The 72,089-nt window shown below is 45.2% G+C and overlaps 1 protein-coding gene across 1 annotated transcript; it reads right to left on the bottom strand.

Annotated features, from left to right (window-relative positions):
• Positions 1-49,768: 49,768 nt before the first annotated feature.
• Positions 49,769-58,389, bottom strand: LOC123443027 (ankyrin-1-like). The gene is made up of 12 exons (XM_045119247.1): positions 58,130-58,389; positions 57,967-58,020; positions 56,972-57,151; positions 56,740-56,871; positions 56,467-56,606; positions 55,971-56,057; positions 55,699-55,827; positions 53,957-54,109; positions 51,285-51,386; positions 50,484-50,651; positions 50,307-50,386; positions 49,769-50,025 (listed from the first exon to the last, which is right to left on the bottom strand). Exons 1-12 carry the CDS (start codon positions 58,179-58,181, stop codon positions 49,977-49,979), a joined length of 1,326 nt encoding a protein of 441 aa, XP_044975182.1. The 5' UTR covers positions 58,182-58,389; the 3' UTR covers positions 49,769-49,976.
• Positions 58,390-72,089: the final 13,700 nt, after the last annotated feature.

Raw genomic sequence — 72,089 nt, 5'->3', positions numbered from 1 at the left:
CGGTTGGATGTCGTCCTTCTGCATCCATGTCCACGGACTGGTCCTTCTTGTCCGCGGACGGATGCGGGAGCTTAGGGGTTACCGTTGAAAATGCCCTTAGATGGCCCGCCACCACATTGTTGTAAGTGCGAGGAGCATGGCCATGTGGTAGGTGTTGGAAATATGCCCTAGAGGCAATAATAAAATAGTTATTATTATATTTCCTGTTACATGATAATCATTTATTATCCATGCTATAATTGTATTGAATGGAAACATAAATACATGTGTGGATGTATAGACAAAACAATGTCCCTAGTGAGCCTCTAGTTGACTAGCTCGTTGATCTAGGATGGCTAAGGTTTCCTAGACATGGACAAGTGTTGTCACTTGATAATGGGATCACATCATTAGGAGAATGATGTGACGGACTAGACCCAAACTATAAACGTAGCATGTGATCGTGTCATTTTGTTGCTATTGTTTTCTGCATGTCAAGTATATATTCCTATGACCATGAGATCATGTAACTCACCGACACCGGAGGAATGCCTTGTGTGTATCAAACGTCCCAACGTTACTCGGCGACTATAAAGGTGCTCTACAGGTATCTCCGAAGGTGTCCGTTGAGTTAGCATGGATAAAGACTGAGATTTGTCACTCCATATGAGAGAGAGGTATCTTGGGGCCCACTCGGTAATACAACATCACAAACAAGCCTTGCAAGCAATGTGACTAAAGAGTTAGCCACGTGATCTTGTATTACGAAACGAGTAAAGAGACTTGCCGGTAACGAGATTGAAATAGGTATTGGATACCGACGGTCGAATCTCGGGTAAGTAACATACCGAAGGACAAAGGGATGGTATACGGGATTATATGAATCATTGACATAGGGGTTCAACCGATAAGATTATCATAGAATATGTAGGATCCAATATGGGCATCCAGGTCCCGCTATTGGATATTGACCAGGGAGTCTCTCACGTCATGTCTACATAGTTCTCGAACCCGCATGGTCTGCACACTTAAGGTTCAGTGACGTTTCGGTATAGTTGAGTTATAGGTGCTGGTGACCGAAGTTTTGTTCGGAGTCCCGGATGAGATCCCGGACATCACGAGGAGTTTTGTAATGGTGCGGAGACTAAGATTGATATATAGGAAGTTGGTGTTTGGATTCCGGAAGATTTTTGGACATTGCCGGCAGTGTACCGGGAGTGACGAATGGGTTTCGGGGGCCCACCTAGTGGGTCCACCACTCTCCAAGGGGGGCACGTGGACTTGATGGTGGCGCAACAGCCCTTAATGGGCTAACTAGTCAACCAAAAAAATCACATGAGGTAAAAGGTGGAAAAAACAAAAGAGATGGACAACTTGGGGAGGAGTCCTAATCCTAGTAGGATTGGAGGAGGACTCCTCCTCTCCTAGTTCGGCCGAGCCCAAGGGAGGCTCCCTTGGTGCGCAAGCCTAGCCCCTCCTTCCTCCTATATATACTAGAGGTTTGAGGGTCTTTGGGACACAATATTTTCAGCCACATGCTACCTCAACTCTAGATCACAGTTTCTCCTCTAGATCGGTTTTCTGCGGTGCTTAGGTGAACCCGTGCAGAAACAGATTCACCACCATCACCAGCGCGCCTTCACGCTGACGGAGAACTAATCTGCTTCCCCGTCTCTCTTGCTGGATCAAGAAGGCGGAGATCGTCATCGAGCTGTACGTGTGCTGAACATGGAGGTGTCGTCTGTTCGGTACTTGATCGGGGCGGATCGTGGGACGGCGATTTGTATCACGAAGACGTACCACTACACCAACCGCGTTTATTAATGCTTCCCGCTTAGCGATCTACAAGGGTATGTGGATCCGATCTCCCTCTCGTAGATGATCATCACCATGATAGGTCTTCGTGTGCGTAGATTTTTTTTGTTTTCCATGCAACGTTCCCCAACAGTAGGGACATAAGCAACATCGTGCATAAGACGAGCACATTTCACCTGGACTTCAATAAGTCCCAACGTTCAGATTTTAGTATTTCATATCGAATATTTTTTGATGATAACTTTAGTTGATGCGAGGTGATAATTTTAGTTGTTAAGACATGTTAATTTTGTCCTAGTTCAAAAAACTATCAAGTTACCAACTGAACTTGTCATCTTCTGTCAACAAAAAATGCCACCTCGTGTCTCGGCATTGAACGATATAAGAAAATAGTTCTTTTTTGTTGTGTCCTTTTTGTTTTGGATTCGACGTATACGTCCATAAGCCAAAAGGTCGGTCATTCATACTCAGCTTACGGCTAAACACAAGGCAACACGTGCTTTTTTTTTCCTTTAGAACATCTCTAACAGATGCTCTATTTTAATCTTCGTTCCCAAAAAACCGTTTTTAAGGCATTGATAGACAAAAACACAGGTCCAACAGGTGCCCTAAGCGGTGCGTTAAAATGGGGCAGCCCTAATTTTTGCCCCTTCGTGCCCTTTATTTGGGGCAGAGAGGACCGCGCCGGAGACGTGCCCGATCTTTCCATTTCCGCGCGCGTCCAACCGCTCTTCCTTCTCCCACTCTTCACCTACCGCCATCGCCCCGACCGGCCAAATCCACCGCCGCCGCTCACATCCGGCCATCCTTCGACGTGTCGCCGCCCCCAATCGCGTCCCCGTCGCCGCCCGCACCTGCTGTCGCGCCAAATCGCATCCGGCGCCGCCCGCAAACCCTAGCCGCCACCCTCAAATCACGTCCGCCGCCACCGCTACTCCCGAGCTCCCCTGCTCCCAAATCGGGTCCGTCGCCGCCGCTCTCGTGCTCCCTAGCCTGCTCCCGTGCTCCGCCCCCAACCGCCGCCACTCCCTACCCCCGCAGGAAAACGCTAGCCGTCGCCTCTGCCATGGCGCCACCGAAGAAGACGAAGGCGAGCTCCGGCTACAAGGGCGTGCGGGTGAGGCCGTTGGGCTAGTGGAGCATAGAGCTACAGCACGAGAGCGTGCGCTACTACATCGACACCTTCGACACCGCCGATTTGGCCGCTCGGGCGTACAACGTCATCGGGTGGCTGCTCGGCATTCCCCGGGAGGAGCTCAACTTCCCGGATATCACCTCCCTGCAGGACGCCATCTTCGTCGGGCCCCCGATGAAGAACCGGGTCAAGACCCGGTTGGTGAAGAAGAAGGAGGAGCCGACGAGCGTGATTAAGACCGACGACCAGGCAATGGCTCGATTTTCTCGGGAGCATCCTGAGTATGTGCAGTACAAGCGCGAGTTCTTCTGGAAGCGCGAGATGGATAAGAAGAAGAAGCTCAACGAGGCTGGACCATCAACGATGAAGATGGTGATCAAGTTGAGCTCCTCCTCCTTCGAGTGGACATCACATGGATCATCCGATTCGTCGGATGAGTTTGATTGGCGTACGTTGTGAACTCGAGTTTAATTCGAGTTTAGGTTATGTAGAATCGAGTTTAGGTTTATGAAATCGAGTTTAGGGTATGAAATCAAGTTCGAATGATGGTTTGTAGTTCGTAAGTTTAAAATCGAGTTTGAAAAAATGTTTGAATGTTGATCGAATGTGTCTAAAATAGGGCATCTGTTGGAGAATGTGTGCCCTAAAATAGGGCATCTAGAAAAGCGAAAAAAATTGATACCCTAAAATGCTAAAACAGATGCCCTATAACACCAAAAACTGAATATAGGATAGGGCATCTGTTAGATATAATCTTAGAGCATCTCCAACAGCCGCGCTGAAAAAGTAGTCATATTAGCGCGCGCTACCGTTCCGGGCGCTCCAGCGGACGCGCAAAAACGGAGTGCGCGGCATATGTAATTCAGCGCGCGAGAGGAAACACCATCGCGCGCCGCTTATTTGATGCGTGCGCTCCCGCGCGCTGAACTCTCGAGCGCTTGCGAAACTCCACCTACCCATCCATCCGCGCCGCCATCGCCGTCCTCGCCACCCTGTTTTTTCGGCGACCATTCCGGCGCTTCCCCGGTCTCTCCCCGCACGGCCGCGGCTTCCTCCCTCTCTCTCTCGTTACCGCTGCCCGTCGCGCACGACAGTCCTCTGTCGAGCAGCGCCCGGCCGCCCACTGCCTCTTGGCGCCCGGAAGGTATTCGACAAAAGGCCCGCAAGGTATGTATTGCTTCCAACTTCACATTTTTACATGAATTTTGGTGCATGTTTTTTATAACCTAGTTTTGAACATTTTAGATGAGTTTGGCATATGATTCTTCCGAAGAAGAATTTGATATGGAAGAGGGGGAGGATCTTGCAATGATCCTAGCTATGCACATCAATAAAAAACCAAAGCACGGTGGTTCGGTTATGGGTCGACAGAAAATTTGGAGGGATAGGATTGATGCCCACAACAGATTGATGAGGCACTATTTTGTGGAGAATCTCACATACCCCGAGTCGTACTTTCGTCGCCGGTTTAGGATGAGCACCGAGTTGTTCAGGCACATTGCAGAGAAACTAGCGAGCCATGACCTGTTTTTTTAGCAGAGGGGGAATGTTGCCGGAGAGCTCGGGCATAGCACCTTTCAGAAGGTGACAGCCGCTTTGCGTATGTTGGCATACGGTATTCCCGCTGATCTAGTTGATGATCACTTGGCCATGGGTGAGAGCCAAGCCATCATGTGTGTCAAGTGCTTCGCAGTCGGAGTTGTGCAAGTGTTTGGACCGGACTACCTGAGATCTCCCAATGCTGAAGACGCCGCAAGGCTATTGGAGATGAACAAAGCTCGCGGGAGTACCTGAGATCTCCCAAGTATGCTTGACTCAATAGATTGCATGCATTGGAGTTGGAAGAATTGCCCAAAGGCATGACATGGCCAATTCCACGGACAAAAAAGGGTTGCATATAATCCTTGAAGCGGTGGCCGATCAAGAGACTTGGATTTGGCATGCTTTGTTTGGAATGCGTGGATCTTTGAATGACATCAACGTTGTCAACCGGTCACCACTGATGAATAAGATTGCAAATGATGAACTGCCACCGGTGCAGTTTGTAGCTAATGGCCGTACATACAACTATGGCTACTATCTTGCGGATGACATCTACCCAAAGTGGCAAACATTTGTGAAGCCGTTGAAAAAACCAGAAGGTAAGAAAAATCTTGATTTCCACAATGCTCAGGTGGCGGCTAGAAAAGATATGGAGAGAGCTTTTGGGATTTTGCAAGCCCAATTTGCTATTGTGAGAGGACCGACTAGATTTTGGTATCAAAAAATGCTTTGGTACATTATGCACGCTTGTGTGATCATGCACAACATGATCATCGAGAATGAGCGTGGTCAAGATGTAGACTACTCTAACTATGAGCTCTTGGGACATCCCGTGCGAGTGCGGCGGAGGGCTGAAAGGGTGGCCCGTTTTGTTGCCTCTTATCATGCCATTCGACGTCCAGCAACGCATAATGAACTCAGGAATGAACTCATTAAGGAGTGGTGGGCTTGGAATGACCGCCAAAGAGCATCATGATTTGTACGTTATACTCTTTTTGTTGAACTATTTGTTGTATTGTTGTATTATTGTATTGTTGAATTATTTGTTCAATTTCAAGACAGGGCTAGTGTGGTGCGTCTGTCGGAACGTGTAGTACTTCAGACTGGGTGCACATGGTTTTCTACTGCGTATTTGAACTTGTGGGCATGAACTTTTGGGCACAAACTTGGTTGAATGATGTTTGTGATTCAAATTATATGGCATGTGTTTTGTGTTGAATGAAATGGGTGAAATGTGTGTCCAAAATGAAGAAATGTGAGGAGTCGGCTGCGCACGCGCTGCATTTTAGCGCACTGCATTTCAGCGTGGCTGCTGGAGCCAGTGTGCGCGCCGCGCTAAACCTGACGATGGGCGCGCCATAGATCAGTGTTTTGGACGCCGGGCGAAGTGCGCTTGTTGAAGATGCTCTTAATGCATGATAGGACTTAAAAAGAATTAAAAAGAAGTTTGAATTAGGACACACCAAGAACTTCAATTGTTTTGGAAGCAGAGTGATACAGGCCCAAACGGTCCTATATTAATTACTACTCCATTTGTTTTAAAATAAATGTCTTAAGCTTAATACAATTTTATATTAAAGCTAGTATAAATTGAGATAATTATTTTAGGACGGAGGGAGTATTACTTTCAGTTTGCGGGTCGGACGCTAGTATTCGCTCCTCCGTCATTGTGAGGTACAACCAGATGTGGAAAGTTCAGCTTCAAGTCTTCTGTATCCTCCCAGGTTGACAGCGAGGGAAACACGGTCCAACGAACCTTGGCTTGAGCGACCACCGTATCACCTCGTTTGATGAGGCGCTGATCCATGATTTCTCGTGGCTGTATCAGCAACGGAGAGTCGGCGGTTATATCATAGTACAGAAGATAACAATAAGGAACTAGATATATAGCAACAAGGAATCCTAAAGAAGAGAAATACTACTACAGTTACATGCACACACACACAAAAGAAAACTTATTTAGTTTGGCACTTTTACAGGAACTTAAAGTTGCGGTACAAGCAAAGGAGGCAAAGGGGAGTCAGTTACCTTGAGGGTGGTGAGCTTGACGGGGCCGTGGATGACGCTCCCGCCTAAACCTGACGCCGCAGCCAACTGCAACATAAACAAGAAGATGCAACGGAACAAGGTCAGAATATATCTAACCTAGAAGAGGCTTCTTTCTGGAAGAAGCGACGGGGAGGCTTACGAAATTGAGGCTGCTGAACATGGAGCACATTGCTGTTGCTGCCGTGTAGGGAGGATCCGCAAGGTTCTAGGGCGTGGACGACGCACACGCTCAAGAACTCCTTGGCCAAAGGCTTCCTGGCTTCTCTTTGCTATTTCTCTCGCGATCGCAACTCACGGACACGGTACATCTAAACACAGCAACACCGTTTCTTTGGTTACATATATACCCGCATGACCACGTGCACCCTCTCCTAGTCCGACACTCATTTGAAACAGACCTGGACACGTTCAACAGAATCTAACCGGAATCAAACAGGATTCCGGTCGATCTAGCGGATGCAAATAAAACGTGTCGTGTTCGTGTACGACACTCGCGGCGACTCGCGGGAGACGCCACGGTTCGTCCCCGGTCTCTGGGCGGCCAGCCTGCTGGTGTACCGGCCCGGCGTCCTTCTTGGGAAAGGCGACACGGAGGCTGGTCTTGCTGACTGACGAAGGGGGCATGGTTGACGCTCGCGCATCTCTCTCTCTCTCTTTGGGAAGGGGGATTTCCAATCTATTCATTCTTAATCATGGTAATACAAATACCATAAATAATAAAAATTACATCTAAATCCGTAGATCACCTAACGACGACTACAAGCACTCAGGCGATCCAAAGGGCGCGCCGCCGTCATCGCAGCGGAGTCGGGAATAACTTGTTGTAGTAGACAGTCGGAAAGTCGTCGTGCTAAGGCTCCGTAGGACCCGCGCATGAGAACAGCAAACGCCGCGGATGAAAATAACATAGATCAGAAGGATCCAACCCGAAGACACACGAACATAGACGAACAACGACGACATCCGAGCAAATCCACCAAAGATAGATCCGCCAGAGACACACCTCCACACGTCCGCCAACGCACCGTCGGAACGGGGGCTAGGCGGGGAGACCTTTATTCCATCTTTAGGGAGGCGCCACCGTCTCGTCTTCCTGAACGGGACATAAACCCTAACAAAACTAAAAGTAACGACTAAAAACGGAGCCCTCCCGTTAGCCCTTGCCGAGATCCACCATGCCCTCATGGCCCTAGGGCCACTGGAGTGGAGGTGGACCTGCGGCAGGAGGCAGAAACCCTAGCTTTTTTAGTGAAGGACGAGGAGGCGGCTGAAGGAGGAGCACTTGGCCTCCTGTCGCGCACCTCTGGACAGTTGTGCATCTCGTGCAGATGAAACTTTTATGCCGGGTGACATGGTTCGCTTTCCTTGTCATCTGGGCCGAGTCGACGTCTTGGATGCTAAGCACACCTTTGTTCGTTTTCTTTGTCATCTGGGCCGAGTCGATGTCTTGGATGCTACGCACGCCTTTTTCTGACACAGGACAAACACAAACGTTCATATACACGTGCATACACTCATATCTATGAATGCACATCTTATGAGCACCATCGAGAGACCGAACCGATATATCATGTTGAGATTACAAAGTCATCGTAGGCGCCTCATCGTCGACGAAAACGTCTCCTCCTATAGGCGTATCACTGGAAATCATGAAATAAATTCAGGAATAACGCAAGCATCGGGAATTGAACCCTGATGGGCTGAAGATACCAATGTCCCTCTAACCATCCAACCACAGGTTGATTTGCATGCGACGCATGTCTTGATGTACGAGAATGGTGGTGGACAGAGTTGGATGGCAAGCTGACATTCATCCCCCTTCAAGTATCACTCCCATTTCGTGTTCATGGCCCCCAATCCTCGCAGGTTGATTGTAATGGGAGTATCATAAGAACAAATACTTGACACGCAGAAAACAATAGCAATAAAACGACACGATCAATATGCTACGTTCATAGTTTGGGTCTAGTCCATCACATGATTCTCCTAATGATGTGATCGAGTTATCAAGTGAAAACACTTGCATATAGTCAGAAAACCTTGACTATCATTGATCAACTGGCTAGCCAACTAGAGGCTTGCTAGGGACATTGTTTTTTCTATGTATCCACACATGTATCTATGTTTTCATTCAATACAATTATAGCATGAATAATAAATGATTATCTTTAAATAGGAAATATAATAATAACTATCTATCATTGCCTCGGGCATATTTCAATAGTCTCCCACTTGCACTAGAGTCAATAATCTAGTCCTCACATCACCATGCGATTTACATTGTAATAAATCTAACACCCATACAGTTCTGGTGTTGATCATATTTTGCCCGTGGAAGAGGTTTAGTCAGCGGGTCTGCTACATTCATATCCGTGTGCACTTTGCAAATATTCACGTCCTCTCCTTCGATGTAGTCACGGATGAGATTGAAGCGTCGTTTGATGTGTCTAGTCTTCTTGTGAAACCTTGGTTCCTTTGCTAGAGCAATGGCACCGGTGTTGTCACAGAATAGAGTTATTGGATTTAGTGCACTCAGCACAATTCCATGATCCGTTATGAACTGCTTCATCCAGACACTCTCCTTTGCTGCATCCGAGGCAGCCATGTACTCCGCTTCACATGTAGAATCTACTACGACGCTTTGCTTGGAATTGCACCAGCTTACCGCACACCCATTATGAATAAATACGCATCCGGTTTGCGACTTAGAGTGATCCGTATCTGTGTCAAAGCTTGCGTCGACGTAACCTTTTACGACGAGCTCTTCGTCACCTCCATAAACGAGAAACATTTCTTTAGTCCTTTTCAGGTACTTCAGAATATTCTTGACCGCCGTCCAGTGATCCACTCCTGGATTACTCTGAAACCTTCCTGCCATATTATGGCCAAGCTGACATCTGGTCTAGTGCACATCATTGCATACATGATAGAACCTACGGCTGAAGCATAGGGGACGGAACTCATTTGTTCTCTATCTTCCGCAGTTGCTGGGCACTGAGTCTTACTCAATTTTATACCTTGTCACACTGGCAAGAACCCTTTCTTGGACTGATCCATTTTGAACTTCTTCAAAACTTTATTAAGGTATGTGCTTTGTGAAAGTCCTATCAGGCGTCTCAATCTATCCCTATAGATCTTAATGCCTAGAATGTAAGCAGCTTCTCCTAGGCCCTTCATAGAGAAACTTTTATTCAAGTAATCCTTTACGCTCTCCAAAAACTCCACCTTGTTTCCAATCAGCAATATGTCATCCACATATAATATTAGAAATGCCACAGAGCTCCCACTCACTTTCTTGTAAATACAAGATTCTCCAACCACTTGTATAAACCCAAATGCTTTGATCACCTCATCAAAGCATTTATTCCAACTCCAAGATGTTTGCACCAGTCCATAAATGGATCGCTGGAGCTTGCACACTTTGTTAGCATTCTCTGGACCGACAAAACCTTTGGGTTGCATCATACACAACTCTTCCTTAAGAAAATCGTTAAGGAACGTCGTTTTGACATCCATCTACCAGATTTCATAACCGAAAAATGCAGCTATTGCTAACATGATTCGGACGGACTTAAGCATCGCTACCGGTGAGAACGTATCATCGTAGTCAACTCCTTGAACTTGTGAAAAACCCTTTGCCACAAGTCGAGATTTATAAACGGTCACATTACCGTGTATGTCCGTCTTCTTCTTAAAGATCCATTTGTTCTGAATAGCCTTGCGGCCTTCAGGTAGTACTTCCAAAGTCCACACTTTGTTCTCATACATGGATCATATCTCGGACTTCATGGCCTCCAAACATTTGTTGGAATCCAGGCCCACCATTGCTTCTTCATAATTCGCAGGTTCATTGTTCTCTAACAACATAATTGATAAGACAGGATTACCGTACCACTCAGGAGCAGTACGTGATCTTGTCGACCTGCGAGGTCCGATAGGAACTTGATCCGAAGTTTCATGATCATCATCATTAACTTCCTCCTCAACCAGCATTGCAACGATAGGGGTTTCCGCTTTCCCTGCGCCACCATCTAAAGGGATTAGAGGTTCGACAACCTCATCAAGTTCTATCTTCCTCCCACTCAATTCTTTCGAGAGAAACTCCTTCTCAAGAAAAGCACCATTTTTAGCAACAAACACTTTCCCCTCAGATTTGAGATAGAAGGTGTACCCAACTGTCTCCTTTGGGTAACCTATGAAGATGCACTTTTCCGCTTTGGGTTCCAGCTTTTCAGGCTGAAGCTTTTTGACATAACCATCACATCCCCAAACTTTAAGAAACAACAACTTTGGTCTTTGCCATACCACAGTTATTATGGTGTCGTCTCAACGGATTTTGATGGTGCCCTATTTAAAGTGAATGCAGTTGTGTGTAATGCATAACCCCAAAACGATAACGACAAATCGGTAAGAGACATCAACGATAATGCTTGGACTATTCCCGAACCACCTCCTAAGCCAACTCCTAAGAGAAGAGGTATTCTATTCCTCAATCCCGAAGATATGCAAGAAGCCAAGAAATCTATTCAAGAGAAAGGCATTAGATCCGAAGATGTCAAAAATCTACCACCTACCGAAGAGATCCATCGTCTCGATAACCCGATACAGGTAGTAGAAGTGAATTCTCTGCGTAGGTTTGATGAGAGTGATATTCCTTTTGACAAACCTGCTAGCCTATGCTTTGATGAATTTGACAACTTTGTTGCCAAACAACAGAGTTTCAATGATTATGTTAGCAGACATTTGGAACAAAGTACTCTTATGCTTAGCCATATAAATGCTTGTGTAGACAGAAATGTCAATGATGTGAAGCTTCTGAGTAAACATGCCTCTATGATTACTACTCAGGTAGAACAAGTACTTAAAGCTTAGAATGACCTGCTCAATGAATTAAATGACAACTCTGTCAGAGTCATTACTAGAGGAGGCAAAATGACTCAGGAACCTTTGTATCCTGAAGGCCATCCTAATAGAATTGATCAAGATTCTCAAGGAATCAATGCTGATACACCCAGTCATCCTATGGAGAAGAAGAAGGATGATAGAAACCTACATGCGAGTTCACCAAATACTATCACACCTGAAGAACCTAATGATATTTCCGCGTCTGATGCAGAAACACAATCTGGTGATGAACATGAACCTGGTGACAATATGGACAGTGATGTTCATAATAATGCTCAACCTAGCAATGATGAGGATGTGGAGATTGAACCTACGGTTAATCCTGATAATCCACAACCTAAGAAATACGATAAGAATGACTTCACTGCTAGGAAGCATGGTAGAGAAAGGGAGCCATGGGTTCAGAGATCTATGCCCTTTCCTCCTAAGCCATCCAAGAAAAAGGATGATGAGGATTTTGAGCGCTTCGTTGAGATGATAAGACCCATCTTTCTGCAGATGCGGTTAACTAATATGCTCAAGATGTCTCCGTATGCCAAGTACATGAAAGATATCTTGACCAATAAACGGAAGATACCACATCTTGAGATCTCCACCATGCTTGCCAATTACATTTTCAAAGGTGGAACTCCTAAGAAACTTAGTGACCCCGGAGTGCCCACTATACCTTGCTCCATTAAAGGAAACTACGTAAGAACTGCCTTATGTGACCGTGGAGCCGGTGTTAGTGTTATGCCGCTCTCTCTTTATCCTAGACTTGAGTTGGATAAGTTGACACCTACTGAAATTTCTCTGCAAATGGCCGACAAATCAATTGCTTTCCCTATCGGCATTTGTGAGGATGTGCCTGTTGTGGTTGCTAACACCACTATCTTAACAGACTTTGTTATCTTGGATATTCCCGAGGACGATGCCATGGCTGTCATCCTCGGAAGACCCTTTTTAAACACGGCAGGGGCTGTTATAGATTGCAACAAAGGCAATGTCACTTTCCATGTCAACGGTAATGAGCACACATTGCACTTTCCGAAGAAACGATAAAGTACATTGTGTCAATGTTTTCAAAAAGACTTCATCGATTCTTATTGGGAGCTTTGAATGCCCTATTCCTCGTCTCAAGATGAAGTATGATTTGCTTGTTGGGGAGATACATATCCCCATTGAGGTGACTTAGTGGCTATTTGAAAATTCTATGTTCTCTCTTGCGATTCGAGAAGGTTTTGTCATGAGGACTTGATCAACCCCATTGACGGATTTCTTTCGATGACCATGAAATGGATGAATCAAAGAGTCACATACCTCTGTTTTGAGATTTCATTTTCAGTTGCTTAGAAGAAAAATGATAGATTTAGTTTAGCTGTTCCTGTTGAAAGGACGTGGATGTCGCCTAGAGGGGGGGGTGAATAGGCGCTTTAAAATAATTAAGGTTTAAGCTTGAACAAATGCGGAATAAAACTAACATTTAATATGTCAAGCACAAAACCTACAAACAACTAGGCTCACCTATGTGCACCAACAACTTATGCTAAGCAAGATAAACAACTAAGTGATAGCAAGATATATTACAATAAACAATATGTCTATCACAAAGTAAAGTGCATAAGTAAAGGGTTCGGGTAAGAGATAACCGAGGCACGGGGAGACGATGATGTATTCCGAAGTTCACACCCTTGCGGATGCTAATCTCTGTTAGAGCGGTGTGGAGGCACAATGCTCCCCAAGATGCCACTAAGGCCACCGTAATCTCCTCACACCCTCGCACAATGCAAGATGCCGTGATTCCACTAAGGGACCCTTGAGGGTGGTCACCGAACCCGTACAAATGGCAAACCTTGGGGGCGGTCACCGAACCCGTACACGTGGCAACCCTTGGGGGCGGTTACCGGTACCCGTACAAATTGCTCGGGGCTATCTCCACAACCTAATTGGAGGCCCCGACGCTTGCCCGGAGCTTCACACCACAATGATTGAGCTCCGAGACACCACCAAGCTTCTAGGATGCCAAAGCATCCACGAAGAACAATATCTAGGGTACTAAGTACCAAAGGTAGTAAGCTTCTCAACTTCTCACTTCCATGTATCACCGTGGAGAACTCAAACCGATGCAACTAATGCAATGTCAAGAACACACGAAGTGGTCAAGTCCCTCACACTCAAATCCCTCCACAACAACAAAAGCTATGGAGAAATATGAGAGGAAGAACAAGGAGCTCACAAAGAACTCCAAGATCAAGATCCAAGGGGTTCCCCTCACATAGAGGAGAAAGTGATTGGTGGAGATGTGGATCTAGATCTCCTCTCTCTTCCCCCTCAAGAACAAGCAAGAATCATTGGAGGGATTGAGAGTAAGCAAGCTCTAAGAATGTCAACAATGGAGGTAGAACAGGAGCTCAACGGATGGATAAGGCCAAGGGGGAAGAAGACCCCCTTTATATAGTGGGGGAAGGAATCAGACCGTTACCCCCACTCTCTGCCCGAGCTCCAGTGGTACTACCACTGGCTGCAGCGGTACTACCGCCAGCTAGCGGTACTACTGCTGGCACTCCAGCGGTACTACCGCTGGCCCCAGCGGTACTACCGCTGGGCTCCTGGTAGTGCAAAGGCACTACCACAGCCAAGAAAGTCTTCGCAAAAAGGTCCGTCCACGAACATCCGCTAGGCAGGCGGTACTAAGCTCCTGGAGCGGTACTACCGCTGACCAGGGGCGGTACTACCGCCAGCCAGCGGTACTACCGCCAGCCAGCGGTACTACCGCTAGGGCCAGCGGTACTACCGCCAACTCTAGTGGTACTACCGGTAGGTCCAGCGGTACTACCGCTCGCCACTGAAATGTTGGAATTATGCCCTAGAGGCAATAATAAATATAGTTATTATTATAATTCCTGTATCAAGACAATCATTTATTATCCATGCTATAATTGTATTGAATGAAGACTCATTTACATGTGTGGACACATAGACAAAACACTGTCCCTAGCAAGCCTCTAGTTGGCTAGCCAGTTGATCAAAGATAGTCAGTGTCTTCTGATTATGAACAAGGTGTTGTTGCTTGATAACTGGATCACGTCATTAGGAGAATCACGTGATGGACTAGACCCAAACTATATTTGAGATTGATATATAGAATGACCTCATTTGATTACCGGAAGGTTTTCGGAGTTATCGGGAATGTACCGGGAATGACGAATGGGTTCCGGGAGTTCACCGGGGGGGCAACCCACCCCGGGGAAGCCCATAGGCCTTGTGGGTGGCACACCAGCCCTTAGTGGGCTGGTGGGACAGCCCAAGAAGGCCCTATGCGCCATAGGAAGAAAATCAAAGAGAAAAGAAAAAAAAGGAGGAGGTGGGAAAGGAAAGAAGGACTCCACCCACCAAACCAAGTAGGACTCGGTTTGGGGGGGAGACCTTCCCCCCTTTGGCTCGGCCGACCCCCTTGGGGCTCCTTGAGCCCCAAGGCAAGGCCCCCCCTCTCCCACCTATATATACGGAGGTTTTAGGGCTGATTTGAGACGACTTTTCCACGGGAGCCCGACCACATACCTCCACGGTTTTTTTCCTCTAGATCGCGTTTCTGCGGAGCTCGGGCGGAGCCCTGCTGAGACAAGATCATCACCAACCTACGGAGCGCCGTCACACTGCCGGAGAACTCTTCTACCTCTCCATCTCTCTTGCTGGATCAAGAAGGCCGAGATCATCGTCGAGCTGTACGTGTGCTGAACGCGGAGGTGTCGTCCATTCGGCACTAGATCGTGGGACTGATCGCGGGACTGTTCGCGGGGCGGATCGAGGGACGTGAGGACGTTCCACTACATCAACCGCGTTCACTAACGCTTCTGTTGTACGGTCTACAAGGGTACGTAGATCACTCATCCCCTCTCGTAGATGGACATCACCATGATAGGTTTTCGTGCGCGTAGGAAATTTTTTGTTTCCCATGCGACGTTCCCCAACAGTGGCATGATGAGCTAGGTTCATGCGTAGATGTCTTCTCGAGTAGAACACAAAAGTTTTTGTGGGTGGTGATGTGCATTCGGGTAACCTCCCTAGTCTTTTCTTGATTCCACGGTATTGTTGGATTGAAGCGGCTTGGACCGACATTACTCGTACACTTACGAGAGACTGGTTTCATCGCTACGAGTAACCCCGTTGCTCAAAGATGACTGGCAAGTGTCAGTTTCTCCAACTTTAGTTGAATCGGATTTGACCGAGGAGGTCCTTGGATGAGGTTAAATAGCAACACATATATCTCCGTTGTGGTGTTTGCGTAAGTAAGATGCGATCCTACTAGATACCCATGGTCACCATGTAAAACATGCAACAACAAAATTAGAGGACCCCTAACTTGTTTTTGCAGGGTATGCTTGTGATGTGATATGGACAACGATGTGATGTGATATATTGGATGTATGAGATGATCATGTTGTAATAGATAATATCGAATTGCACGTCGATGGTACGGCAACCGGTAGGAGCCATAGGGTTGTCTTTATATTAATGTTTGTGCTTGCAGATGCGTTTACTATTTTTGCTAGGATGTAGCTTTAGTAGTAATAGCATGAGTAGCACGACAACCCCGATGGTGACACGTTGATGGAGATCATGGTGTGGCGCCGGTGACAAGAAGATCATGCCGGTGCTTTGGTGATGGAGATCAAGGAGCACGTGATGATGGCCATATCATGTCACTTATGAATTGCATGTGATGTTAATCCTTTTATGCACCTTATTTTGCTTAGAACGACGGTAGCATTATGAGGTGATCTCTCACTAAAATTTCAAGACAAAATTGTGTTCTCCCCGACTGTGCACCGTTGCTATGTAGTATCCATTTGGGAAACCCTCGTGACGTCCGTGATCTCATCCGGGACTCCGAACAACATTCGGTAACCAACCATATAACTCAAATACGCATAAAACAACGTCGAACCTTAAGTGTGCAGACCCTGCAGGTTCGAGAACTATGTAGACATGACCCAAGTGACTCCTCGGTCAATATCCAATAGCGGGACCTGGATGCCCATATTGGATCCTACATATTCTACGAAGATCTTATCGTTTGAACCTCACTGCCAAGGATTCATATAATCCCGTATGTCATTCCCTTTGTCCTTCGGTATGTTACTTGCCCGAGATTCGATCGTCAGTATCCGCATACCTATTTCAATCTCGTTTACCAGCAAGTCTATTTACTCGTTCCGTAATACAAGATCCCGCAACTTACACTAAGTCACATTGCTTGCAAGGCTTGTGTGTGATGTTGTATTACCGAGTGGGCCCCGAGATACCTCTCCGTCACACGGAGTGACAAATCCCAGTCTTGATCCATACTAACTCAACGAACACCTTCGGAGATACCTGTAGAGCATCTTTATAGTCACCCAGTTACGTTGCCATGTTTGATACACACAAAGCATTCCTTCGGTGTCAGTGAGGTATATGATCTCATGGTCATAGGAATAAATACTTGACACGTAGAAAACAGTAGCAACAAAATGACACGATCAACATGCTACGTCTATTAGTTTGGGTCTAGTCCATCACATGATTCTCCTAATGATGTGATCCCGTTATCAAGTGACAACGCTTGCCTATGGTCAGGAAACCTTGACCATCTTTGATCAACGAGCTAGTCAACTAGAGGCTTACTAGGGACAGTGTTTTGTCTATGTATCCACACATGCACTGTGTTTCCAATCAATACAATTATAGCAAGGATAATAAACGATTATCATGAACAAAGAAATATAATAATAACTAATTATTATTGCCTCTAGGGCATATTTCCAACATGTATCCACACATGTATCTATGTTTTCATTCAATACAATTATAGCATGGATAATAAACGATTATATTTAAACAGTAAATATAATAATAACTATTTATCATTGCCTCTAGGGCATATTTCCAACAAGAAGATCTAAGGAAAGGAGAAAGCCACTATCAATGGTAGGGAAAGAAAATTGATAAAGGCATTGGCACAACCAATCCTAGAGTATAAAGTGGCATGTTTCGATCTAACGGAGTTTGGAATTGATCAAGTAGGTGCCATCATAAACATGTACTTATTGGTAGAGCCAGGCAGAGATGGAAAATAAATTGGTCGGTTAAGCTCGGAGATTTTATCTCTACCAAAAAGAGACGGTGGATTAGATTCATGACATGCATGCTTTTAATAGAGCGATGCTAGCAAATCAGACATGGAGACTATAATGGAAAATATGGGTCCTCTCTGTGCGCAGGTCGTAAGGGTGAAATGTTTCCCAGATGAAAACATTTTCAATGCTAGTGTGAAGTCGGGAATATCCTATACATACAGTAGTGTGCTAAAAGGGGTGACAAATGAGAATGATGGGGGGTGATCTCGAGGGTTGGTAACGGGAAGACAATTAATATGGGAGCACGATTAGAATCCATCAAAACTAATCACACTAGAGGTATTATCCACAGTTTTAATAATGAAAAATGTTTAAAATCAATCGACTGATTACAAAGAGGCTTAAGCCTCCTCGAGGGATCGACACGTGTCCCTATGGCCCTACCACCACCCATCCCCAGTCTTATCCATTTCCTCTAACGAGCCATCTTCTTCCTGTGAATTTGGGGTAAATCTTGCTGCTCCTCTCTCCTCGGTCCTTCTCCAACCTTGTTGTCTTCTCTCCGTAGAGTTCCTCTCTCTCTCTTACTACCTTCTTCCAGCGGAGTGATGCTACAGCTACAAGGGGCACCGTACGCTGCAACTGATTTTTTTATGGCCACGGCGGCGAGGCGGTACTTCAAAGTGGCTCGTGGTGAGGGCGATGACGTTGGGCCACGGGAGTAGCAGCCACCGGAGATGCAACGAAGACGTTGTCGCAAGGAAGCCGCTTGTCGGATATGTTCTGCTACCAATCGCTAGCTGCGGTGAGGAGTTGCGCCAACGACCAACATACTATGAAGTAGTGCGATGCTGTAGGCTCTGAGTCGTGGTTTCGGAGCAGTCGGTGATGCTGCAAACTACCCCGTCAATACTCATCGTTATTGTCAAGTGGGAGGGGGGCGAGTTGCATGCCGCTGTGACGGAGCTTTGCCGGCGTAGTCCACTACTGCAATGAGCTTCACCGGAGGGTCGCCAGTGCTGCGATGGAGCTCCGCCGGGAACGTCCAGCATTGCTGCAATGGAGCTTCGTCGGGGCAGTCCACTGTTGCAAATGAAGCTTCGTCGGAGGGTCGTCGGTGCGGCGATGAGCTCCACCGGGACCATCGAGTTCAATGAAGCTTTGTCGGAGTGTCGTCGGTGCTACGATGTAGCTCCGCCGGGATCGTCCAATGCTGCTACAATGGAGCTTCATCGGAGGGTCGATGGTGCTACAATAAAGCTCCGCGCGACGGTCAAGTGCTGCGATGGACCTTCGTCTGGGTCCGTGAGGCTGCAATGAGCTTTTCAGAGAGTGTCCAATGCAGCGATGAAGCTTTGTGATGAAGCATGGTATAGCCACATCATGCTTTAGCTGTCCACGACCACTTCATGGTTAAATCAAAATCGTACGGTCAGGCTGACTAGATCACACGGTCAATGAGGCGGCTTAAATTTGCCTGGCGTCAGCCGAATGATCCGTAGCAGGCGCCTTCAATAATTTACCCTAGTGGGGATCGTGACACATGTCTAGTCAAATAGTCATCGTTTTGCAGTACTGAAAGTTGCATCCATCGTACTGAAAGTTGCATGGTATTTTGACAAAATAGGTTGGTTTTCGGTAAGGGGAAGAGGTCAAGTGGAGAAATTGGAGTGTCATCAACCTTAGGAGGCAATAAGAACCAACTAAAATGGGAGCTGATTTTGAGAACTCTGGTGTTGGCAAAAGTGCAACACTTTCTTTGGCGTCTAGCTCATCATAGTGTGCCATTTAGACCGGTCGAATCTAGGAAGGAGACACATAGAGCTAAAGTGTCCCGTTTGCATAACACTACCCACAATGGGAGCAACATAGGTAGTAACATAGATGCCACCTAAGCAAGAAATATGATGTGGCAACTAATTAATGACAAGAGAGAGAAATTGAGTAACTTAGCATGTTACTCATAGTAGGAGTAACATAGCGGATACCAAGGCAAGATGAGTCTATATGCTAATAAATGAAAGGCTCAATGTTATTACTCCTATGTTACCATCCACTATGGAGATAGTAACTTAGACTAGTAACATATGTATGTTACTACTCTATGTTACTCCCCATTGTGAGTAGTCTAAGAACGAAAGAAGATGGAGGTCGCTGCTTTTTTAAATGCAAGCCAGTCAAGCACTTGTGGATATTGGTAGAAATGGAGGAAGTCTGACTTGACTTATTGAGTTTGTATAAGTCCCAGCGAAATCATCTTTGTCGTGCTACAAATGGTGGTAGATAAAAAATGCATATGTGTATGTACTGCGGCTATGGTGGCATGAGAGGAATAAAGAAAATGTTGGAGATCAAAGGGGCATACAAGGACTAGCCCAGTCAATAGAAGTGCACAACTTGGGAGTATCAGGAACATCTTAGGACAATGACGGTGCATAGACCAGCTCAGAAAGAACATAAAATGTGGTCTCCTCCTCCACTTTTTCCTAAAGTTAATGTTGAAGGCACTTCTAAGGGAAGCTCGGGGTTTGTGATCGTAAATGAAGATGAAGGTGCATAAGCGGCAGGAGATCAGAATCTTTGTCCAGTCAAGCATGCTCTCCAAGCGGAGGCCAAAGCGTTCATGAAGGCAATTTGCAAGGTGTGGAGCTAGGCTTGTGGCACATCAATGTTGGAAATATGACCTAGAGGCAATAATAAATTAGTTATTATTATAATTCTTTGTTCATGATAATTGTTCATTATCCATGCTAGAATTGTATTGATTGGAAACACAAATACATGTGTGGATACATAGACAAAACACTGTCCCTAGTAAGCCTCTAGTTCAGTAGCTCGTTGATCAAAGATGGTCAAGGTTTCCTAACCATTGACAAGTGTTGTCACTTGATAACGGGATCACATCATTAGAGAATGATCTGATGGACAAGACCCAAACTATGAACTTAGCGTACGATCGTGTCAGTTTATTGCTATTGTTTTCTGCATGTCAATGTATCTGTTCCTACGACCATGAGATCATGCAAACTCCCGGACACCGGAGGAATACCTTGTGGGTTATCAAATATCGCAACGTAACTGGGTGAATATAAAGGTGCTCTACAGGTATCTCCAAAGGTGTCTGTTGGGTTGGCATGGATCAAGACTGGGATTTGTCACTCCGTCTAACGGAGAGGTATCTCGGGGCCCATTCGGTAATACAACATCACAACAAGCCTTGCAAGCAATGTGACTAAGGAGTTAGTTACGGGATCTTGTATTACAGAACGAGTAAAGAGACTTGCTGGTAAAGAGATTGAACTAGGTATGGATATACCGACGATCGAATCTCGGGCCAGTAACATACCGAAGGACAAAGGGAACATCATACGAGATTAACTGAATCCTTGACATAGAGGTTCAACCGATAGATATCTTCGTAGAATATGTGGGAGCCAATATGGACATCCAAGTCCCGCTATTGGTTATTGACGAGAGAGTGTCTCAGGTCATGTCTGCATAGTTCTCGAACCCGCAGGGTCTGCACACTTAAGGTTCGGTGACATTTCGGTATAGTTGAGTTATATGTCTTGGTGACCGAAGTTTTGTTCGGAGTCCCATATGAGATCCCGGACGTCACAAGGAGTTCTGAAATGGTCCGGAAATGAAGATTGATATGTAGGAAGTTGGTATTTGGATTCCGGAAGGTTTTCGGGCATTGTCGGCAGTGTACCGGGAGTGACGAATGGGTTTCGGGGGCCCACTTGGTGGGCCCACCACGCCCCAAGGGGTCCACGTGGGTTTACTGGATGCACAATAAGGCATAATGGGCTGACAAATTCATCCAAGGAAAGTCCGTGAGGAAAAAGTGGAAAATCCAAAAGAGGTGGGAAATTAAGTAAGGAGTCCTAATCGAAGTGGGATTGGAGGAGGACTCCTCCCTCCTCCACTTCGGCCGACCCAAGGCCTGCCCTCTCCCTCCTCCTATATATACTAGAGGTTTAGGAGTGTTTGAGATACAACTTTTCCACGTGGAACCCTAAACCTCTACTTCGTAGTTCTTCCTCTAGATCGGTTTTCTACGGAGCTCGGGCGGAGCCGTGCAGGAATAGATCATCACCATCACCGGCGCGCAGTCACGCTGCCGGGGAACTCATCCAGATCCCCGTCTCTCTTGCTGGATCAAGAAGGCGGAGATCGTCATCGAGCTGTACGTGTGCGTGACGCAGAGGTGTCGTCTGTTCAGCACTTGATCGAGACGGATCACAAGACGGTTCGTGGGATGGATCGTGGGACGGTTCGTGGGACGGATCGTGAAGACGTACCACTACATCAACTGTGTTTATTAACGCTTCCGCTTAGCGATCTACAAGGGTATGTGGATCCGATCTCCCTCTCGTAGATGATCATCACCATGATAGATCTTCGTGTGCATAGGAAATTTTTTGTTTCCCATGCTGCGTTCCCCAACAATGGCATGATGATCTAGATTCATGCGTAGATGAAATCTCGAGTAGAATACAAAAGTTTTTGTGGGCATTGATGTTCGATTTGCTACCCTCCTTAGTCTTTTCTCAATTCAGCGGTATTGTTGGATTGAAGCGGCCCGGACCAACCTTACTCATACGCTTACGAGAGACCGGTTTCATCGACTAACATGCAACTTGTTCCATAAAGATGACTCGCGGGTGTTTGTTTCTTCAACTTTAGTTGAATCGGATTTGACCGAGGTGGTCCTGGGAGAAAGGTTAAATAGCAATTTGCATATCACCGTTGTGGCTTTGTGTAAGTAAGATGCGATCATAATAGATACCCATAGCAGCCATGTAAAACATGCAACAACAAATTAGAGGACGTCTAACTTGTTTTTGCACAGTATGCATGTGATGTGATATGGCCAAAGACATGATGTGATACATTGGATGTATGAGATGATCATGTTTTAATAGTTAAATATCGACTTGCACGTCGATGCTACGGCAACCGGCAGGAGCCATATGGTTGTCTTTAAACTAACGTTTGTGCTTGCAGATGCATTTACTATATTGCTAGGTTGTAGCTTTAGTAGTAATAGCATAGATAGCACGACAACCTCGATGGCGACACGATGATGGAGATCATGATGATGTAGATCATGGTGTGGCGCCGGTGACGATGAAGATCATGCCGTTGCTTTGGTGATGGAGATCAAGAAGCACAAGATCATGGCCATATCAAGTCACTTATGAATTACATGTCGTGCTAATCCTTTTTATGCACCTTATTTTGCTTAGAACGACAGTAGCATTATAAGGTGATCCCTCACTTAAATTCCAAGATAAAATTGTGTTCTCCCCGACTGTGCACCGGTGTGACAGTTCGTCGTTTCAAGACACCACGTAATGGTCGGGTGTGATAGACTCAACCTTCACATACAACGGGTGCAAAACAGTTGCACACGCGAAACACTCGGGTTAAACTTGACGAGCCTAGCATATACATACATGGCCTCGGAACACAAGAGATATAAAGGTCGAGCATGAATCATATAGTTGATATGATCAACATGGAGATGTTCACCACTGAAACTATACTCAACTCAAGTGATGATCGGACTTGAGTTAGTGGATTTGGATCATGCGCCACTCAAATGACTATAGTGATGTCTATCTTGAGTGGGAGTTAGTAGTAATATGATTAGCTAAACTCAATGATCATGAACATAGTCAAAAAGGTCTTTGCAAATTATGTTGTAGCTTGCGTTGTAGCTCTACTATTTTTATATGTTCCTAGAGAAAATTTAGTTGAAAGATGGTAGTAGGAATTTTGCGGACTGAGTTCGTAAACTAAGGATTGTCCTCATTGCTGCGCCGAAGGCTTATGTCCTTAATGCACTGCTCGGTGTGCTGAACCTCGAGCGTCGTTTGTGGATGTTGCGAACATCTGACATACACGTTTTTGATGACTACATGATAGTTCAGTGTGTAATGCTTAACGACTTAGAATTGGGGCGCCGAAGACATTTTGAAACGTCACTGAACATATGAGATGTTCCAAGAGATGAAATTGGGATTTCATGCTCGTGCCCTTGTTAAGAGGTATGAGACCTCCGACAAGATTCTTTGTCTACAAAGTAAGGGAGAAAAGCTCAATCGTTCAGCATGTGCTCAGATTGTCTGAGTGCTGCAATCGCTTGAATCGAGTGGGAGTTGATCTTCCAGATGAGATAGTGATGGTTCTCGAAAGTCACTGCCACCAAGCTACTAGAGCTTCGTGATGAACTATAACATATCAAGGGTACATATGATGATCCTTGAGCTATTTGCAATGTTTGACACTGCGAAAGTAGAAATAAAGTAGGAGCATCAATTGTTGATGGTTAGTAAAACCACTAGTTTCAAGAAAGGGCAAGGGTAAGAAGGGATACTTTATGAAACGACAAAACAGTTGCTGCTCTAGTGAAGAAACCCAGGGTTGAACCCAAACTCGAGACTAAGTGCTTCTGTTATGAGGGAAACGGTCACTGAGGCGGAACTACCCTAGATACTTGGTAGATGAGAAGGCTGGCAAAGTCGACAAAAGTATATTGGACATACTTGATATTGATGTGTACCTTACTAGTATTCCTAGTAGCACCAGGGTATTAGATACCGGTTCAGTTGCTAAGTGTTAGTAACTCGAAGTTATAGCTACGGATTAAAAGGATACTAGCAAGGGTGAGGTGATGATGTGTGTTGGAAGTAATTCTAAGGTTGATGTGATCAAACATCGCACGCTCGCTCTACCATCAGGATTGGTGTTAAACCTAAAAAATTATTATTTGGTGTTTGCGTTGAGCATGAACATGATTGGATCGTGTTTATTGCAATACGATTATTCACTTAAAGAGTATAATGGTTATTCTACTTGCTTCAATAATTACCTTCAATGGTTTATTGAATCTAGATCGTAGTGCTACACTTGTTCATAATATTGATGCCAAAAGATACAAAGTAGTAATGATAGTACCACTTACTTGTGGCACTGCCACTTGAGTCATATTGGTATAAAATGCATGAAGAAGCTCCATGCTGATGGATCTTTGTACTCACTCATTTTTGAAACGTTTGAGACATGCAAACCATACCTATTGGTATAAACACATGAAGAAACTCCATGCAGATGGATCGTTTGGACTCACTTGATTTTGAATCACTTGAGACATGCAAATCATACCACATGGGCAAGATGACTGAAGGACTCGTTTTCCAGTGAGATGGAACAAGAAAGTAACTTGTTGGAAGTAATACATTTTTGATGTGTGTAGTCCAATGAGTGCTGAGGCACGCAGTGGATATCGTTATGTTCTTACTTCACTGACGATTTGAGTAGATACATGAGTATTTACTTGATGAATCACATTTCTGAAATATTGAAAAGTTCAAAGCTATTTCAGAGCGAAGATCGTCGTGACAAGAGGATAAACTGTCTACTATATGATCATAGAGATGAATATCTGAGTTGCGAGTTTTGGTACACAGTTAAGACAATGTGGAAATTGTTTCGCAATTCATGCCACCTAGAACACCATAGTGTGATGGTGTGTCCGAACGTCATAGCCGCGCCCTATTCGATATAGCGCATACTATGATGTCTCTTATCGAAATACCACTATCGTTTTGGGTTAGGCATTAGAGACAACCGCATTCACTTTAAATAGGGCACCATGTAATTCCATTGAGATGACACCGTATGAACTATGGTTTGGAGAAACCTAAGCTATCGTTTCTTGAAATTTTGGGGCTACGACGCTTATGTGAAAAAGTTTCAGTCTGATAAGCTCGAACCCAAAGCGGATAAATGCATCTTCATAGGATATCCAAAACAGTTGGGTACATCTCCTATCTCAAATCCGGAAGCAGAGTGTTTGTTTCTAGAAACGGGTCCTTTCTCGAGGAAAGGTTTCTCTCGAAAGAATTGATTGGGAGGGTGGTGGAACTTGATGAGGTTATTGAACCTTCACTTCAACCAATGTGTAGAAGCGCGCAGAAGTTGTTCCTATGGCGCCTACACCAATTGAATTGGAAACTGATGATAATGATCATTAGGCTTCGGATCAAGTTACTACAAACCTCTTAGGTCGACAAGCTCGCGTACTGCTACAGAGTAGTACAGTAACCCTGTCTTGGAGGTCATGTTGTTGAAACACAATGAACCTACGAGCTATGGAGAAGCGATGGTGGGCCCGGATTCCGGCAAATGGCTGGAGGCCATGAAATCCGAGAGAGGATCCGTGTATAAAAACAAAGTATAGACTTTGGAAGAACTACTTGATGGTCGTAAGACTATAAAATACATATGGATCTTTAAAAGGAAGACAAACGATGATGGTGAAAAGTCACCATTAAGAAAAGCTCGATTTATCGCAAAGATGTTTCCGACAAGTTCAAGGAGTTGACTATGATGAGACTTTCTCACTCGTAGCGATGCTAAAAGTCTGTTGGAATTATGTTAGCAGTTGTTGCATTATTTATGAAATATTGCACATAGGATGTCAAAATATTGCTTCCTCGACGGTTTCCTTGAGGAAAGGTTGTATGTGATACAACCAGAAGGTTTTGTCGATCCTAAGGATGCTAACACGTATGCAAGCTCCAGCGATCCTTCTATGGACTGGTGCAAGCATCTCGGAGTTGGAATATATGCTTTGATGAGATGATCAAAGCTTTTGGGTTTATACAAGGTTTATGAGAAACTTGTATTTCCAAAGAAGTGAGTGGGAGCACTATGGAATTTCTGATAAGTATATGTGGTTGACATATTGTTGATCGGAAGTAATGTAGAATTTCTAGAAAGCATAAAGGGTTGTTTGAAAGGAGTTTTTCAAAGTAAAACCTGGATAGAGCTACTTGAACATCAAGCATCAAGATCTATAGAGATAGATCAAAACGCTAAATATAACTTTCAATGAAATGCATGCCTTGACAAGTTTTTGAAAGAGTTCAAAACAGATCAACAAAGAAGGAGTTATTGGCTGCGTTGTAAGGTGTGAATTTGAGTAAGACTCAAAGCCCGACCACGACAGAAGAAAGAGGAAGGACGAAGGTCGTCCCCTATGCCTTAGCCGTAGGCTCTAAAGTATGACATGCTGTGTACCGCACCTGATGTGTGCCTTGCCATAAGTCTGTAAAGGGGTACAAAGAGTGATCCAGGATTGAATCACTGAACAACGGTCAAAGTTATCCTTAATAACTAAAGGACTAATGATTTTTTCTCGATTATGGAGGTGATTAAAGAGTTCGTCGTAAAGGGTTACGTCGATGCAAGCTTTGACACTAATCCGAATAACTCTAAGGAGTAAAGTAGATTCGCATAGTGGAGCAGTCATTTGGAATAGTTCCAAATGGCACGTAGTAGCAGCATCTACATGATAACATAGAGATTTGTAAAACACACATAGATCTGAAAGGTTCAGACTCATTGACTAAAACCTCTCTCACAAGCAAGACATGATCAAACCCCAGAACTGTATGGGTGTTGGATTCGTTAAAATCACATAGTGTGTGAACTAGATTATTGACTCTAGTGCAAGTGAGAGACTATTGGAAATATGCCCTAGAGGCAATAATAAATTAGTTATTATTATATTTCTTTGTTCATGATAATCGTTTATTATCCATGCTATAATTGTATTGATTGGAAACACAAATACATGTGTGGATACATAGACAAAACACTGTCCCTAGTAAGCCTCTAGTTGACTAGCTCGTTCATCAAAGATGGTTAAGGTTTCCTAACCATAGACAAGTGTTGTCACTTGATAACGGGATCACATCATTAGGAGAATGATGTGATGGACAAGACCCAAACTATAAACGTAGTGTATGATCGTGTCAGTTTATTCCTACTGTTTTTTGCATGTCAATGTATCTGTTCCTATGACCATGAGATCATGCAAACTCCCGGACATCGGAGTAATACCTTGTGGGTTATCAAACATCGCAACGTAAATGGTGACTATAAAGGTTCTCTACAGGTATCTCCAAAGGTGTCTGTTGGGTTGGCATGGATCAAAACTGGGATTTGTCACTCCGTGTAACGGAGAGGTATCTCGGGGCCCACTCGGTAATACAACATCACAACAAGCTTGATACGTCTCAAACGTATCTATAATTTTTTATGGTTTCATGTTATTATCTTGTCAACTTTGGATGTTTTATATACCTTTTATATCTTTTTTGGGACTAACTTATTAATTCAGGGCCAAGTGCCAGTTCCTGTTTTTTCTGTGTTTTTGACTCTTTTCAGATCTGATTTTGGAACGGAGTCCAAACGGAATAAAATCCCCGAAATAAATGTTTCCAGAACAAAAGAAGATCGGGGGACTTGAGGGCCAAGGCCGGAGAGCCACAGGGGGCCCACAAGCCCTATAGCCGCCACCAGGGGGGCCGGCGGCTACCAGGCTTGTGGCCCCCCTGGAGCTCCCCTGCCCTAGCTCTTTCGCCTATATATTCCCTAAAATCCCAGAAAAAATCAGGGCATCCACGAAAACACTTTTCCGCCGCCGCAAAATTCCGTTTCCGCGAGATCTCATCTGGAGACCCTTCCCGGTGCCCTGCCGGAGGGGACTTTGGAGTTGGAGGGCTTCTACATCAACATCATCGCCTCCCCAATGACTAGTGAGTAGTCCACTTCAGACCTACGGGTCCGTAGTTAGTAGCTAGATGGCTTCTTCTCTCTCTTGGATCTTCAATACAAAGTTCTCCATGATCTTCATGGAGATCTATCCGATGTAATCCTCTTTGGCGGTGTGTTTGTCGAGATCCGAGGAATTGTGGATTTGTGATCAGATTATCTATGAATTATATTTGAGTCTTTGCTGATTTCTTATATGCATGATTTGATATCCTTGTAAGTCTCTCCGAGTCTTGGGTTTTGTTTGGCCAACTAGATCTATGATTCTTGCAATGGGAGAAGTGCTTGGTTTTGGGTTCATACCGTGCGGTGACCTTTCCCACTGACAGAAGGGGCAGCAAGGCACGGATCGTGTTGTTGCCATCAAGGGTGACAAGATGGGCTTTCATCATAGATTTGAGATTGTCCATCTACATCATGTCATCTTGCTTAAGGTGTTACTCTGTTCTTATGAACTTAATACACTAGATGCATGCTGGATAGCGGTCGACGTGTGGAGTAATAGTAGTAGATGCAGAAAGTATCGGTCTACTTGTTTTTGATGTGATGCCTATAGATATAATCACTGCCATAGATAACGTCATGACTTTGCGTGGTTCTATCAATTTCTCGACAGTAATTCGTTCACCCACCGTTTACTTGCTTTCATGAGAGAAGCCACTAGTGAACACTACGGCCCCCGGGTCTATTCACAACTATCGTCTCCACTTTTACTTTTACTTTGCTTTGTTTACTTTTTGCTTTCAGTTCTCACTTTGCAAACAATCTATAAGGGATTGACAACCCCTTCATAGCGTTGGGTGCAAGCTCTTTGTGTTTGTGCAGGTACTTGTGACTTGACGCGATCCTCCCACTGGATCGATACCTTGGTTCTCAAACTGAGGGAAATACTTACCGCCGCTATGCTACATCACCCTTTCCTCTTCAGGGGAACACCAACGCAAGGCTCCAAGGCCGCGGGGAAATCCTTTGCATATTTTCCAAGGAAGTCCCTATAGGCGTAGCCCGTAGCAGAAGGATTCCTGGCGCCATTGCTAGGGAAGGTCTATTGACGCAGTAGCACAAGGATTTCTGGCGCCGTTGCCGGGGAGGATCGCTTGCCGAGTAAGATCAAGACAAGAATAATCTCCCATCAACACGCCTATTTCTGGTGCCGTTGCTGGGGAGGAGAGATCAAGTCAAGATCTATCCTAGTAGGTGTCACAAACTCATCTCTTGCATTTACCTTCTTTTCCAGTTGCCTCTCGTTTTCCTCTCCCCCACTTCACATTTGCCGTTTTCATTTGCCTTTCTCCTTTGCCGTTTTCATTTGCCTTTTGATGTTTTCCTTTGCCGGTTTTCTTGCTTTCTTGTGTTCTTGTTTGTTTGTTGAAGTCATCATGGCTGAAAACACCAAACTTTGCGACTTTTCGAGTACTAATAATAATGATTTTATTAGTACTCCGATTGCTCCCGCCACTAGTGCAGAATCGTATGAAATCAATGCTGCCTTGCTGAATCTTGTCATGAAAGAGCAATTCTCTGGCCTTCCTAGTGAAGATGCCGCATCCCATATCATTACCTTCATTGAGCTTTGCGATATGCAAATGAAAAGAGGTGTGGATAATGACATAATTAAATTGAAGTTTTTTCCGTTCTCTTTGCGAGATCGTGCGAAAACTTGGTTTTCTTATTTGCCTAAAAATAGTATCGATTCTTGGGATAAGTGCAAAGATGCTTACATATCCAAGTATTTTCCACCGGCTAAGATTATCTCTCTACGTAACGATACCATGAATTTCAAGCAACTTGGTCATGAACACGTTGCACAATCTTGGGAGAGATGAAGTTAATGATTAGAAATTGTCCCGCTCATGGCTTGAGTTTGTGGATGATTATACAAATCTTTTATGCTGGTTTGAATTTTGCTTCTCGCAATATCTTGGACTCCGCCTCAGGTGGAACATTCACGAAAATCACGTTAGGAGACGCTACAAAACTCCTAGACAATATCATGACTACCTACTCTCAGTGGCACACTGAAAGGTCACCTGCTAGCAAAAAGGTACACGCTATAGAAGAAATTAACTCGCTTAGTGCTAAGATGGACGAGTTGGTGAATTTGGTTTCTAGTAGAAATGCTCCTTTAGATCCTAATGACATGTCACTATCTTCCTTGACTGAGAGTAGCAACGCTAGTTTGGACGTTAATTTTATTGGTAGGAACAATTTTGGCAACAACAATGCTTTTAGAGGAAACTATGTTCCTAGGCCTTTTCCTAGTAACTCCTCTAACAATTATGGAAATTCCTACAACAACACTTATGGAAATCACAACAAATTACCCTCTGATTTAGAGAGTAATAGCAAAGAGTTCATCAACTCTCAAAAGATTTTCAATGCGTCCATAGAGGAAAAACTACTCAAAATAGACGATTTGGCTAAGAGCGTTGATAGGATGTCTTGTGATATTGATGCATTGAAAATTAGATGTGCTCCTCCCAAGGTCAACGTGGATGAAACTTTAAAATCTATTTGTGTCTCCATGAATGAGAGCAAAGAAAGAACCACCCAAATTCGCGCTAGGCATGAATGGTTTAAAAGGGTGCGTTCTAGTGATGCAAATCACGAAGATCTTAAAGTGCTTGGTGTGACTCCTCTTGAATCTTTGTTTTTGCGTGTCAAACCTATTGATTAAGGGGCTGGATATGAATCCACTTTGGTTGAAAAACGCCCCAATGATTCGGAGTCCACCTATCTTGATGATAAAGGTGTGGAGAGTGGAGTAGAAGAAATCAAAATATTGGGTAGTAATGAAACTCCCACTTTGGATTTCAAGGAATTCAATTATGATAGTTTCTCCTTGTTTTAATGCATTTCTTTGATGCAATCCATTGCAAACTCTCCACATGCTAATAGCCAAAGCAAAGCCTTTACCGCACATATCGTAGATGCTATGATGAAATCTCTTGAAGAGAAACTCGAATTAGAAGTCTCTATACCTAGAAAACTTCATGATGAGTGGGAACCTACTATCAAAATCAAAATCAAAAACTATGAATGCAATGCTTTGTGTGATTTGGGTGCTAGTGTTTCCGCGATTCCAAAGTCTTTATGTGATATTCTTGGTTTTCATGAGATTGAAGAGTGTTCTCTTAATTTGCATCTTGTGGATTCTACTGTCAAGAAACCCATGGGAAGGATCGATGATGTTCTTATTGTTGCAAATAAGAACTATGTACCCATGGATTTCATTGTACTTGACATAGATTGCAATCCTTCATGTCCCATTATTCTTGGTAGATCTTTCCTAAGGACTATTGGTGCTATCATCGATATGAAGGAAGGGAATATTAGATTTCAATTTCCTCTAAAGAAGGGCATGGAGCATTTTACTAAAAATAAAATAAGATTGCCTTATGAATCTATGATGAGGGCTACTTATGATTTGAGCACCAAAGATGACTATACGTGATTCATCACCTTATGCCTAGCCAAGGGCGTTAAACAATAACGCTTGTGAAAGGATCGATATGGTTGACTAGAGGGGGGTGAATAGGCAACGACCACTTTTTAATTAATCTTAGCAAGTTAGGGTAAGCAAAATAAGGGTTCACTAAAATGATAACAAAGAGGTGAACCTATATGATGCTAACAACAAAGATAACTAAGACAAGTAAGAAATACACAACAACATAAGCATACACAATGTAAAGGTTAGAGATAACCACAAGTGGAACCAATGAAGACGAGGATGTGGTACCGAAGTTCCTTCCCTTTGACAGGAAGTACGTCTCCGTTGGAGTGGTGTGGAGGCACAATGCTCCCCAATAAGCCACTAGGGCCACCGTATTCTCCTCACGCCCTCACACGATGCGAGGTACCGTGATTCCACTATAGGTGCCCTTGAAGGCGGCGACCGAACCTTTACAAACAAGGTTGGGGCAAACTCCACACAAAGCTTGGAGGCTCCCAACAAGACCACGAAGCTTCACCATAATGGAATGTGGCTCCAAGGTGACCTCAACCGTCTAGGGTGCTCAAACACCCAAGAGTAACAAGATCCGCAAGGGATTGGTGGGGGAATCAATTTTTCTCTTGGTGGAAGTGTAGATCTAGGCCTTCTCAACCAATCCCTAGAGAATCAACAAGTTTGATTGGCTAGGGAGAGAGATCGGGCACTTTTGAGCTTAGGGAGCAACAATGGAGCTTGGGAGGGTCAAAAGGTAGGGTTCTAGAGCAAGAAGAACCCCTTATATAGTGGGGGGGGGGGAATCCAACCGTTTTCCCACTCACAGCCCGAGCCTAGCGGTACTACCGCTGGCTGCAGCGGTACTACCGTTGGCACTCCAGCGGTACTACCACTGGCAGCAGTGGTACTACCGCTGGGCCCATGGTAGTGCAGATGCACTACCGGGCCAACCACCGCAAGGAAGTCTTCGCAAAAAGTCCGACGAAGTACGGCCGCTAGGAAGGCGGTACTAAGTTCCTGGAGCGGTACTACCGTTGACGAGGGGCGGTACTACCGCCAGCACAGCGGTACTATCGCTAGGGCTAGCGGTACTACCGCCAGCTCCAACGGTACTACCGCTAGGCCCAGCGGTACTAGGACAGCGGTAGTACCGCTGAGAGACCTTTTTGCTTAGAGGAGATAAACCAGAGGCGGGAACCACTCCAAAGTTGCAGGGAAAGGGAAAGGAGGTAAAGTGTGTGCGTGCAAAATTGATTCCACCCAAACCTTTCCACTACGGGTCCCCTCTTAATAGTATGGCGTTCCTATGACTCAAAGCAAGAGAATCGTAGAGTACACCGTGCTTCTGTTCCATGGAGGGGGTGAGTTGTCTTGTGCCGTTGACATGTGTTATCTGAAATCTTAACACACACGATTAGTCCTTTGCGGTATTGTCATCAATCACCAAAATTACTTAGGCATAAATATGCCCTAACAATCTCCCCCTTTTTGGTGGATTGACGACAATACCGGATTTGCACGGTAAATAGCATGTGAACATAAAGATAGTGGTAGAGATAATTAAAGAGCATATGACTCACAGCATATGATAGAAATAAGTCTCACACTAGTCCAAGTCTCACATCACACAAAGCAAAGATAGCAGATAAGATCAAACCAAGTTCAAAGCAAACACGAGAAAGATAAGAAAAGCTAAAGCGAAGCGCAAATCCAGCTCCTAAACTCTCTCCCCCTTTGGCACAAGACACCAAAAAGGGGCACACCTAACGACACAGGTGGTCACTCCGCATCCTCATCAGCCCCGGACTCGTCCGTGGCATCCGGATCGTCCTGCTCCTCCTCATTGTCCTCCTCAGACGCCTCCTCCTCTGCATCAGACCTAGTCCAATAATAACCTTGAGCGTGCATCCAATCAGACTCTGGAGTGATGTCGTCCTCTGAGCCGCTGGAGATATCAACATCAAGGGTCCTCAAGACACACTTGTGCCTTTGACGGTTCTCCTTCTGGGCCACATGATACTGATATTGTCCCTTGGCCTGCATACAGAAGAGAGTCTTCATTTTATCCTTCAGTTTCACTTCCCAAGATGGCATAGCAGAAGAGCGGGACTGAGAAGCGGGGCCTCCTTCAGCAGCAGTCTCTGTGTCAGTGTCCATGTGCTGAGACGAAGTGGATGGGTTGGCCCATTTGTCTTTGATACGGAGCTTGATAGGATCATGCACAAAGTAATCAGCCTAGATAGGGAATTCATCTATCAGATAGACTCCGTGCCACCTCTGGCGAATATAGGCAAACAAGTAGGGCCGTAGATGGGAACCTTGCGGTTCATGATGCAGTTCCAGAGCTCATTGAACATCACTTGGGCAATATCGAGAGGGGAAGATTCCTTAGTCCTAGCCTCCTCACAGAGCAGAAGCATCTTAGCTAGATGACCATGCACCTCGTCAAAGTTGCCAATGCAAGGAAAGAGAGTGTTGCGGAAGATCCGATGCATGATATCCAGATGCTTGGGGAGCACACCTTTCTTCACATAAAGTTGTTGCAGCCTGTCCTTGGGGTGGCAGTAGATGAAGACGGGGCATGAGGATGCAACCCAAGAGGAGTTTCATCCCCCTGAAAGTCGACCTTGAGAAGCTTCATGAATTCTGACCAGGAACCTGTCATCTTCTGAGTACCGGTCATCCAATTCATGGTGCGCACCATCAGGTGCAAAGTGAACAGTGACATAGAATTGGGCCACAACATCTGGATCAAAGTCTCGCCTGAAGGTGATGATCTCTTTAATGCCAAGCTTGTCAATCAAAGAGAGCGCCTCACCAAAGTAATTCGGGTTCCGTTGAAGGTGAGCAAAGGCAATCCACTGCACTCGAACAAACATATTCTTGAATTGCTTGATGATGTCGCGATAGATCATGTAGTGATCCCGTGACCAAACATGCTCGATATTCTTGATCTGAGCCTTCTCTTCTAGATAGGGATTGCGGTTGTGGAACAGCAGAAAATCCTTAGGGGGCATATTGTGAATGTTGATCCCCTTGGTCTTGTGAGCTGCCTTCTTGAAAGACTTCTTTTTGGGATTCAGACCGGAAGTGGCGGAGCCCTCTGGAGCATCTGGAGTGTGATACTGCTTCGGTTGGGTGTCCCGTGGGGGATTCCAGCGGCGAGCACCACCTGTGACACACAAGACACACACCGAAAAAGAGCGACAGGAGGAATCAGGGCAATGGTAAAAAAGAAGCATAAGAATAAACTCACATTGGCAAACAAAACGAAAAATATCCTCCTAGCGGTAGTACCGCTACCCCTGGCGGTAGTACCGCTGGGGTCCTAGTGGTAGTACCGCCAGGCTGGCGGTAGTACCGCTGGGGGCTTGACATTCAGATCTGAATATAGAAAGACCCATAAGAACGGCTATATTGGATTTACGAGGGCCATGGCTACTGCATAGAATCACTACAAGAACCACCATAGCCCTAATCACATGAGGACCTCAAGAACATCTAGATAGAGACATGCCTAGTCAAGAGGATTCAAGTTTTAGATCTAATCCAAAATAAGATAAAAAATACTTGATCTAAAACATGAAGAACCTAGGGCATGTCAAGATAAAAGCAATGAATCACAGGACCTAAACTCCCCTAGAATATCCACTTCGTTCCATCCAAGAACAAAGCACAAACCATAGCCATGGATCCAAATCACCAAGCTCCTAACCCTAGAACAAGAAAACACCAATCAAGAGAATAAGGGGAGGAGCTTTACCGATGTCCATGGCACTTGATGGAGGAAGGAGGAGTGGAGCAAACCCTCCAACTCAAGGGAGAGAAGGGGCTCCGCAGAGAGAGATCCAAATGGGGGGAGTTCGGGGTAAAGGAAGGAAGAGCCACGAGGAAGAAGAAAGAGGGCAGAAAAAACGGGCTCCCCCTCCTTTATGTAGCCAAGGGGTACGGGCCAGCGGTAGTACCGCCGAGGTCCTAGCGGTAGTACCGCTGACCTAGCGGTAGTACCGCTGGGGTCCTGGCGGTAGTACCGCTACCCTGGCGGTAGTACCGCTCGCCCTTGAGACAGCCCTAAAAAGCCATAGTCAAGTCCTGATAGGCTGGGGTCCTGGCGGTGGTACCGCTACCCTAGCGGTAGTACCGCTGGGGTCCTGGCGGTGGTACCGCTACCCCGAGCGGTAGTACCGCTGGGGTCCTGGCGGTAGTACCGCTCCCCCTGGCGGTAGTACCACTGGGGTCCTAGCGGTAGTACCGCTCAAAATGACACAACGAGACATAGGATAGCGTGGAAAAGACGTGGGCAGCGACTAGACAATGTAAATAAAAGGATAGCACCAGCAAGGTATACTGACTAGTCATTTTGTATCCTTTCTTCCATATGTGAGAAAGGTAGGGGCGGTGGCCGTGGCCACCTATGTTTGAGGCAAAGGTATGACACCGCGAAGAATTATCCTTGGGTTCATGACCAACGCTCGTCTTTGAAGCACAAGTGCCATTTAGAAATGGCCAAAGTGAAAGACTTGATTGATTTATGCATAATGGGGGAGGGAAAGTTCATTGAGAGAACAACACTCCCCCTATGTCCATGCCTACACCTAGAACAAGATCTAATGCATAATGAGGTGCAAAGTGCCTAGTTTCAATCCACATTACTTGAATCAATGATATTTAGCTCATGCCTTAACTCCCGGAACCTTGCTTCATCTAGGGGCTTAGTGAAAATATCTGCAAGTTGCTCTTCAGTGTGGATGAAGTGAACCTCAATATCCCCTAGCTTGATATGTTCATGAATGAAGTGATGGTGAATATCAATATGCTTGGTCTTGCTATGTTGCACCGGGTTGAGGGAAATCTTGATAGCACTTTGATTGTCACATAGAAGAGGCACTTTGTCACAAGTGACGCTGTAATCCTTTAAAGTTTGCCTCATACATAGCAACTGTGCACAACAACTTGCAGCTGCCACATACTCAGCTTCGGTGGATGATAGTGAGACACAATTTTGCTTCTTTGAAGACCAACTTACCAGTGAGCGACCCAGGAATCGGCATCCTCCAGAAGTTGACTTCCTATCCACACAATCTCCTGCCCAATCTGAGCCAGAATAGCCCACTAGGTTGAAGTTCGCTCCTTTGGGATACCATAGACCAAAGTTTGGGGTATGAGCCAAATATCGAAAGATTTGCTTAACAGCCATATAATGACTTTCTTTTGGTGCGGATTGAAACCATGCACAGATCCCTACACTCAACATAACATCTGGTCTAGATGCACAAAGGTAAAGGAGGGATCCAATCATGGAGCGATATACCTTTTCATCCACTGCTTTACCATTGGGATCACTGTCAAGCTTGCATCTTGTTGGCATGGGGAACTTGGCCGGCTTGACATCTTCGAGCTCGAACTTTTTGAGCATGTCTTGAGTGTACTTGGCTTGTTCGATGAAGGTCCCTTCTAAGCCTTGTTTAATCTCGAATCCGAGGAAGAACTTCAACTCTCCCATCATGGACATCTCAAATTTCTCGGTCATTAGTGCAGCAAATTCTTCATTGAAAGAATTGTTAGGAGAACCAAAAATGATATCATCAACATATAGTTGGCATATGAACAGATCCCCTTTAACCCTCTTAGTAAAAAGAGTGGGATCTATCTTCCCAATTTCAAACCCACAATCTTGTAACAACTCAGTAAGATACTCATACCACGCACGTGGGGCTTGTTTAAGGCCATAGAGTGACTTATTAAGTTTGTACACATGATTGGGGAGCTTGGGATGTTCGAATCCCGGGGGTTGTTTGACATAGACCAACTCATTTAAAGGACCATTTAGAAAATCACTTTTCACATCCATTTGCTATAATTTGAAATTATGATGAGAAGCAAATGCAAGCAGCATGCGAATAGATTCTAGACGAGCAACAGGGGCAAAGGTTTCACCGTAGTCGATACCCTCGACTTGGGAGTAGCCTTGAGCCACCAATCTTGCCTTGTTTCGAATCACAATCCCATTGGTATCTTGCTTGTTTTTGAAAATCCATTTGGTCCCGACGACATTATGTTCCTCCTTTGGTCTTGGCACTAAATCCCAGACTTCATTACACTCGAAGTTGTTGAGTTCTTCATGCATGGCCATAAGCCAATCCTCATCATCGAGCGCTTCCTGTACCTGTTGAGGTTCACAATACGAAACAAACGCGTGATGCTCACAATAATTCCAAATCTGTTGACGGGTGGATACTCCCCTTTTTAAACTGCCAAGTACATTCTTCATAAGATGTGACTTGACTCTCAGCTTGTTCGCAATCTTGGCTGCTCGACGCTCCAAGAGTTCTTCATTGGATAACTGGGGAGCATCGACTTGTTTACTTTGCTTGCCCTTGTGTCTTGAACCTCCCTTGGCACCAGCTTTTGGTGCTGCAGAAGGGAAATGCGAGACAGTATCCTGATCAACTTGTTTTTTGACTTGAGCAGGTTCACTTGTTTGTCCTTGTACTTGTGGTTGCTCTTGATCTTGATCTTGTGCTTCTATTTGGTCCATATCTTCTAGTTGCACTTGATCTTGATCTTGAGCAGGTTCAGAACCTTGGGTAAGTGCTTGTACATCATGGGACACATCACCATCGTTGGGCAATTGATCTTGACCTTGAGCTTGTTCAACTTGTTGAGGGTCTTCTCTTTGTTCATCGGAAGCGTGTGGGGCTTGTGAGGGTGATGGCTCCACTTGAGTAGAGCATTGTCCTTCTCCTTCGGCCACAAGGGGTTCCTCAATGGGGAGTATTTGACCAAACCCATTCTTCTTATGGCTTGGGGAGGAATTTCATCACCTACATCACAAAGAGCACTTCGCTCCACTTGGGAGCCATTATTTTCATCAAACTCCACGTTACACGTCTCCTCAATGAGTCCGGTGGACTTGTTGAGGACACGGTAAGCATGAGAGTTTGTAGCATAACCAACAAAGATGCCCTCTTGTGCTCTAGAATCAAATTTAGCTAAACGTGCACCTTTGTTGAGAATGAAACACTTACAACCGAATACCCAGAAGTACTTGAGATTGGGTTTGTTTCCAGTGAGAATCTCATATGGAGTCTTGTTCAAGCCTTTGCGGATATAGAGCCGATTGGACGCGTGACATGCTGTGTTGATGGCCTCAGCCCAAAAGTTATATGGAGATTTGAATTCCGCCATCATTGTTCTTGCAGCATCCATCAAAGTCCGGTTCTTCCTCTCCGCCACGCCATTTTGTTGAGGGGTATATGGTGCTGAATATTGATGTTTTATTCCCTCATCACCTAGAAACTCATCCAAGGTGTAGTTGTTGAACTCGGTGCCGTTTTCACTTCTAATCATCAAAATCTTTGCTTCATGTTGACATTGAGCTTCATTAGCAAAGTTGATGACAGTTTGTTGAGTCTCACTCTTCCTCTTGAAGAAATATACCCAGGTGTATCTTGAGTAGTCATCAACAATCACCAAGCAGTACTTTCTGCCTCCAAGACTATCAAAGGATGGAGGACCGAAAAGATCCATATGGAGGAGCTCCAATGGCCTCTAAGTGTAAATGAGAGTCGTTGGACGATGAGCAGTTTCATGAATCTTTCCTTCAATGCAGGCACTGCAAGCACGATCTCTAGCAAAGCTCACATTTTTAGTCCACGAATATGGTCCCCTTTGAGAAGACTTTGCAAAGATCTCATATTGACATGAGCTAGTCGGCAATATCAGAGCCAGCCCACATCAACTTTAGCCATTAGACAAGTCACAGTCTTAGTGGGTCGCTTTGAAAAGTTCACCACATAAAGACCATTTTTGACATATCCAACATAGGCTACTTTAAGAGTCTTGCTCCACAAGAGGACCACAGTATCAAGATTAAAGAATGTGGAAAAACCCATAATTGCAAGTTGACGAACCGAAAGTAAATTGTAGGCAAGAGACTCAACAAGCATGACCTTCTCAATAGATAACTCTTGAGAGATGACCACCTTACCAAATCCCAATACCTTTGACGAGGATGCATCGGCGAATTGGACATGGGTGGGCGTAGATGGAGAAGGATGCACATCCACCACTAAGTCCTTGCTTCCGGTCATATGATTTGTTGCTCCACTATCGAGCAACCATGACACCCCACCGGAAGCAAACTCCTGCAGTAGATCAAGGCTTGGTTTTAGGTACCCATTTTTGAATGGGTCTTTTAATGTTAGAGACAAGGGTCTTAGGAACCTAAATAGCCCATTCAATGGACTCATAGTAAGAACCAACAAATCTGGCATAAACATGCCCATCACCAGCACGACATAAAACATAGGAAGGATTGAGTTTGCTGGTTGTGTTGGTAGGAATGGTTTTGCCCTTCTTGACATTACCATCGTCCACCTTGTTCCTGTTCACCTCCAGAGTCCCTTCGCCCTCTTTGACAAAGATGTCCATGAGGGTAGGGGATCGTTTGTTCCTGTTCCTCCTTTTTCTTTTTGACTTGGAGGTAAGTCCAAGTCCCTCCTTTCCTACCACACCCTTTTGATTGCTCAAGAGGTCGTTCAGGCTCTTCTCGCCTTGTATGCATGACACAAGGCCCTTCTAAAGTCTCTCCTTTAACTTGGCATTTTCCTCCACAAGATGTACATGCTCACAACAAGGGTTAGTTGTACAAGCATTATCAATTAACACAAAGGGAGGACAAGTAGAGATTTCCTTGGTAAGCTTTGCTTGGAGTTGATCATGAGACTCTTTCAGAGACAAATGAACACCTTTCAAGACCTTGTGAGCCTTGTCAAGTGTGTCAAACTCCACTTTGAGTCTGTCATGGCCAACCCCAAGAGAATCCTTTTCAGACTTAAGCATACGAGTAAGAACAGTATCATGGTCTAGTTTCTTTTGCATTTTAGCGCAGTCATCATTGTATGACTCCTCAAGAGCCAAATGAAGAGTGCGCTCCTTTTCTAGTGCAATAGATAGTTCAGCAATCTCATCGGCATAGTCACGAGTATGTCCCTGAAGCTCGGAGATGGTCTCCTCATGAGACTCAATGAGGTCATTAGCCTCACCCAGTTTTTCCAAGAGAGCAACAAAGTGCTTTTTGGACTCTCCCTTGATTGTGCACAGAAATTTGTCAAGATCATGCTCATTAAGTTCCCCAACATCACTATCATCAACACAATTCAACAATGAAGGAGCAATAGCGATGTTGGTCTTAATGATGGGGGTTACCTGATCGATATCTTTGGCCATGAGGCACTTGGCGATGTGGTTCTCGTTGGGGGCGTTGAAGAGAGACACCTTCTTGGGAGAGGGGGTGGCAATGGCAACAGTTGCAGTTGCCACCATATCATCATCGTCATCATCATCGAAGGGGTACTCTTCAAGGGCCACCATACCATTTGGGTGGGGTTTCTTCACAAAGTTGTTCTTGATTGGGAATGACTTGGTTTTGTCTTTGAGAATGAGCTTGCCCCCGTTGTCTCCCCTTTTCTCATAGGGACATTCGACCACGAAGTGACTCACATTACCACAGTTATAGCATGTCCTCACTCGTTGCTTGGGTTAGAACCCACTTGAGTTGTTCTTGGTAAAGGTGGGTCTTGAGTTCCTCTTGTTGCCCCAGAATTTCCTTGATGCAAGGGCCATGTTCTCATGATAAGCATACTTCGTGTCTTCAGGGCAGCTCTCCTCTTCCTCATCCTCTTCTTCTTCTTCAAAAGCCGCTTTTGCCTTTAATGCAAGGTTGGGTGAAGCTGTCTTTGAGCGAACTCGAGCAAGTGCATTGTCAGTTGTCTCGTTCATGATTGACATTGCAATGAATTCATCCAACACCTCACTGGAAGACAAGGAGTGGAAATCTGGTCATTGGCGAATGACAGATGACATGGCTTTATTGAAAGGCATGATGGCCTTGAGAAACTTGCGCTTGACCCATGTATCATCCACATCCTTGCTCCCATGGTCCTTGAGAGCCACAACAATAGCAGTCACCCTTCGATAGAGATCACGAGGGTCCTCGTCTTCCTTCATCACAAACTCATCGGCCTTATCAAGTACCACTTCATAGTTGGACCGTTGAATGCCTGAGCTTCCCTTGTACAACACCATAATGTGCTCCCAACATTCCTTGGCCAAAGTGAAGGGACGCAAGTGAGGAAGATCTTCAGGTGGCACTGCGGACTGGAGAATAAACAATGCGGAGTGATTATATTGATTGTCCGCTTCTTCTCTTGGAGTGAGGTTGCTTGTGTCATGGGGATAATAGCCTTGCTCGATGATTCTCCACAAATTTGTTGAGTTGTGATTCAAATGAGACTTAATATAAAATACCCAGTTAGCAAAATCACCTTTTACAAGCTTAGGAGGAGGACCAACAGGATTAAGACGCGGTGTGGGAACCGGTCCTCCATAGACTAAGGGTGGTGGAACAGATGCATAAGTCCCATTCCCATCATTTTCGAGAGGAGGGGAAGATTGCATACCTTTAGTCGTTTCCCTAAAGGAATTGGCCTCCGAATCCGTGTTGGTGGGTTTAACCACCAACGCCAGTTCGGGAGAACTTTTAATTCCCTCAATTAACTCTTTAAGCATGGTCTTGACCTCGTTCGTCAAGGACGTCTTGAGTGCGGCCATAGCCATATTCAAGTCGTCCCTTGTGACCGAAGTCAAGTCCATGGCCTCGTTTTATGCACGGGGAACTCCCTCATCATCTTCCATACTCTTCGGGTGATGAAACCCTTAATAAAGAGACGTGGCTCTAATACCAATTGAAAGGATCGATATGGTTGACTAGAGGGGGGTGAATAGGCAACGACCACTTTTTAATTAATCTTAGCAAGTTAGGGTAAGCAACATAAGGGTTCACTAAAATGACAACAAAGAGGTGAACCTATATGATGCTAACAACAAAGATAACTAAGACAAGTAAGAGATACACAACAACATAAGCATACACAATGTAAAGGTTAGAGATAACCACAAGTGGAACCAATGAAGACGAGGATGTGTTACCGAAGTTCCTTCCCTTTGACAGGAAGTACGTCTCCGTTGGAGCGGTGTGGAGGCACAATGCTCCCCAATAAGCCACTAGGGCCACCGTATTCTCCTCACGCCCTCACACGATGCGAGGTACCGTGATTTCACTATAGGTGCCCTTGAAGGCGGCGACCGAACCTTTACAAACAAGGTTGGGGCAAACTCCACACAAAGCTTGGAGGCTCCCAACAAGACCACGAAGCTTCACCACAATGGAATGTGGCTCCGAGGTGACCTCAACCGTCTAGGATGCTCAAACATCCAAGAGTAACAAGATCCGCAAGGGATTGGTGGGGAATCATTTTTTTCTCTTGGTGGAAGTGTAGATCTAGGCCTTCTTAACCAATCCCCAGAGAATCAACAAGTTTGATTGGCTAGGGAGAGAGATCGGGCACTTTTGAGCTTAGGGAGCAACAATGGAGCTTGGGAGGGTCAAAAGGTAGGGTTCTAGAGCAAGAAGAACCCCTTATATAATGGGGGTAAAATCCAACTGTTTTCCCACTCACAGCCCGAGCCTAGCGGTACTACCGCTGGATGCAGCGGTACTACCGATGGGCCCATGGTAGTGCAGATACACTACCGGGCCAACCACCGCCAAGAAAGTCTTCGCAAAATGTCCGACGAAGTACAACCGCTAGGAAGGCGGTACTAAGTTCCTGGAGCGGTACTACCGCTGACCAGGGGCGGTACTACCGCCAGCGCTAGCGGTACTACCTCCAGCTCTAGCGGTACTACCTCCAGCTCCAGCGGTACTACCGCTAGGGACAGCGGTACTACCGCTGAGAGACCTTTTTGCTTAGAGGAGATAAACCAGAGGCGGAAACCACTCCAAAGTTGCAGGGAAAGGGAAGGACGTAAAGTGTGTGCGTGCAAAATTGATTCCACCCAAACCTTTCCACTAGGGGTCCCCTCTTAATATTACGGCGTTCCTATGACTCAAAGCAAGAGAATCGTAGAGTACACCATGCTTCTATTCCATGGAGGGGGGCGAGTTGTCTTGTGCCATTGACATGTGTTATCTGAAATCTTAACACACAAGATTAGTCCTTTGTGGTACTGTCATCAATCACCAAAATTACTTAGGCATAAATATGCCCTAACAGCTTGTTGGGAGGCAACCCAACGAATCTATCCTTTTTCTTTCTATTTTGTGTTTTCCACACTTTCATAATTCTGTTATGATTGTGTTTTTGTGTTTCTTTTTGCGTTTGTGCCAAGTAAAACCGTTATGACTAGTCTTGGGGACAATCGTTTGGTCATGCTAGAAAAGACAGAAACTTTCTGCTCACGAAAAGAATTTTCACTTTTTTCTGTAAGATCTTTTGAGTTGATTCTTTTTGCTGATGATTGCTACACAAATCTTCAGACTGTCGTAATTTTTCAGAATTTTGAAGTACCAGAAGTATACGAAGTATACAGATTGCTACAGACTGGTCTGCTGTTAACAGATTCTGTTTTTGTTGAGTTGGTTGCTTATTTTGATGAAACTATGGATAGTATCGGGGGGAATTAGCCATGGAAGATTGAAAATACAGTAACCCAACATCAACGTAAGTAGAATTTAAGTTTGCTACAGTACCTAAGGAAGTGGTGGTTTGCTTTCTTATACTAATGATATCACGAGTTTCTGTTTAAGTTTCGTGTTGTGAAGTTTTCAAGTTTTGGGTGAAGTTCTTATGGACAAAGAGATAAAGAGTGGCAAGAGCTCAAGCTTGGGGATGCCCAAGGCACCCCAAGTTGATTCAAGGATGCCGTAAAAGCCTAAGCTTGGGGATGCCCCGGGAAGGCATCCCCTCTTTCGTCTTCAATCCATCGGTAACGTTACTTGGGGCTATATTTTTATTCACCACGTGTTATGTGTTTTTCTTGGAGCGTCTTGTATCGTAGGAGTCTTTTATTTTTGTTGTGTCACAATCTTCCTTGCTGCATACCTAGAGAGAGATACATGCACTCACCGTGATTTTGTCGAGCTTCACTTATATCCTTTGGTTAGACAATTCAGCTCACATGTGCTTCACTTATATCTTTTGAGCTAGTTGATTTTGCTCTGTGTGCTTCACTTATATCTTTTAGAGCACAGAAGCGTGTGGCTTGGTAGTTGATCTATGCTATGAAAGTAGTCACAAAAGGGGTAGTTATCCAAAGGGATATGAAAACTTCCATCTTCATGTGCATTGAATAGTTAGAGAAGTTTGATTACTCTCAATTAGTTTTGAGATATGGTTGTGGTAATATTTAAGTTATGTTAGTATGGTGTTGTGGATCTAGAAATACTTGTGTTGAAGTTAGTGATTCCCGTAGCATGCACGTATGGTGAACCGCTATGTGATGAAGTATGAGCATGATTAGTTTATTGATTGTCATCCTTTGTGTAGCGGTCGGGATCGCGCGATGGTTTATACCTACCAACCCTTCCCCTAGGAGTATGTGTTGAATGCTTTGTTTTGAGTACTACTAAAACTTTTGCAACAAGTATATGAGTTCTTCATGACTAATGTTGAGTCCATGGTTTAGATGCACTTTCACCTTCCACCATCACTATCTTCTTTAGTGCTGTGCAACTTTCGCCGGTGCACAAAACCCACCATTAGCCTCCCTCAAAACAGCCACCATACCTACCTACTATGGCTTTTTCAAATCCATTCCGAGATATATTGCCATGCAACTACCACCATGACATGTGCCACAGCTTCTACATTGCCATTGCATGATCATAAGATAGCTAGCATGATGTTTTCATTGATGTCTATGCCATGCTAGATCATTGACACGGTACACTACGGAAGGCATTCCATATAGAGTCATCATTGCTCTAAGTTTTGAGTTGTAAGTGTGATGATCATCATTGATGGAGCATTGTCCCATGTGAGAAAATAAAAGAGGCCAGCGAAGCCCATTTACAAAAAGAGGCCAAAGATGCCCACCAAAATAATAATAATAATAATAATAAAAGAGGCCAAAGAGCCCACAAAAAACTAATGAGAGAAAAAGAGAGAAGGGACAATGCTACTATCCTTCCACACGTGTGCTTATTAAGCACCATGATCTTCATGATTGAGAGTCTCTCGTTTTGTCACCACCATATAGATAGTGGGAAATTTTCATTATATAACTTGGCTTGTATATTCCAATGATAGGCTTCCTCAAAATTGCCTTAGGTCTTCGTGAGCAAGCAAGTTGGATGCACACCCACTAGTTTTATTTAAGATCTTTCACATACTCTTGGCTCTAGTGCATCATTTGTATGGCAATCCCTACTCATTCACATTGATATCTATTGATGAGCATCTCCATAGCTCATTGACATGCCTAGTTAATGTAACCATCTTCTCCTTGTTTGCCTTGCAACCTCCACCACACTCCATTCCACTTATAGTGCTAAAACCATGGCTCACGCTCATGTATTGCGTGAGAGTTGAAAAAGTTTGAGAAAGTAAAAGTGTGAAAACAATTACTTGGCCAATACCGAGGATGTGCATGATTTAAATTCGTTGTGCAAGGATGATAGAGCATAGCCAGACTATATGATTTTGTAGGGATAACTTTCTTTTGGCCTTGTTATTTTGAAAGTTCATGATTACCTTGCTAGTTTGATTGAAGTATTATTGTCTCCACGTCAATAGCAAACTATTGTGTTGAATCTAATGGATCTGAACATTCATGTCACATAAGAGGAGTTACAAAGGACATCTATGCTAGGTAGCATGAAAGCATCAAAAATTCATTCTTTATCCCTTCCCTACTCGAGGACGAGTAGGAGTTAAGCTTGGGGATGCTTGATACGTCTCAACCGTATCTATAATTTTTGATGGTTTCATGTTGTTATCTTGTCAACTTTGGATGTTTTATATACCTTTTATATCTTTTTTGGGACTAACTTATTAATTCAGTGCCAAGTGTCGGTTCCTGTTTTTTCTGTGTTTTTGACTCTTTTCAGATCTGATTTTGGAACGGAGTCCAAATGGAATAAAATCCCCGAAATAAATTTTTCCAGAACAGAAGAAGATCGGGGGACTTCAGGGCCAAGGCAGGAGAGCCACAGGGGGCCCACAAGCCCTGTAGCCACCACCAGGGAGCCGGCGGCTACCAGGCTTGTGGCCCCCCTGGAGCTCCCCTGCCCTAGCTCTTTCGCCTATATATTCCCTAAAATCCCAGAAAAATCAGGGCATCCACGAAAACACTTTTCCGCCGCCGCAAGCTTCCGTTTCCGCGAGATCTCATATGGAGACCCTTCCCGGTGCCCTGCCGGAGGGGACTTTGGAGTTGGAGGGCTTCTACATCAACATCATCGTCTCTCCAATGACTAGTGAGTAGTCCACTTCAGACCTACGGGTCTGTAGTTAGTAGCTAGATGGCTTCTTCTCTCTCTTGGATCTTCAGTACAAAGTTCTCCATGATCTTCATAGAGATCTATCCGATGTAATCCTCTTTGGCGGTGTGTTTGTCGAGATCCGATGAATTGTGGATTTGTGATCAGATTATCTATGGATTATATTTGAGTCTTTGATGATTTCTTATATGCATGATTTGATATCCTTGTAAGTCTCTCCGAGTGTTGGGTTTTGTTTGGCCAACTAGATCTATGATTCTTGCAATGGAAGAAGTGCTTGGTTTTGGGTTCATACCGTGCGGTGACCTTTCCCAGTGACAGAAGGGGCAGCAAGGCACACATCGTGTTGTTGCCATCAAGGATAACGAGATGGGCTTTCATCATAGATTTGAGATTGTCCATCTACATCATGTCATCTTGCTTAAGGTGTTACTCTGTTCTTATGAACTTAATACACTAGATGCATGCTGGATAGCGGTCGACGTGTGGAGTAATAGTAGTAGATGCAGAAAGTATCGGTCTACTTGTTTTGGACGTGATGCCTATAGATATAATCATTGCCATAGATAACGTCATGACTTTGCGCGGTTCTATCAATTGCTCGACAGTAATTCGTTCACCCACCGTCTACTTGCTTTCATGAGAGAAGCCACTAGTGAACACTACGGCCCCCGGGTGTATTCGCAACTATCGTCTCCACTTTCACTTCTACTTTGCTTTGTTTACTTTTTGCTTTTAGTTCTCACTTTACAAACAATCTATAAGGGATTGACAACCCCTTCATAGCGTTGGGTGCAAGCTCTTTGTGTTTGTGCAGGTACTTGTGACTTGACGCGATCCTCCCACTGGATCGATACCTTGGTTCTCAAACTGAGGGAAATACTTACCGCCTTTGTGCTACATCACCCTTTCCTCTTCAAGGGAACACCAAACCAAGGCTCCAAGGCCGCGGGGAAATCCTTTCCATATTTGCCAAGGAAGTCCCTATAGGCATAGCCCGTAGCAGAAGGATTCCTGGCGCCATTGCGAGGGAAGGTCTGTTGACGCAGTAGCAAAGCCTTGCAAGCAATGTGACTAAGGAGTTAGTTACGGGATCTTGTATTACGGAACGAGTAAAGAGACTTGCCGGTAACGAGATTGAACTAGGTATGGAGATACCGACGATCGAATCTCGGGCAAGTAACATACCGAAATACAAAGGGAACAACATACGGGGTTAATTGAATCATTGACATAGAGGTTCAACCGATAGAGATCTTCATAGAATATGTGGGAGCCAATATGGACATCCAGGTCCCGCTATTGGTTATTGACCAAAGTGTGTCTCAGGTCATGTCTGCATAGTTCTCGAACCCGCAGGATCTGCACACTTAAGGTCCGGTGAAGTTTCGGTATAGTTGAGTTATATGTGTTGGTGACAGAAGTTTTGTTCGGAGTCTCGGATGAGATCCCGGACGTCACGAGGAGTTCCGGAATGGTCCGAAAACGAAGATTGATATATAGGAAGTTGGTATTTGGATTCCGGAAGGTTTTTCGGGCATTGCCGGCAGTGTGCCGGGAGTGACGAATGGGTTCCGGGGGCCCACTGGGTGGGCCCACCACGCCCCAAGGGGTCCACGTGGGTTTATTGGATGCGCAATAAGGCATAATGGGCTAACAAAGTCATCCAAGGAAAGCCCATGAGGAAAAAGTGGAAAATCCAAAAGAGGTGGGAAATTAAGGAAGGAGTCCTAATTCAAGTGGGATTGAAGGAGGACTCCTCCCTCCTCCACTTCGGCCGACCCAAGGGCTCCTCCCTTGTGGCGCAAGGCCTGCCCCCTCCCTCCTCCTATATATACTAGAGGTTTAGGGGTGTTTGAGATACAACTTTGTCACGTGCAACCCTAAACCTCTACTTCGTAGTCTTTCTCTAGATCGGTTTTCTGCGGAGCTCTCACGGAGCCCTGCAGGAATAGATCATCACCATCACCGGCGCGTCGTCACGCTGCCGGGGAACTCATCTAGATCCCCGTCTCTCTTGCTGGATCAAGAAGGCGGAGATCGTCATCGAGTTGTACGTGTGCGGAACGCGGAGGTGTCCTCCGTTCGGCACTTGATCGGGACGGATCACGAGACGGTTCATGAAGACGTACCACTACATCAACCACGTTTATTAACGTTTTCGCTTAGCGATCTACAAGGGTATGTGGATTCGATCTCCTTTTCGTAGATGATGATCACCATGATAGGTCTTCGTATGCGTAGGAATTTTTTTGTTCCCCATGTTGTGTTCCCCAACAATCAATACACCATCAATGACAGACTAGTGCTTAAACATGCTACAACCAGCAATGCTACCGTGGATTTATTTTTCAAGTCAAACATTTGCTGAATGCGTACTTTGATTCGGTTAACGTAGGCTGTTGCCCAAGGGCTTGTAATAATGTTGCTCATGTACTAGCAGCACATGTTGCATGTATGGATGAGGCAGAATCCACGCAAAGGTTCTCTGAACTCCCTAACTTTGTGCTTGCAAACTTAGTAACCAACGATCTTGCTGGGCAAACTGCTGAACCCTAAACCCTAACAACCACAGCACCACCCCAGCTGCTCCAAACAGACGCACCACCTTCAGCCGTAGGCCTCGCCGAGTCCAGCAGCAAAGGCTATTGTGTGGAGCTCAGGTGACGCTCTTGCGGAGCAGAGCCCCTGGGAGGGGCAAGAGGGACATGAGTGCATCATTTCATTTTTCTAAACAAAAGAGTGTGCCGTTTTAACTAGTCCATGTCGATGTTGCATTTAATCCATCTCCTCAATAGTTGAAAATGCAAAGGTACTCGTCCAAAACAACAGAAATTGCATTTGTCAGGTACAATCCAAGCGAAAGACGAGACGGTTTCACAAGAAGTAATGTTTTAGCAGTCTGCAGATGCGAGTTTTACGTGAATTTCACATCAGAAGTCAGAACACAAGGATTGGAAGTTCCTGCTATAGCTCTACTTTAGCGAATGGCGGAACATGTTCCAGCCTGCGCACGCCCACGCCTCACTGCTCACCGTCAGCGGGAGGATTCTTCATGAGTTCCCTAGCCTTCCTGCAAGAATTCAATCGATAGGAATGGAAACGTCAGCTCTAACAATGGTGCCTCAGTATGCAACTCAATAACCACATGATTCCCCATAGTAGGTCCAACCCTACACGTTACTTAGACACAAATGGCGCATGAAAAATAAAAATAAATCTTCAGGGGTGTGCACTGATGGCATTTGACGTGAAATGCAACTGCTTCTCATCACCGTAAACATACTTTCGCAACCTATACCATAGCAGCATTTGGAGGCACTCGAAAGAGACGAGCATAAGAGAGTAGGTTACCGTAGTTCACGTTCAATCTCATCATTCCCAGGATCCAAGTTTTGTGCATCCAACAGAGCATCACAGGCTTGTTTATACTCCTGGGCACAGAGCAAATTAAAGAGTGTGACCAGACTGTAAGATCAGTATGAATTATGGAGCAAGTCATCAGTGAACACAGTGGCAAGCTAGAGGCACCTTGAGAAGCATGTGAGCTGCGGCTTGACGGTAGCAAGCTTTTGCCCAATCAGGCCTCAGCATTCTGCACCTGAGAGCATCTGACAAAGCACCTTCACCATCACCCATGAGCAGTTTACAGACACTCCTGTTTGCATACAGTGTTGCACTCTCACCATGATCTATTGCCTAGGGTCAAAAGTTGGTCATTCAAATATTATTCTCAAAACTTAATGCTGCAGATGGAGTTGGAACACATTCTCTAACTAGATTGATCGGCTTGTTCAATTTACATGTACCTACGTATGATCAGTTTGGGTACAGTTAAACTAACCATTTGATGGCACACCACACACATTAACAGAGGCAGTAGACAAACATATCAAAGATTCATATTAACCGAGAAGGAGAAAAAGAACTCATGGAATCACTTTTTTTTTTCTAACATGCGCAGATGATGCCGATAGAAGTTTCTAAAGTGAAGTCAAATTTGCTTAGTAGTATGCTTATTAATCTCTAACAGTGAAGATCGGTCCCAAAAAATGAGAGTGAAGATCAGTTTCAGTCAGTGACAAATAACGTGAAATCATACATGGCAAATTAACAAGCAATACATTGTGTCCCAGTCCTACTGTTCATTGCAATTACACTGTTTTCTGACAATCAAAACTCATATTTTACATTAAAAATGGTTAGATATTCTAAAGTTAGATAATAAGAAACCTAGATAGGAAAAAAATGCTCTCGAACAAGATCTCTGTTAATACTTAACACACAGAAATTATCTTCTTAACCATCATAGATTAAGTGCAAGAGGTATACCAGACCATAACACTTTGATGCCATCTTATACTCCTTCATCTTGAATGCTGTATCAGCCTGTGACTTGAGTAAACGTTGTCTTCTTTCACGGTGCCGTTGCTCCTAGACAATAAAATAAACATGAAATGGATATTTGAATTCTAGAAGTAATCATCATCTACTATGATAATTTCCATCACAAAAAAGAAAATCAGCAACCTCGTGTTCAACATTCTACATAGTTTAGTATCTAGGTTTTTTTTTAGAAAAGGAGGATGACCCCCGGCCTCTGCATCTGGGAGATGCATGCGGCCATTTTATTGATTATTCTCGAGGACTTTACAAAGTAGTACAACAATATGCCTGAATCCACCATCTTGGCAACATCTGCCGCTACTCCTATCCATATGATGAAGGGGTGCAAGCTGGACCAAATACCCAGACCTCTCAGCTAAGCCTAACATCTAAAGCCGGAGGCCCCGACAGAGCCACATACCGGGTCCGGGGTACAAACCGGTCCGACGCACTCACATGTGTCGTCGCCGCCATCTTCCACCGGTCCATCTTCAGATCAGATTGAGGTACCAACCTTGGCAGGTGCCTCCGCCATCGACGCTACCATGACGCCAAACGACGACCTCCACCTACGCGAGTCCATCTCCAAGCAACAAACGCAGATCCATGCTAGGATAGGGCCGCACCACCGCCGTCGCCCACCACCCACAAGCGCCACCCAGCGCCAAGGTTTCCAAAGCGGCGCCTTCAAGAAGGGAACGGCGCCGTGAGCGCCGCCGCCGCCCAACAAAGTTAAGGCTTTAGCCCGGGAGACCTAGGGAAAGGGGAAGTGAGGGGATCAGTCCATACCGACGCCTCCAAGGAGGGTAACGGCGCCCTCAGGCGTCGCCGTTGACGCGGCCGGCCATGGCCGACCAGGGATTTCGCCCGAACTAGATCCCCGCCACCAGCAGCGCCTCCTGTACATAACCGACAACCCAAGGAAGCGCGGCCCGACCAGGCTGGCCTGCACGTGTACGCCGAACAGGGGAGGAGGGGAGGCGCCATATTGCGCGCACCGGCCACCGCAGAAGCCGTCGCTGGACGCCAACGACCACCGGATCCCGCCGCCCGCGCGGCCGGGACGCAAGATCCACCGCCCGCATGGCTGCTAGCCTGCCATGCCTCGCCAATGGAGCCGCCGCTCCAGATCCGGGGCTCCCCACGCAGAGGTAGGGCAGCCTAGGCCCCGCCGCCACCATCCTTGGCGTCCCGGGCTTGCCCGGTGGCTGCCTCAGGCGGCGGCGAGGAAGGGAGAGGGAGGGGGTGAGGCCGGGGGGGGCGGCATGGTCGGGGAGGATGCTGGCCAGAAGGACAGGTAGGTCAGGGGCAGGAGGCTGCAGATCCGGCCGCTGGCCAGTTTAGTATCTAGGTGGCAAGCGCTTCCACATAATTATGCTGCATGCATACGTCAAATGCCACTTCAAATGGAGAAATTCGTTACTGGTTCGGAAGCACAGAGTCAAGGTCTTAAAAGGACTCCTCTGCAAAGTATAGAAAATGCACCGAAAATGGAGGAACATAAGCCTCTCGTGTCTTCTTCAAAAGAAGTATGCAACCAGTACTAGAGCACCGTTATCCTTTTCTTTACCACTAAATGATGTCGCTAAAGCTAGAACAATGTTTTTCTTTTGCGGGGAAAAGTTAGAACAGTGATATAATCTATGGAAACACCAAGTGGGGCCAGCAGTGCAAAGTAGATGGCATGCAATATGAAACATGTGGACATCACCAAGTGTTTCATCTTTCAGGAAAATTACCAAGGGGAAAACACTGCATATGTGTTTGCAAGTGCAACATAATTTTAGAACAAGTGTGTTACTTAACTAAAATATATTGTTCATGAGTCATTATTACTACTATGCTAACAAGTAGCACAGCCTGTACATGATGCTGGTGTACTTCACAACCACGCTATGCAGTGACGAAGCTTGAAAAAAAGTTTAATGGGGTCAATGTCTATGATAATGGGGTCATTCTTTATAAATGAGTAATGATTAGTGCTAAATTAGTGAAGGAGTTGCTAATTTTACTGGGGTCAATTGACCCCATTGCCTACAAGGGAGCTCCGTCCCTGACGCTATGGGATCCATGACTACAAGCAACATTCAAAACTCCTGTACCAGACAGCACTAACTAATGTACAGTATTTCAAGATTTGCTTCAGTGCTCTACATAGTGATAAGTTAATGGCAGTTAACTGAACTGAGGCTGCCATACAATCTATATATATATATATATATATATATATATATATATATATATATGCAACTATCATTTTGCAAAGAGTACACCAATTGCCTTATCTTAAGAGTTGATCTTATCAGGTGTAAGGTGTTTGTACTTTTGAACCTTGGAAGCAGCAGTACTATTTTCCTCAGTGATTTCTACCAATTATCCAACAAAAAAACAGAATTTGGTTAGCATTTTCTATGTATTACAATCATTACCCTTCTAAATTACAGTTGGTAGTTTGTCCTAAAAAAAAGCCCCATAATGTGGTGTTGTCTACATAGTAACCAGAGCTTACAATAACACTGCATGGACAGATTTCAGGACTGAGGAACAAAACGATTGCTTAGTTTTCAAGCAATATTCAATATGGAAACGGCATAACAGAAAATATCAAAATAACATACCATTGGTTTTTTATCTTCATTTTTCACATGGGAAATTACCCCCTCAATACTCCAGTTTGGGACAGTTGGAATTGGCGTGGTCAAAGGAAACAACATTTCAACCTCTTCCTTGCAATCTCGTAATGCAGCAAGCTCTACTGGTAACCTACCCAACTGGGAAACCAAAGAAGAAGAAATGTCAATTATATCGAATATTTAAGACATCAATAAAAAAGGAAACTATAGCGATAATAACATAAGAACCTGATCATTCATAACTTAGAATCAATGTAAATAATTATAATATTGTCAGAAAGAACCAGGATCACTATAATTATCAAATATTTTAACAAGGAGAGAATTCCAACAACTGGGATGAAGAACCACATAATTAAGCAAAAGAGGTGAATTTATTTCAGCTTTTATTGCATGAATCCTTGGAGAAATTCTGCTACACAGAATGGTACATACTGATATCTCAGTATCCCATCAACTGTTTAGAATATTGTGTAATGTACTCTCGTTGCAGAAAATTTAACATGGTGGGAAGGAACCAGGATCTACGTAATATTTTTATCAAATGTTTCAACAAGGATTTACCCGAAAAGCATTATAAAATTGCTAAGCAATTCAAATTGCCAAAACACAAGGTTTCAAAGAGAGGCATTTCAGCAAAAGTTGAGACTCAGACACCACAAGAGTTTTTAGTGGCATGCCTCCTGAGTTCCGATGAAATATAAGATTAAAAGAAAAAAGAAAAGGAGAAGTAGCTGTTGACATGAAAAAATTTAGTTGGGATATAAACAGATTTTTAGAGTAAAAGAATGAAAACAGAACACTGTTAGTAAATGATTTCCTATTGATGGAGAATAAAAAAAATAAGCTAAGTAATGTCAAATTATTTTAGCATGTATTGCATGACTATCCAGAATGGTACATAATGAGATCTCAGTATCTCATCAACTGTTAAGTTAGGCACCGATATGATCTTCTTTCAAAATGGAGAAATATTGATAAATGTTGGGTACTTGCTGGACAGAAGCAACGTATTTAAAGCAAGAATTGATCTTACTCTTGGGTGTAGTTACACTTACACTACACCCTAGGCACTACACCCATGTCTCATATACTATCATGGGGCATTATAGAGTACACTACTTTATCATTTTGAGTATGTTGATACAATATTTCTAAGAAACTCCAAAGCGAACTACGTGAAAAATTGCAAGTGGGCCCATAGTTGTTGCATATTTTTGAAATACCGTCATATTTGTATATGAAAAAGGACTACATATACTACTACCTAGGTGGTCTTATATACTCCCATAATGCCGCTACATACTCCCGGTTACGCTAGATACTTCCATACAGCCGCTACAAGCCAAAAAAGTAGGCATGTTTCTTCAATAGGAAATCAACAATTGATGATCAACAGAAAATAATAACTCTATTCCCGTGGAGCTGAGAACTGGGATGTATCCCTACACGAGAGTTCGATTCCCGCGAGGTGAACTAATATCTAAGTCGCCCACATAGGTCTTTTTAACGATAAAACTGTTAGAATGAAAGGTCAGGACAACGCTACTACGCACAAGCGCCGATTTTCCACCTAGTCAACGCCTCAACGGCACAAAGCAACCTAAACTCACTGCTAAATGGCTCCTTTGAATAATAGCATCACCAGAAGATTTGATAGTATATACTATATAGTGAAATTCTGCATACCAGGACAGCAAAACATACAGAAAATATACGAAACATACATCATCGGGAATATTAGGATCAGCTCCAGCCTTCAACAGGAACTTAATGAAGTTGGTATAACCTCCTTGCAGTGTAGCAAACACCAAAAGTGTCATAGTGGAAGCCTTGCAATTTACATCGGCACCAGCCTGTAAAGAGGATTATGCAATAGAATGTTCACAGTGTTATCTCAATGCACATCAGCATATAAGGATGGCAGAGATGACAGAAAGGTAGAACAGGGAAAATCAACACATAGCTATGATTAATAATCAAGAGTACTAATACTCACCTTAATGAGTAGCTTCATGCACTTCAATGAACGGTAAATAAGAGCACTCAGCAGGGGAGTAGTAGCACCGCTGATTATGATGTTAGGCTGAAAGCAGGGTATTGTGTTTTGTATTAAGAAACACAGGTGGCATGATAGAGTCAAGAGTTCCTAATAAAAAAGCATGTCATCATATAATTTACTGGTGTGTTTGGTCGTTTTTCGAGGGACTAAATGTAAGTGAACCATCCAATCCTAATCCTGACCTAACATGCTTGTCTGGTTCGAGGATTGAAATGAGTTGCTCCATCAATGAATCACACTTCAAGATCTCTACTGAATTTCATAAACCTAGAAACATATTTGTAATATCTAAGTATGTGTTACTCCAAGCAACCAAAACACCCCCAGGACAAGCCATATTTGTCCACGTCATCTAACTAGTTGGCAAACTAACAATTATCTGTCCAAATTAACTCTGAATCAACAGAAATAAGAAATAGAGGAGGCTATATACATTTGCATGGTGGTCTAATAAAATCTTCAGTGTCTTATCCTGCTCATTTGTAGCAGCCATGAAGAGTGGTGGTCCACGGCCACAGTCTATGTCAACTGGCACCCCTTTTGAAAGGAGGAACTCTGTTACCTTGCAGCATCCTGTAGTGAACAAGATGATTCTGTAAGTCATCTTTTCTCATAACAATGAACAAACCAAGTATAGTAGAGTAAATGACAACTAGTAAAACGACAGTCCTGGAGAAATCATGTATGTGCGTATCAAGGGGAAAACCTGCCGAGGCAGCATGGTGGAGAATTGTGCGTCCCTTGTCATCTGCTTTCATTAGATCACCACCATGATCAAGGAAATACTTGACAGTGGGAACATCACCAGACTGAGCTGACATCATAAACGGAGTTGCACCTGTAAGAAAAGCACATATCAACACAATCTCGATCGGCTACTGGAAATCATTGGCATGGCAGCAACCGATTTAAAAAATGGAGAAAAGATAGAGAAAGACCTAGAGCTACAGTTCCAATTCCAGGAGCATTCACATCTCCCCCAAGCTCCTCCACCAAATACTTGCAAACCTCCAGATGGCCTCCGCATGCCGCACCATGCAACACACCAACACCATCTTTGTGGAAAGAAAAAATCGCCGATGGGCCGCCATTCCCCCGGGTAAGACTGTTTACAATACCTTTGCCCACAGAAACACCATCACATTACAGAAATAAATGCCAAATTAACAATATCTAAAACCAAAAGAAAAACAGAAACATCTATGCAATGCATAAGAACCTCAAAGGCCAAAGGAACCGATTTAATGCATTTATGGACACAGTTATGCAGTGAAACCCTTGATGACATATCAATTTAGAGTACTTGACTATACTGCAAATTTGGTTGTACACAGAATCATGTCCCATCATCAAAATCTGCCAGATTTACACCAAGATTTGTTAAGATAGAAACACTGTTCCTCTGGATTTTGTTTGGACCGGAATGCTCATCCGAATTTCAGGAGGGAGAATACGTATGACATGACGGTATGAGATCTTGTCATTACTGGATAAATAGCTTGGTCATCGCTACTAATCCAACGCCCATGTTTCCAATTGGTTTTTTTTTTGAGCCGAGCATAACACCCCTTTCCATTACAGAGAACGGAAATACAGCAGATCCACAAAGTAACCGGAAAAGAGAAAGTACTGGTACGACACACGCTCCAGCAAGCTGCTATTTATGTTTCCAATTGGTAAATGCAATAAAACAAACAATACGTAGCACCTGACATGCAAATCAAGATATTCTCCGAAGGCAAGCGGTGCTAGATGGTTAGGCGCCTCAGCAATGCAGCGTGTCAAAACAACCTCCGACCCCACGAACACAGCACACGCATGACATAACTAATTAAGCAGCATCACTAGTAGACTGGAACGGAAATTAGGGAAATGCACAGGAGCATGCAAGGGAAAGGGATCGATGCGGCGGAGAAGAGGAGAAAAGTGCTACCTTTGAGGCGGTCGAGGTTGCCGTGGAGCGCCGCCATCAGGAGAGCGTTCTCATCTGCACACACGCGCGCACGTTCTATCGCTGTCAGGAATGCAGCCACAGAGAAAGGCAGGGAGGAAGGGGTGATCGCGGGAGCAAACCAAAGGGGGGAGGGGGGACGTACCGGCGCCGCCGTCGTCGGAGGGGGGGCAGTAGACGAACGGAGCCGCCGCCATGGCCCAGTCCCGCCGGTTTCGTTCGTACTCGCGGCTGGAGGCGGACTACGCCGGACGGCCGGAGAACCCTGCAGTGCGGTGCCGGTGCCGGTGCGGCGCGGGGGAGCTGGGGTTTTCAGCCTGGGCTGGGCTGCCCAGCGGCGGGGAAGGCGAGGGCGCTGCGGAGTGGATGAACCCGGTGCTGGTGCACTGCGCGTGCTCTCTCTGTGCCTTGCCCTTGCACGTGCATAGACCCGGTGCACCCGGGGCTCGTCGCTCGGGAGAAAACCAGAAACGGCCCCAGTTTTGAGTAAACCCGTCTTCTGATTCGGAGCCTCTGGACCCAGTCGGCAGTCGCAATGACAACGGGACACACAAGCGCGAGAGAATCTTGTCAGTGAGTAGGCTGACGGCGGGTAGAGATCAGGACGTGGGACGCTGGTACGGCGGGGCGCCCAGGTTAGCGAGCCAGTCGTCGGTGGACACGTGTGCAACGAGGCAAAAAGGCTGCCGCTTGGACCTGCCCTCCCACGCAGATGGCAGCGAGGAACCGTAGGCGCTCCGCTAGGAACCTCAAACAGATCGCGGCCCTTGTATTTTGAAACAAGGGCTGAGATGAGTGCTACAAAGGCACATGTTGGTGAGTGATGTGTAGCACAAAAAATGGTGCCCCTCCAACGTTGGATCTCCTTGACTCTATCATATCTGTCTATAAATATATTATCCCTTTTGTTTTTAAATATATTTTTTTAGAGGTTTTACTAGAGAACTACACATTAATAGAAAACAAGACTTTCGTTCTAGCCAATAGTCTCGGTCGCGTTAAGAACCAGGACTAATGTGAGCATTAGTTCTGATTCGAGCGACCAGGGCGCCGGACGGGGCTCGGCAGACATCAGTCCCGGTTTGAATGTGACATTTAGTCCCGCTTTGAGACACCAACAGGGATTAAAGGGGTTGCGGCAGGAGCGATACCGTTTAGTCCTCGTTGGCGCCTCCAATCAGGACTCAAGACATGTCTTGAGTGCCGGTTTTGGACACCAATCGAGACTAAAAAGTTGCCTATACATACTTCGCCCCTACCCCCCTGCTCTGTTTTTTTCCTGAGAGAAGATGGGAGGTGTGTGCTAGTTTGTTTTCTTTTCCTATGCATAAGAGGTATTCGATGGACTGCGTGAGAGCATGATGCCATTGATATGAGGTGACGAGCCACACTTAAGCTTTCTCCTCTTTCTTCTCCTATGTTCTTCCTCCAAGCTCTCGTCCTCGTCGTCACCGCCGTCGATCACCCGTGTCGATCTCGTCGCCGGTACCACCGTGGTGAGCCTTGTTGGAAATACTTGAGTATGCCCTAGTGGCAATAATAAAGTGGTTATTATTATATTTTCTTGTTCATGATAATTGTCTATTGTTCATGTTATAATTGCATTAACCGAAAACCGTAATACATGTGTGAATACATAGACCACAATGTGTCCCTAGTGAGCCTCTAGCGGACTAGCTTGTTGATCAATAGATGGTCATGGTTTTTTTATCATGGACATTGAATATCCTAAGCATAGCACATGATCGTGTAGTTCATCTGCTAGAGCTTTTATAATGTCAAGTATCATTTCCTTAAACCATGAGGATGTGCGATTCCCGGATACCGTAGGAGTGCTTTGGGTGTATCAAACGTCACAACGCAACTGAGTGATTATAAAGGTGCACTACAGGTATCTCCGAAAGTGTCTGTTGGGTTGGTACGAATCGAGACTGGGATTTGTCGCTCCGTGTGAGGGAGAGGTATCTCTAGACCCACTCGGTAATGCATCATCCTAATGAGCTCAATGTGACTGTAACGCCCTCGGTTTAATCGTACGCTAAACAAACACACAAATGCGTACGATCAAACCCAAGGACTCACGATATCACAACACAACTCTAGACACAATTAAAATAATACAAGCTCCATATTACAAGCCAGGGGCCTCGAGGGCTAGAATACAAAAGCTCGATAAACACACGAGTCAGCGGAAGCAACAAATATCTGAGTACAGACATAAAACAAGGGGTGCCTTGGAGAAGGCTAGCACAAAAGAAACACGATCGAACGAGGCGAGGCCTCCTGCCTGGGAACCTCCTAACTACTCCTATCTTCGGCGGCCTCCACGAAGATGACACCATCGAGGTGGCAGGCGTCGACAGGAAACTCCACTCCTGGGCTCCATCATCTGGTCGCAGCACGGATCAAGGGGACAAAGGGGGAGCAAAGCAACGGTGAGTACTCATCCAAAGTACTCGCAAGTCTTACATCAGAACTATTCTAAGTATGCATCAGTATCAAGGAAGGGGGGTGGTTATATGTGGACTGACTGCAGCAATGCGAGAATAGAGAGAGAAGGCCTAGTCCTATCGAAGACTAGCATCTTCAGGGTCTTGCAGCAATAGACGAGAGTAGAACAGGGGTAACACAAATAATAGTCATATTGTTGCAGCAATATTAAAGTGAGGTCACGCCCAGAGATCCTCCCTCGACTCCCTGCAAGGAAGCAATCTCGAGGCAACTAATTCTAGTTAAGTAACGATTGTAGTTGTATAAGATGAGGGCACAACTCCAAGTCGTCGTGTAACCGTGGACACGGCTATTCGAATAGTTAATTTTCATCCCTGCAGGGGTGACCACGTGTCCCGTCATGCTCGATAACACTCTGGTCGGACACACTTTTTTGGGTCATCCCCGGCCTCGGAATATCGACACGTCGCAGCCCCACCTAAGACTAATCAGAGAGGCCAGCCCGCCGGTCTAACTCCTAAGCACAAAGGGTTCGTGGGCCCAGTTCCCCTTCGCGCTCCTGCACGTGGCGTGGGCGGCCGACGTCAGTCCTAGCATCCCTTAATCACAAGTGCGATGCATCTCGGGACCACTCGGGCGCGCGCCGCTACATTGCTGACATCTGAAAAGCTTCGGCTGATACCGCGACGCCGAGTACCCATAATTCTTCCAGCGTAGCCGGTTAGTGCGAAAAGGTCTCCAACCAACCCAGATCAAATACCCAAATCCATTATCATTTTAATTAGGCCAACAACACAATCTCGCGGGAATCCACCCGACTAACATCTAATCACCAATGATCCCAGTAACATGGTCGGGTAACTGTGTGGATGTAACATCGGGGGGAATCCGAGGTATCACCCTCGTTGGATTCCGAACGATGTATCCGTCAAGGTGGGCTTAGAGGAATCACCCTCGGGGGGTCCCACACTTGAGGGGTTGCACGACAGAGGCATCGTCGGGAATGGTGAAAGAGGAATCACCCTCGATAACCACGATCGACTAGCTATACTACAGAGATATCATCAGGAGTACTTAGCGAGGTGTCACCCTCGGTACCCGATAGTATCTCTGTAGCGTCGTACAACTAAGGGGGGGTGTATGTGTTGTGTCGGGTCTGGCTCGTCGATCAGTTATCGAGATTGAAAGCAAAGCGGGGCAACTGGACTACGGGGTCACAAGGGATGATTGCTCCACCTATACTAAGCAGATTTAAAGTACATGACTGAAAGTAGCAGTTAATCAAAAATAGGCTATGCATCAGATATAGGAGCTAACTACAACAGTAGCAAAAATACTAATGCAAGCAGTAGGAATAAAGACATAGGCGATATAGGAATAATCAAGGGGGTTTGCTAACCTTGTTGCTCTGCAGCAAAGGACTGATTGGCAGGGTCATAGATGTACTCGGCAGTAGCTTTAGTCTCGGGATCTACCGGTAAGAAGAGGGGGAAGAAACAATAAATAATAGCAACGATGCAACATAATGCATGACATGGCAAGATGCGGGCTAGACATGAGCTAACGTAGCAACATCCGTCGCAGACGGGTCGGAAGAATATTTGACGATATTTTCCGGGTCTCGGGCTACTACCGGTCGGATGGAAAACGATCGAAAAGTTCCACGTTTGCTATGCTAGGGACGCGTGACACACGAATGGACCGTGTATCCGGGTTCGTCTCGTTCTGCTCATCAACTTTCATGTTGAAAGTATTTTGATCTAACTTACGGATTATTTTATATTAATTTTTAAAGTTTTATTTAATTATTTAGGAATTAAAAACAGATTTAATTAAATTGATTAAATGCAATTATGACATCAGCATGATGTCATGCTGACATCCACAGTTGACTGGTCAAGTGACCAGTGGGTCCCATGCGTCATAGACACAAGTTTTTAATTAAGATTAAATAGTAATTAAACAGATTAATTTAATGGGGGGCCCACGTGTCATACTCTAATTATTTTAACTACCCAAATAATTAATTAAATAATATATCTATTTATTTATTTAATAAAAAACATATTTTTTATTTTTATATTTTAATTTCCATTTTTCTTCAAAGCGGGTGTGGGGCCTCCCTGTAAATGGGTGTGGAGGTATGTCCCCACCGGTGAGTGACATAGGCCACATACATACAAAACACACATACACCCAATCATACATAATGTATTTTCTTACGTACATGCATTCATACATAATAATACATACATAGGTACATGCTTTATACATATATCATTTTTTTTTGTTTTTCTCTCTAACTCTTTCTCTAACCTCTCTGCTAACAGACAACCTCTCACAGAACCTTCTCATCTCAACAGAAAGAGGGAGGAGACAACCTCCACCTATACGAACCTAACGGTGCCGGAACGCGGCGGTGTTCGCCGGAACGGATCCGGAGCGGAAAAAGGGAGGGAAGGGTGTTCTCATCGAGCCCTGTAGATGTGCAAAAACGGGTTCGGGGGAGGCTTGATGGAGATCGCGTCGGCGTAGGGGAAGCTTCGGGACGGGGCGGATCCGGCGTGATGGAGCGGTTTCGGTGAGCTTGTTGACGAGGAGGCCGGTCGTGTGACGAGGAGGGGCCGGCCGGTGGCGCCGGTTGTGGAGGGCCAGACGGTGCAGAGGTCGTCGTGGCGCCGCCGGGGAGGTGCTCTAGTGACGGGGAGTGAGGCCGCCAGGAGAGGAGGGGTTGCCGACAGTGGGGGGGCTGTGCGCCGGAGGGAGGCAGGGGCCTCGATCCCTGGGAGGAGGAGGGAGGCCGAGAGAGGAGTGTTAGGTGGGGGGAAGCTCGGTGAGGAAGGAGCCCGTGGAGGCCCAGGCCGAGGCGCCGGTGGGGAGGGGCGGCCACCGGGGAGGTGAGGGCCGCCGGAGATGGGGCTCCTGGGGATGGGGAGGTCGGCCGGCGGGGATGGGGTGGGTCGCCGGCGAGATGGGGAGGGAGAGGGAGGTCGTGTGAGAGGCCGGCGGGAGGGTGTGTGGGGGAGGGCCTCGACGGGATCAGGGGCTGGGAGCCGAGCGAGGGGGGAAGGACAGGGCGGTTGGAGGCGTCCTGGGATGAGGTGAAGAGAGGAGGGAGGAGGGGACCTGGGCGGGGGCTCTCGCGAGAGAGAGGGAGACCAGGGGCGATCGGATCTCGTGGGGTAGGTGGGGCGACGGGGCTGGCGGTAGGTGGGGGCAGGTGGGAGCGGTTGGTGGCAGCCAGGGAAAGGTGGGAACCGCGGGGGGGGGGGGGTACGAGGGGATAACCCTCGTTGGTTCCTGGCGGCGCCGGGTGGGGGAAGTGGGGGGGGGGGGGCTGGGGGCGATTAGGGTTTACTGGTGGGAGTGGGCCGACCAGGCTGGGCCGAGGCCCAAGGGAGAGGGTTTTTTTTCTGTTATTCTATTTTTTTATTACATATATCTTTCTGTTTTAATTATATAGGACTTTTAATATTTTTTTTAAATGTCCGATTCACTTTTATAACTTATTAGGGAATTTCTATAACTCTCCCAACATTTTTACTTAACATCGCAAAACGTTTCTCGTTCGACTTTATTTTTAAATTTCGAACTCGACTTGGTTTTCGACTAACACGAGATCAACGATAGAATTTATGATGACGTGGCTTCATTAGCGTGGGATTACTGTCGCTTGACTATAGGGGTTACTGTAGCACAAATCTGGGGATGTCACAACTCTCCCCCACTAACAAGAATTCTCGCCTCAAGAATTAAGGGTTAGAAGGAAAGAGCTCGGGGTATTCATCACGAAGATGATCCTGGCGTTCCCAAGTGGCCTCATCTTTAGAATGATTTGACCACTGCACTTTAAGGAACTTGGTGACTTTGCGACGAGTCTTACATTCAGCTTGGTCGAGAATACGGACCAGATGTTCTCTATAAGAGAGGCCTTATTGCAGCTCAGCATATCATGATCCACTGCTCGAATAGGATCACTGAAGCAACGACAGAGCTGAGACACATGGAAGACATCGTGAACCTGGGAAAGGTTTGACGACAGTTCCAATTGGTAAGCTACTTTTTCACGCCTAATGAGGGCAGTGAAAGGACCAATGTAGCGAGGAGCTAACTTGCCCTTGATTCCAAAACGATGTGCACCTCTCATTGGTGTGACACGAAGATAAGCCTTTTCGCCAGGTTGATAGACCATATCTTGATGATGACGGTCATACCAACTTTTCTGACGGGACTGAGTAGACTTCAGATTCTCATGAATAATGCGGACCTGATCTTCATCGGGATGGGCATCATCCGCACCGGAGAGGGATCGGTCCATTGAACGATGGCTCAAGAATTTCATACGAAGCCAAGTGTAAGGGATACCTTGGAGTCAAAGATGTACAGGAGAGTCAGGTTTTCAATCCTGTGGAACTTTGGGTTATGGCTCCACCATGTGGGCCGAGGGTAGGTAGAGGGGTGACATATTATACGGTCTTGGTAGTAAGACGTGTGAGAGGATAGCCTGTCAGTTATGTTGGCAACAACATCGGTACCAAGGGCGGGGGACGACTAGAACCATTTTCCTGCTCGCTGAAACGAGGCGGACCAATAGGCAAGGTTCTCGTCCACCGACGGCTACCGGAAATGTTATCCACCATAGTAACAGGGTCTTACCGACAGAGTTGTAAACACAGGTTTTTACTAAGCAGGGAATTAACACTGCTTAGATAAATAATGCCACAAGAAAGGTCAAACAGACCAATGGGAAGGAAAAATGTGTTCACACACACAAGTATTAGAGTATACCATTCCCGAGGAAAACACAGAGTATGGTATACATGATAGGCCATCAAGTACATAACCTTTTAGATAGGAGGCAAGAAGAATCATGATGTTTACCCATACCACGCGGTCTGCATAATTGATCAGGAACAATTTAGCATTGCGCTTCCAATGTTCCTGTTGAAATTTGAAGTACCACATCCATGCTTCGGGGTAGCATCGACATGGTCATCAGGTAAGGTTGGACTTATGGGTATACAAAGAGGATTTATGAGGAACAACTTATAAAACTAAGTCATATAGCTTCCGCATGGAATATGGTGAATCCTACATATGGGAGAATTTATATCAATAGGTCCTTCGGCCCGGTGTGTCGGAAAGACATCACCATACCGGTTTCCATAAGACCAAAGTTACAATTTATGGAAAAATGTTCCAACCATCATATCTGCCCGAGATTCAGATGTGACTGGCGTCAGGACACCTCAGGCTCAAGATAGCTGAGAAGAAAAGATGATGATGCAGGAGTCTCATGATATGAACTACACAAGCAATCCTTGAATCATGAGTTCGACTTTAAGACATATGAACACAATGTCAAGATATTCGTGCCCACTTGGAATTCTTACGTCAAAATGCAACTGAGTTCTTGTTTGGGAACCATCATCGGGGATAACAAGGTTCCATGTGTAAGTCTGGATTAGCTCTTATGAAGAAACTTATTTTCCTTGATCTAATCAGCCAGTGGCTTGGCGTGCTAAGAGAAGTTATATGAAGTGAAGATAGCAAATCTTCAAAACATATAACACATCGCACGTGCGTGAATGATTTGATATTTCCCGAGAGGAAGTGAAACAAAACTTTCACATATTCACGGCGGGAAGAGTGCACGTGAACCTTGGGAAAAACACTTCTTCTTATCAACCATATCCTTCATGAGCTAGGCACAAGGATAATGCTTTCAAGAGCTTCATTGTGGGACATGGAGAAGTTGAGGGTGTGGCTGATGGGCTCAACAACAATCCCTCAAGATTTTGACAGGGACGAATTTCCAAAATTATAATATCAAGGAGATAGCATTTGTCAAATCAAATGGTACCATGTCGTATGCTTGAGGGAACAACAACAATTAAACACTGGTCAAAGGGTGCACTCGGAAATACGGACATAGTAGCATAACCAATGTCAAAAATGATGAGTCAACACCCAACACACTAAGAATGAAATAATCAGTTGGTAACCTCAAGGCAATAGGGTTGCCAGAAATATTGGAATCACACATCAGAGTTCACTTGTCGGTATACCGGTTAGAAACAACACGGGACCAACAATGAATGGTGATGGCAAGAAGTATTACTATGTCAAGGATTCTTAAGAGGTGCAATGATGCTCACAACATTCTTGACATAAAGGTGGTAATACCCCAAGGTAGAAGATAACATAAGATGAACTAGCAAGGAACTCAAGGGACAACACAAAACATGAACAAGTTTGTGTAGGAGGGAAAGCAAAAAGGTTGCCGATGAAAACACAAACCATCGAGGGGCAAGGATGGTATTTTCTCACCATGCGTTCAATTGATACCCTGCAAGAGCTCAGAATGTTGATGATGATCAAGACACTTTTGTCGAGAAAGTTCACGAAGATGTAATCGTTCAGCGACGACATCAAGTAAGGGAAGTGATGAAGCAAGAGGTTGTCGGAATCATAGATAAGGCTGCTAGCTTAGAATTGAGATTGCCTTTTAAGACAACCAACATGGTGTTGAAAGATTGATGTAAGCTTAACATCTTGGAATGACATGATCGAGTACAAACTTGTAAACAAGGAAGATTGCTAAAAGTTGTTGAATCGCAATGCATACTCGATTCAGTTATGGATGTACTCGCGTGTCCAACAACTCAAACACGAGGCAGCTGGAATTAAGGAAAATATCATAGTTGATGAGGAGCTCACAAGAAGTTCCATAGCTTCGCGATATCCTCGAGCTACAAGGAATAATACTCGGAGGTAGATCAACTTTAAGGTTTGGACCGGTGTGTTGATGTGAAGAAGACAAGTACTTTAACTCGTCTGAGAATGAAATCAAGGTAGGACAACATGGTCAGAACCACAATTGCAAAGGATAAGATCATACATACCAAATTTAACCACAGAAGGAATGATTATTGATACGAGAAACTTCTATGGTAAGATCAACGTTGTTTCCATGGGCATGAACACAAAGTTCAAGGTCGACTCCCACTTCATCAATGCATCACCTGTCATTTACTCCTCGCCTTTGATCAGGTTGTAGCTTAAAAAGATTATCTGGCAAAACACCAGAAGAGCAAGACTCATGAAAACTTTTCGAGTCATATTGATTTAGGAAGGCCTAGGTTCAACCCATCGGGGCATCTTAGGAACATATACCACAAACTTCAGGAATAACTAACACATGCTTGACAACAGAGCATGGCCGACAAAAGTATAGGATACAATTTATCAGAGGGAGAAGACACAATTTACGAATGGCATCATGTGTCAGGGGAAGCAATGACAAGAATTTTCGAAAGCAAAGGATGCCGTCGGATAATAGCACAAAATGAGCCTGGCATTACACAAAAGACCTGATGTGAGTATCGGTACTCAATCAGAGGGAGATAGGATGCAATGCATCGGGTTATAGAACATCTGAAAATATCGATACTTAATTACCAAAGGAATTAGGATTTCCAAGTTGGTGTATCATAACCAGATGCTCCGATCAAATTCAAGTAGGTCCAATGGACTTAGATGAATAACCAACCAAAGTTGATTTGTCGAGAACCAGCTCCTGTCTGGAAGGATGTCCGAGCCGGAAAGATAAGCTATGAGTATCATCACATGATTGTGTGCATTCACATAAAGGTAGAACCAATGAGATCATCGAAAAATCACAAAGGATTTTAATGAATGCAGCTAGACATATGGATTTAACCATAACACAAGTAGATGAGAAAGGTCAAAAGCAATAGGCTACTGGGGATTCCGAAAGATCGAATAGTAATTTGAAGAACTCTCGAAACCCATGACAACTGACGACGGATGAATCCTTGATAAGATAATTCATTGCATGTCGTAAAAACAAGAGCATTTCGAAAGAAAATATGAATGAAATTTGTATGCAGTCATCCACAAGGGTTGACGGAGGAAGGGAACTCGCAAGAGTGATGGGAACAAGTTCTCGAGAGAAACATCGGAGAGTACTATCGAAGTCTTCTGACGGATTAAGCCATCATCTGCAATTACGGGGCTCTCCGGGAGGAAATATTTACGAGAACCTAATGTTAGAGTTAGTAAAATCTTTAACCCAAAAGAGAAGAGAGAGTAGAGCCCAGAGTATAGGAAAGGAGTAAAAGATACTAATACCACTCAATTGAGATGTGGGCCCGTAAGCCACAACATCGGTGTTAGTAAAGTTTTTGAAACACTAGACTCAACTTCGGCCAAGGAGTTGGAAAGGGGGCTACCTATAGGCAGTCGACTCTGATACCAACTTGTGACGCCCTCGGTTTAATCGTACACTAAACAAACGCGCAAATGCGTACGATCAAACCCAAGGACTCACGGGAAGATATCACAACACAACTCTAGACACAATTAAAATAATACAAGCTTCATATTACAAGCCAGGGGCCTCGAGGGCTAGAATAAAAAAGCTCGATAAACACATGAGTCAGCGGAAGCAACAAATATCTGAGTACAGACATAAAACAAGGGGTGCCTTAGAGAAGGCTAGCACAAAAGAAACACGATCGAACGAGGCGAGGCCTCCTGCCTGGGAACCTCCTAACTACTCCTATCTTCGACGGCCTCCACGAAGATGACACCATCGAGGCGGCAGGCGTCGGCAGGAAACCCCACTCCTGGGCTCCATCATCTGGTCGCAGCACGGATCAAGGGGACAAAGGGGGAGCAAAGCAATGGTGAGTACTCATCCAAAGTACTCGGAAGTCTTACATCAGAACTATTCTAAGTATGCATCAGTATCAAGGAAGGGGGGTGGTTATATGTGGACTGACTGCAGCAATGCGAGAATAGAGAGAGAAGGTCTAGTCCTATCGAAGACTAGCATCTTCAGGGTCTTGCAGCAATAGACGAGAGTAGAACAGGGGAACGCAAATAATAGTCACATTGTTGCAGCAATATTAAAGTGTGGTCACGCCCAGAGATCCTCCTCAACTCCCTGCAAGGAAGCAATCCCGAGGCAACTAATTCCAGTTAAGTAACAATTATAGTTGTATAAGATCACGGCACAACTCCAAGTCGTCCTGTAACCGTGGACACGGCTATTTGAATAGTTAATTTTCATCCGTGCAGGGGTGCACCACATGTCCCGTCATGCTCGATAACACTCTGGCCGGACACACTTTTCTGGGTCATCCCCGGCCTCGGAATATCGACACGTCGCAGCCCCACCTAAGACTAATCAGAGAGGCCAGCCTGCCGGTCTAACTCCTAAGCACAAAGGGTTCGTGGGCCCAGTTCCCCTTCGCGCTCCTGCACGTGGCGTGGGCGGCCCACGTCAGTCCTAGCATCCCTTAATCACAAGTGCGATGCATCTCGGGACCACTCGGGCGCGCGCCGCTACATTGCTGACATGTGAAAAACTTCGGCTGATACCACGACGCCGAGTACCCATAATTCTTCCCGTGTAGCCGGTTAGTGCGAAAAGGTCTCCAACCAACCCAGATCAAATACGCAAATCCATTATCATTTTAATTAGGCCAACAACACAATCTCGCGGGAATCCACCCGACTAACATCAAATCACCAATGATCTTAGTAACATGGTCGGGTAATTGTGTGGATGTAACATCGGGGGGAATCCGAGGTATCACCCTCGTTGGATTCCGAACAATGTATCCGTCAAGATGGGCTTAGAGGAATCACCCTCGGGGGGGTCCCACACTTGAGGGGTTGCACGACAGAGGCATCGTCGGGAATGGTGAAAGAGGAATCATCCTCGATAGCCACGACCGACTAGCTATACTACAGAGATATCATCAGGAGTACTTAGCGAGGTGTCACCCTCGGTACCCGATAGTATCTCTGTAGCGTCGTACAACTAGGAGGGGTGTATGTGCTGTGTGGGGTCTGGCTCGTCGATCAGGGATCGAGATTGAAAGCAAAGCGGGGCAACTGGACTACGGGGTCACAAGGGATGACTGCTCCACCTATAGTAAGCAGATTTAAAGTAAAGGACTGAAAGTAGCAGTTAATCAAAAACAGGCTATGCATCAGATATAGGAGCTAACTACAAGAGTAGCAAAAATACTAATGCAAGCAGTAGGAAGAAAGACATAGGCGATATATGAATGATCAAAGGGGTTTGCTTGCCTTGATGCTCTGCGGCAAAGGACTGATTGGCACGGTCATAGATGTACCCGGCAGCAGCGTCAGTCTCGGGGTCTACCGGTAAGAAGAGGGGGAAGAAACAAAAAATTATAGCAACGGTGCAACACAATGCATGACATGGCAAGATGCAGGCTAGACATGAGCTAACGCAGCAACATCCATCGCAGACGGGTCGGAAGAATATCTGACGATATTTTCTGGGTCTCGGGCTGCTACCGGTCGGATGGAAAACGATGGAAAAGTTCCATGTTTGCTATGCTAGGGACGCGTGACAAAGGAACGATGGAAAGTATATTAAATTTTAAAGTTTTATTAATTATTTAGGAATTAAAAACAGATTTAATTAAATTTATTAAATGTAATTATGACATCAGCATGATGTCACGCTGACATCGAGAGTTGACTAGTCAAGTGACCAGTGGGTCCCATGCGTCATAGACACAAGTTTTTAATGAAGATTAAATAGTAATTAATGAGATTAATTTAGTGGGGGACCCACGTGTCATACTCTAATTATTTTAATTACCCAAATAATTAATTAAATAATATATCTATTTATTTATTTAATAAAAAACATTTTTTTATATTTTTATATTTTAATTTCCATTTTTCTTCAAAGCGGGTGTGGGGCCTCCGTGTAAGTGGGTGTGGAGGTATGGCCCCACCGGTAAGTGACATAGGCCACATACATACAAAACACACATACACCCAATCATACATAATGTATTTTCTTACGTACATGCATTCATACATAATAATACATATGGTAGAGGCTAGGGTTCTACCAGATCTCGGACGTAGGTTGTAGGGGTGGAAGTGCGGGCTGCGAGGTTGGGGACGCCGGCGCCGGCGGTTGGGCGCCGTCGCGGCGTGAGAAAGAGAGAGAGAGGCGGCTAGGGTTTGGGGCTCCCGTCTCCCGAGGGAGACGACAATAGAATATACTATTTATTGTCTCCTTAATATCGAAGGGATACCTCATAGATGGGAATAAAGGAAAATGGATGTGGGGGTTTTCCCTACAGTAGCCGGTCAAAAAATATCGAAGGGATACATGTGTTTATATAGGAGGACAGCCTCCACTAAACCCTAGATAACTTGGACTCTAACTTGGACTCTAATATAACTTGGACTCTAATATAACTTGGACTCTAAGATAGGTAAGATAACTTGGGCTAACCCCGTAATTAACCCTGCCCATTGGGCCTCCTCCGTTGGTACGTTGTACCGGTCATAACATCTCTCCCCGCCTTCTCAAACAGCTCGTCCTCGATCTGAACATCTGGAAACTGCTGGCGGAAATCGTCGAGCTTCTCCCAAGTCGCTTCCTCCTCTGGCAGGCCGGTCCACTTTACCAAGACTTGCCAGACGCCGCGACGCTGCTGCGCCTGCAACACCTTCGCCACCTGTGCGGAAGCTGGAAGGAGGCGACCATCTGAAGTAGGAGGAAGGGTCGGCGTCGCTGCTGGAGGGTCCCCTGGTAGGCCTTCAGTAAGCCGACATGGAAGACGTCA

This window comes from Hordeum vulgare, chromosome 3H (assembly GCF_904849725.1).
Source record: "Hordeum vulgare subsp. vulgare chromosome 3H, MorexV3_pseudomolecules_assembly, whole genome shotgun sequence".
Taxonomy (NCBI): Eukaryota; Viridiplantae; Streptophyta; class Magnoliopsida; order Poales; family Poaceae; genus Hordeum; species Hordeum vulgare.
This window is presented reverse-complemented; position numbering and strand designations above follow the sequence as displayed.

What these genes read in the sequence shown, in the direction of transcription:
- LOC123443027 (XM_045119247.1), bottom strand. Translation starts at nt 58,181, where the DNA reads ATGGCGGCGGCTCCGTTCGTCTACTGCCCCCCCTCCGACGACGGCGGC. An exon ending in CTCCGACGACGGCGGCGCCG is followed by an intron (nt 58,021 to 58,129) that starts GTACGTCCCCCC and finishes GCGTGTGTGCAG; the next exon opens with ATGAGAACGCTCTCCTGATG. An exon ending in CCACCATGCTGCCTCGGCAG is followed by an intron (nt 56,607 to 56,739) that starts GTTTTCCCCTTG and finishes TGTTCACTACAG; the next exon opens with GATGCTGCAAGGTAACAGAG.